Source organism: Stegastes partitus, unplaced genomic scaffold, assembly GCF_000690725.1.
Source record: "Stegastes partitus isolate 25-593 unplaced genomic scaffold, Stegastes_partitus-1.0.2 Scaffold79, whole genome shotgun sequence".
NCBI lineage: Eukaryota > Metazoa > Chordata > Actinopteri > Pomacentridae > Stegastes > Stegastes partitus.
The window spans coordinates 769607-840718 of NW_007577810.1; the positions used below are offsets into that span (position 1 = coordinate 769607).

At 40.6% G+C, this 71112-nt stretch overlaps 3 protein-coding genes across 10 annotated transcripts in view; all 3 read right to left on the bottom strand.

Annotated features, from left to right (window-relative positions):
• Positions 1-11587: 11587 nt before the first annotated feature.
• Positions 11588-41165, bottom strand: ep400 (E1A binding protein p400). Of its 5 annotated transcripts, none has more exons than XM_008276725.1 (54): positions 40991-41165; positions 40307-40353; positions 38276-39630; positions 38060-38167; positions 37854-37938; positions 35426-35820; positions 35019-35318; positions 34473-34658; positions 34219-34359; positions 33418-33496; positions 33252-33289; positions 33100-33157; positions 32933-33016; positions 31669-31782; positions 31374-31564; positions 31113-31290; positions 30870-31006; positions 30586-30755; positions 30017-30191; positions 29763-29899; positions 29135-29321; positions 28457-28626; positions 28136-28323; positions 26020-26319; positions 23240-23404; positions 22622-22774; positions 22293-22360; positions 21884-22173; positions 21383-21585; positions 20702-20871; positions 19862-20058; positions 19623-19734; positions 19149-19442; positions 18943-19017; positions 18639-18773; positions 18501-18545; positions 18120-18273; positions 17574-17806; positions 17277-17450; positions 17148-17195; positions 16909-17045; positions 16490-16546; positions 16319-16397; positions 15707-15874; positions 15553-15598; positions 15366-15472; positions 14984-15185; positions 14737-14891; positions 14267-14512; positions 13997-14171; positions 13572-13732; positions 13193-13354; positions 13019-13096; positions 11588-12503 (listed from the first exon to the last, which is right to left on the bottom strand). In XM_008276725.1, exons 3-54 carry the CDS (start codon positions 39593-39595, stop codon positions 12183-12185), a joined length of 9351 nt encoding a protein of 3116 aa, XP_008274947.1. In that variant the 5' UTR covers positions 39596-39630; positions 40307-40353; positions 40991-41165; the 3' UTR covers positions 11588-12182. The 5 variants fall into 5 exon arrangements, with proteins under 5 accessions (XP_008274947.1, XP_008274944.1, XP_008274945.1 ...); XM_008276722.1 differs by having other exon boundaries at positions 23231-23404; XM_008276723.1 differs by lacking the exon at positions 40307-40353 and having other exon boundaries at positions 23231-23404.
• Positions 41166-41513: 348 nt separating this feature from the next.
• ulk1a (unc-51 like autophagy activating kinase 1a) lies at positions 41514-55555 on the bottom strand. 3 transcript variants are annotated; one of them, XM_008276729.1, is made up of 27 exons: positions 55093-55555; positions 54901-54993; positions 54771-54812; positions 53401-53433; positions 53244-53280; positions 51740-51913; positions 51511-51584; positions 51315-51416; positions 50025-50083; positions 48712-48794; positions 48573-48623; positions 48389-48477; positions 48090-48246; positions 47919-47979; positions 47631-47711; positions 47211-47336; positions 47011-47114; positions 46196-46293; positions 45774-45898; positions 45440-45543; positions 45094-45219; positions 44453-44610; positions 44120-44295; positions 43898-44016; positions 43011-43168; positions 42758-42893; positions 41514-42641 (listed from the first exon to the last, which is right to left on the bottom strand). In XM_008276729.1, the coding sequence occupies exons 1-27, from the start codon at positions 55180-55182 to the stop codon at positions 42598-42600; spliced, it is 2700 nt and encodes an 899-aa protein (XP_008274951.1). In that variant the 5' UTR covers positions 55183-55555; the 3' UTR covers positions 41514-42597. The 3 variants fall into 3 exon arrangements, with proteins under 3 accessions (XP_008274951.1, XP_008274952.1, XP_008274950.1); XM_008276730.1 differs by having other exon boundaries at positions 44120-44292; positions 45774-45901; XM_008276728.1 differs by having other exon boundaries at positions 45774-45901.
• A 2968-nt stretch (positions 55556-58523) lies between these two features.
• Positions 58524-71112, bottom strand: part of adgrd1 (adhesion G protein-coupled receptor D1) — a 34283-nt gene continuing 21694 nt past the window's right edge. For both annotated transcript variants that reach the window (XM_008276731.1, XM_008276732.1), the window contains 12 exons: positions 66798-66871; positions 66091-66214; positions 63435-63538; positions 63150-63261; positions 62583-62736; positions 61061-61127; positions 60737-60803; positions 60484-60575; positions 60253-60379; positions 60122-60163; positions 59754-59846; positions 58524-59635 (listed from right to left, as the gene is read on the bottom strand). In XM_008276731.1, coding sequence (XP_008274953.1) covers positions 59540-59635; positions 59754-59846; positions 60122-60163; positions 60253-60379; positions 60484-60575; positions 60737-60803; positions 61061-61127; positions 62583-62736; positions 63150-63261; positions 63435-63538; positions 66091-66214; positions 66798-66871 — 1152 coding nt within the window. In that variant the 3' untranslated portion in view covers positions 58524-59539. The remainder of the gene's footprint in view (positions 59636-59753; positions 59847-60121; positions 60164-60252; positions 60380-60483; positions 60576-60736; positions 60804-61060; positions 61128-62582; positions 62737-63149; positions 63262-63434; positions 63539-66090; positions 66215-66797; positions 66872-71112) is intronic.

Consider the following 71112-nt stretch of genomic DNA (forward strand, 5'->3'; position numbering starts at 1 on the left):
AGTTTGCAGGAAATTCATATTTTATGTGTTTTTTTACAATTGAAAGATTGATTTTCTTTGTACTTTCAGGGTTGTGGAATGGTTTGTGTTGTCACTTAACAACATGAAGGTTGTGAGTCTACCCATTGGTTGGCTGTTGCCTCCACTGAGTTCCTCCCACAGTCCAAAGACATACATGGTGTGGTAAATAATGATTCTGGACTTCATATTCTTTGCATAGATGTGAATGCGAGCCTGAATAGTTCCTACGATGGACTGGCGACCTGTCCAGGGTTTAGCTCAGATAGAGTCCAGCTCCCCTGTAACCTGTTGAAGGATAAAGTGGGAATAGCTAATGGATGAAGTTTTTCCACAAAGCAAGCCAGAAGTCCACTACAAGTTTTTTACAAATCTAATTTGCATTTGAAAATATGACCTTGCTGCAAATTTGCTGTGACATTACAAAAAGCTAACCACAACTGTTTGCCAGAAACCTAACACTTTTAAATGGATCAACGGAAAGTATAACTGAGGCTTTTTGGAATGTTGTTAGTTTAGTATCTGACAAATTCGAAAGATAGATGAAAAAGTAAATGATCCAGAAATGTGTTACAAATCATCTTGAAGGATGTATGTATTTACCAAGTTGCAATAGTTGTCATGACATTCTGAAAAAATAAACAGAAATGTCAATCCCACTTTTTTTTTAATTTTTTTTTTTTTTTACAACAACAGGAAATCTAGGATCACCAAAATCACCTTGATACATCCTCTGGGAACCAGGAATGTGTATCAATCCACATGTAGATTTTGAGGTGTTACACTGGATAAGTGAAAACTTTGAGATCCTGCTGGAAAAAGTCAAGAGATTCATCCTCTGTAGAGCGAAAATGTTTTCTAACAAAATCTAGGACAGTCCGTCCAAGAATTGCTCAGAAATTTCAGTGAGGACTAATTAGATTAGAGTTTCTGCATTAGAGTGGGTAAAACAAAGACAGCGGCTGGTTCTTAATCTGCTGCAGTTAAAGCCACACCCCACATAGCCTGAAGCATTTCGACTGCATGTGCGTGCCTTTCAGCTATTTTGAAACAGGGATGTTATTAGATAGTTTGTCTGCCTGTCTGAATCCTCTGGCTGGTAGCTGTCCAGGAGGGTGAAGTGGGATTTGTGGATGCGGTTAGACCAGAATAACAATGCTTAGATTAATGACCCCTGTTTCTCTGCATTGCTCAAACAACATTTCACGAGTATTTGTGGCTGGAATGTGTGTATTTGGATCATGCGTCTGCTGTATGTTGAGGTAGGTGTGCTGTGCAAGCGAGGCCTCTCACAGATTATATGACATTTACACAGAGAAGCAAACGCTGTGAAGGGGCTTCGTCTTGTTTATGAAGCAAAGGGAGCCAACTTGTATGATTAGTGTGTTGTACCTGTGATGTCTGACTGTAGCCCCCTCCCACCAAAGGCATATATGTGACAGTGAATTCCATTATCTCCCAGCAACCAACCTTCTCATCTAACACACATGTTTCCTATCATGGTCGGGACATTCCAGGCGTTCCACAAGAAAGATCTATCATGAACCGAGCACGTCCAGATTGAACAAAGATAAACCCCGCGGAGGGAACCAAATGGGAATTGTATGTTTTTGTGCAGGATATAGTGTGATAAAGGTCATGGAAATAAGTGCACTTGTTCACAAATCTGTACTGAGCACATAATTCCTATGGAAGCTGATTTAGACCTTGTGCACACACTCTGTGACATTTACAGAGTGGAGTGAACACTATGAAGGGGCTTGGTCTTTGACGGTGACCCAGCTGTGTTTTACTATTTTCTAACAAAATGCATTTACTAAACATATTGAGACTTATAAATAAATAAATTAGTACTTCTGATGCTCATCTCAGCTCATGTATGTAATAGAACATCTAGAAAGTAGTAGTGAGAGTGTAAAGATGATACTTCTCTGTAGGCAAAGCCCAACTAAGACCAATGTTATGCTTTCCAAGTATGTCAGGGTCCGCTATGATGTGGGTGACATAAATTTCATCATTGGCCCACACAGACTTCTCTCTGAATGTGCAGCCCAAAATCTGACAGTCAGTGCAAAAACTACATGTTTGTAATATGTAAATTTATGGAATGCAAACTACAAGCGAAGTAGAAAGTAGTATGATGCCTTGATTATCCCCTCTTGAGGATATGCACATAAACAACTGTGGACACCACGGATGTGTAGTTGTTATTATACCACTTTCTAGTTCACTTCAAGGACTCTGTTCAATAAATGCACAATAGATCTATGTATGCTGCAAATGCACACTGCTCATCTCCCCAAGTCCACAAGAGTCTGAGCAAACCGCTGTGCAGACATTGACATGCAGCCTTAAGTTTGTGTCCATGCGCTGACTACGCCATAAGGACAGTAAAGTGCGTGCTTGGCAGGAGTGTACATGCATGAAATACGTAAATGCCAATCGACTGTGCATGTATGGAACAAAGTCCTACAAGTCTTCAAGTGACCTAGAAAGTAGAATAAAGCCTTCATTAGACTCCCTTATGGACATGGACAGCTGTGGACACCACAGATGCGTAGTTGTTGGATACCACTTCCAAGTCTGCTTGGAGATCACTGGGAGGACTCCATTCCATACATGTGCAGCAGGTTGTATCTACATAATCCATGCATGCACACTGCTGTCTTTGGAGTATTTATTTTGGGCTCCATGCAGATGGTTCTTGAAGGCTCTAGCAATTGTTGAAAGTCATCTGGTTTAACACTGCCTTAATCACAACAGCTATGCATATGTTGTATGTGTGCGTCCACATGAGAGTATTATCAAGGCTTAAGTTTGAACATGGTTGTCAATGTTGTTTTTGCATGGCATTGTTGTAGCAAAGCTATACTGGTTGGCCAGTTGCTCCACCATGTTGATACAGATTGAAATGTTGTGGTAACTGTGGTATCTGATGTTCCACCTCATTAAACAACATAACTTCAATAACAACATTTACTACAGGCATTCATTGTTCCCAAATGATAAATCCGACTGACTTTAGCGATTCTCTGACTATATATTCAGCACCAGCAGCAGCTAAGAAGGTCTTTACCCACTAAAAGACAATATGTCAGCATACCGGTTATGAACTAACACAAGATTGACACACAATTCAGAATTTGCAATGAGGTCAGTGATCATCTGACTTTTCGTTTTGTGCTAGTTAAGAAATTCAAAAGAAAAGGATTTAGCTCTAAGCACCTACATAGCCACACGGTGAACACCCATGGGAAGCAAACAAATTGCGTGGCATCGACTCTGCCACATTGCTGTTGCTGTGGGAGTGCCAACAGCGTGGGAACATGTCTGTGTAGGAGAAGATTACTTTTGTAGCTTCTGGGATCCCTCTTTTGTGTGTCCACTGGCTCCAAGATTAGAGACACAAACAAAAGCAAAAGTAGGGTTTGGCATAAAGTCACGTCCAAGAAGTTGTTGGGGATTTGTTGCTAAAAGTTGGCACGTCTGACTCAGTACTTGTGACTTGTGATGCTTAATGCTTTATTTGTTCACTTCTAGTTATGCATAACAGTTGAAATATTATATAAGCACCTTCGGGGCCATATTATGCCTTTAATCTAGTCAATGTCCATGGCTGGACATGACTGGAACCAGAGACAGCAACGACAGCAATTCATAATTCTTTTCATTATTGACCAATCTGTTGATTATTTTCTTGATTAATCAGTTGTTTGGGCTATAAAATGTCAAAATGGTGAAATGTCTTTCAGTGTCTCCTGAAGCCCAAGATGACTTTCTCAAATGTCTTGTTTTGTCGACAACCCAAAGATATTCAGTTTACTGTCAGAGAGCAGGAAAGAAACCAGAAATCATTCACATTTTACAAATTGGAATCAGAGAATTTAAATGTTTATTTTTACTCATTAATTCATTAGTAAATAGTTGAAAACTAACTGAATAGTTCAACCATTGCAGCCCTACCTTCAACCCATCAGGGCAGCACATACTTCCATTTTTTTTTTGTCAAAACGTTTGATACACCAATCAAATGTATGAACAAGTCAACAACAGCATGCACTAAGAAGCCCTTGAGACTACTTTGCCCACAACTACATTTTTATTTTATACTCAGATCAAATGGAGGTGATCTCATTACAAAGCGAGAGGTCATGCACGCTGTGTAAGCAATGACTCAATTCAAAAAGCCTAAACATATACAGTGCATTGGCTGTAGTAAGTTGGGCTTAAAATGATGTGAAAGCACTTTCTCCGTTCCCTCTGGACATCAAGTCAGGAGCAGAAGGCTTTTTACACAGAGCACTTCATGAGAGGAGGAAGAGGAGGAAAGTCTGCAGAGCCATCCGTGGGGGCGGATCAGGACAAGATCAATGGGAGTGACAGGGAGTGCAGGAGGCAGCAGGAGATTCAAAGTAGGCCAATAAATAACATCCTAGTGAGACAGCGACTGCCTCCCCCTCAGCCGCCACCACCCCGTTCCACCCCTAACCCCATTGGCCCCGCTGACTGGGCCCCTTTGATTACTGGCCTCCGAGCGGGGAGGGGGGGGGATGGAGGCCCCCGGCTGCACAATACACCTCTCATACGGGGCCCTCACTCACCTCTTGCCTCCATTTGTTGGACATTCATCTTTCAGCATGTGTGTGAGTTTGTTTAGGGGGTGGGGGCTGAGCGGATGAGGGACTGGTGGGGACAGGGGATGGAGAGATGGAAGGATGTGGGGGGTACATGTCTGTCTGTGTGTGTGGAGTGGAGTGGGGGTCTTCTATGTTTTTTACATCTTCCAACACACACCCATCCCCCTAAACACCATTCTATATTCTATGTGGCTCCCCATCTCGGACCACCAGGCTCTGCGCTGTGGTGTCACTTAGTGAGCTGGCTGGTTTAAACATTAGCCACTCTGGGTTTTGCTCTGCAGAAGCCAGGAAGAAGAGAAAGAGCTTGTCTTCTCCCCTCAGTCTGGCGGCCACACAGCAGCAACAGCTTGGCCTGACACCTTAAAGACAGTTTTAGTTCTGGCATCACAACCACCACAGGAGTTTGGATTTTACTCAGATTTTAGCCAACCTAATATTTTTACCCCTCCTATTATCTTTGGGGTCAATTTGACCCAATTCAGTGTTTAACACGTCTAAATAAGTCATTGACATAATTTTTTCAGTTTTATTTAAAGGGCTAGTTACACATAAACTTGGGTAACAACTTTGGTTATGGTATTTTCTTGAGGTTTAAATTGCTAGGGTCGAATTGAACTCAAGGATAAAAGATGTCAGTAAATTTGAAGGTAATAGGAGGGTTAAACATCAAATTAAAGGGACATCCCACCCGTTTGACACATCATTTTTAGTAATAAACTTGTACGAATAGCTGTGTCTCTTCCTAAAGGGATGGTTGACATCAGACATACACTGTTGCCCATAAAGTTGGTATATTTTTTGTTTTCAGACACATTCCTCTTTTCATTTCTATTTATACACATCAGTAATCATTTCTGACCACGTGCAGTGATTGCATACTGAGTCCCAGTTACCAGGTGAAACAAATTCTGACTTTGGGATCTGACTGAAGAGTGGGCCGTCCTGTCCATTGACACCATCAACAAGCTTGTGGACAGCATGCCAAAACGTTTTAACGCACTGATCCATGTCAGGGATGACCAGACTCACTTCGTGACTGAGGGACATTTGAAAAAGTAATATTGGACATTCTAATGCATGAAATCCTCTCGAATATGTATTTCCTGTTATATGAACAAGGTTGAAAATTGAAACAACACCCTTAATCCTATTATTCAGTACCCCAATTTTGTTTAAGCCTGAATACACAGTTTGCTAAAGTTAACTGTGGCTTAATTTTTCCTTTATTGTATGTATATTGTGATATGAAGTAGGTTTTTTTTTTGTTTTGTTCTTTTTTTTTAAAATCAAGAATATATCGCTTTGTCACAATCATTTCATGAGAAGAGCTAAAAAACAACAACAAAAAAAACCAAACAATTTTGTTCCAACCTTATGGGCAACAGTGTTTGTTTATTCTCATTCTGGTGAGTGAGTAGACATGAAGACCAACACCACTGTTACGTCAGTTATGTGTGAAACTACACATAGTCCTTACTGTTGTAGCTTCATAAGCATAAAGACAGTAAACAGGGGGAAACACAATCCACCTCCCAGCACCTCTAAAGCCATATTCAGACTAAAAGCAGACATTATTATTTTTTTGCCTTGTGTGTTTATTCACCCCTAAATGCTCTGCACCACCTGTTAGTTTTAAGTTCACCGTGACTGCGTCTGTGGGAGTGTGCCTGAGTGTTTTTCTGTGTGGCTCAGCCTCTGTTTGAACCCAGAACTCACCACAAACTCCAGCTCTTTCTGATGTTTGCCTCCAGTCTCTCTCCCTTTTCCCTCTAATCTCTGTATGCTTACGAAGCAGATTCATTAAGTCCCAGGATACACACAGACTTTTTGCTCCAGAAGAACCATTTTCACGCTGTGTGGATGCCTTCCCCATCATTGAAATTCACTTTGCATTCTGTATGAGCACGGTAAGCTGACTTTAAGCCACATATAACATGTATAGCAGAGACCCCAGGCAGTTGCTGGCACGCATAAAATGGCGAACTGATATTTTTAAGGCTTGGTTTATGTATGGATTATACAAATGGAATATTACATAGTTATAGTGCGTTTGCCTTCCAACATGCACACATTAGCCAGAAGATGTTTGAAAAGATCTTCATGCCAATGACCGAAAATGGACTGTGGATGAGAGGCCAAAACATAAAGGAAACCTGTTTTGCAGAATATATAGATCAGTGTGGACAAAGCTGTATCTAACTTCCTGCTAGAGATGGCTTCATGCCGAATGAACAGATATAAAAGTATCAATCGTCTTATCCAGCTCTCCATCAGAAAGCACATTTCCCCAAATGTAAAACTGCTACTTTAATGCCTCAGAAAACAATCCAAACAATGTTTTAGAGAAACTCAGTATCTTTCAAAGATGAAGACATTAAACAGACTAGGAACAACTAATCAAAGTGTTTTTGAAGCTTGACTCATACCAGGAATAAAATTATGCACGTCTCTGCCTCAGCTGCTTTTCTCTGCTTTTAATCATCCTTATTTTAATCTGTCTCTCGCAATTGCGTTTTCTTCAAAAACAAGCGCAGTTCTAAATAGTTGAGGGTATCCCTTCAAGTCACATGTTGTGTTTAAAAAAAACAGGAGAATATGACATCTTTTTGAGTCAGTATTTGTGAATTTTGGCTAAATTAAGCTCATTGCTCATAAATGTCTAAAGTAGTGAAGCTCAAAGCAGTTCTTTTCAGCGATCTAAATCACCAGAGACAGTTCATTAAAACACTTGTTCACCGAAGTCACCTTGTTGAATATCAGTGATGAATACTGCTTCTACTTTTCAACGTGCCCAGCCTGATTCCAACAGTTTGAGCTGCGTAGTACGTATAGTGAACAAATCACTGACCCTGCAGTGTTCCCTCACAGTGAGAAGATCTGAGACGCTCTTCAGCCACCTGTTTTGTTTTTTTGTTTTTACCATGCAGGATGCACTTGTTCCCTGTGAACTAATCACGTTTGCTCGCAGCACTCCGTGTGAATAAATCCATGACTCAAATGGCTGATTCAGTGAATGCTCGCCACTCGACCAAGAAGGAAGAGGTGGAGATATAGTTCCGTTTGTTCACCCAAATAATTTATTGTTTTGGCACTCTAGTTTCAAATTATAGGCTGAAACATGCGCCGCTAGAAACACAATATCAGCATCTGTACTCATTACATTCTAGCTTCACTAATTTAATTTGAAATTAAATTACTAAATCTAATCTGAATTACAAGAACTGAACATAAATTACGAGGATTGAATGTAATTACAAAAACTGAACTGAACAGCAGTTGAATCTGAATACAAGAACTTCATATGAATTAAGAATTAAACTAAATTAAAAAAAAAAAAAAAAGAATATGGAAATAAGCACACTTTCAAATTCTCAGTGAGGATATATTACAGTGCCAGAGAAACTGAATTCAGTTTCAATCCAGTAAATTCAATTTCAAATTATGTGATTCTATTGCGAAATTTGCTTTTTATTACAAATATTCAAGTTCAGCCGTTTCAATTCAGACATCCATAATTCAAATGCAGATTGAATTATTCTAGTGGCAAATATTTCTGTCCATATAAAAGTGCATCACTATAAAGAACCGGCAGTTTAAGGTTGTAATGTTTTCAGCAGTCCTGAACAGAAGACTATGATTTATGCCTCAATGTAGGATAGCAGATGCAGCTGATGACTGAATTTGGCATGCACCTGTGGAGAAGAAACTACATTTTGAGGAGAGCAGTTCAGCTTGGGAGGCTTTCATCCCTGGTGTCGGTAAAGTGTATCTGCTGTAAATATTTCACAGAGCACATGCGAGCACACACAGGCAGGGTGACAGGCAGGGTGGCAGGTTGAGGACAGAGAGGGGGGGGATGGCTTGTGTCCTAAGGCCAGAGCTGGCAGGGAGAGCAGGGCCACACCTCAGCCAAGGTTATCGCCGAGACTCAGAGAGAAGACAGAGATCCCCTTTGTGGTTCACAGCCACTCGCTTACATGACTGTCATACCACAAGACATTTGCGTGGAAGATGAGAGCAGCCGAGCGTAGTGAGCTGACAGGCAGAGAGGAAGAAGCAAAGACGAGCAGGGGAAGAAAGAGAAGCTGAGGGAGACTGAGAAAAAAAAAGAAAAGAGAGAGAGAGATTCAGAGAAAATGAGTGGGAGGTGGGAGCACAGAGTGGCAGACTTATACTGTAGATCTCCGTGGTATCTTTTCAAAGTGCCGAATGACACTTCCTATCACTATGTCGAGGGAAGTGGAGCGTGTCAGCTCCGGTGCTCTCTCACCCCATCTTGCATGCAGAGCAATTACCACTGGCACAAAGCCCCCCACCACCATCATCCTCCTGCAATTCAGTGGAATCAGCCAGCAGACCTGTGACTCATCATTTAGAGTAATAGGCCTGTCCTGCATTGGCCTCAGGAGTTTCACGGCTTGTAGGAGGCATAAGGAGCGCAGGGAGATGACTAAACAGAGCAAAGTTGTCTCATTATAGGGGGAGGACATCGCAGAACTCATCTCACCTTTCATCCTTAATAGATCAAGAAGGCAGCCCTTTAATGCTATTCAGAAGCTGTCATAAGGCCTGGAAGTTGTCAGTGTGCCTTGCTGAAGGGCACAAAAGCAGCCCGTGGACAGCATAGCATGAAATCTACTTTTTTGTTCCTGATGTGATTCATCTGTTTAAAGAGAAGCCAAAGAGAGGCATGTCTGAATAATCTGAAAAGCTGTATTGCCAGTGAGTGCTACATAAACCATTGTTCCACCAGCCCTGTGATTTGCACTAAAGGGGTCGCAGTTGGTTGCCATGGCAACCTTTCAGTATAGATGGCCTGTTTCTTTTCCAGTAGCGGTGATCATCAGCATCATTGGAGGAGCATCATTAGCAGGGAGCCCCCGGGGCTGTGTGATCAGTGCCTGGCCAGGACATTAGACGGTGAGAACAGAATGATAGACGGAGGATTGGGTCGTTATCATCTGCAGGCTGCAGCAGGGCTCAGCTCCACCAGCTCCCTTGTACCTGGATGACTTCCTTTTTTTTCCTTCTTCTTCTTCTTCCCCTGAGCTTGCCTCTGCATGTGTTGCCTTCAGCCCCGCTCGTCTCTTTTGCAACAACAAAGCTGATCTCCTCATTGTTGTTGTGTCAACACACGTAATGATTGTATCATCCCTGCTTCCAGAGGCTGTCATTCAAATGGCTCCTCTGCTCCCCGACATGCTCAGGGGCTCGTGTTCACGGCTCTGTGCAAATTCAGGCAAACACACAACAGTGAGACACATTTGACACCGTTCAGAGGCTTTAAAGACCCTGCTGAGGTAAACGCTCACACGGTGGGAGGCTTGTGTCTGAGCAGGAAGATAAAACAGCCTCAGCAGCCCTTACGCCACACTGCTTATCCTGCACCCCTCCTCACGCACGACTTTGTCATTGGAAATAAACATATCAAAATGTAAGCCTGCACTCCAAAGCGCTGCTCTGGGGGATCTGTACACGCTAAACTCGCAGCTGTAAATGTGTCATTCTCAGTTCCTGGATCATAGAGCTTGTGTTGTTCCTCTGGTTTCAAATCAAAGCAGAAACACAGTGTGTTTGTATGTTTACACTGGTGTGTGAGAGGTGCAGCTACCCCACCCCCCTGGAGGCTGGCATTGGAATTAAAGGTGGAGAACAGAGTGCAGGTTTCTCTACAGCTCCTTCCATCAAAAGCACACATTCACAGAGCAGGTGTGAAACGAGTGATGAAATGTATGAATCGTAGAGGTGTGATTCATATAGACTCCTGAACCACACTATGACAGCTCCTGTGCTTTCAAGTCTGACAGCTGCTCCTTCTACCAGAACATACTAGCCCTTCATTTTTTTTCTCTTTCATGTCAAAAAAAAAAAAAAAAAATCTACCAATCTTGACTCCTGTTTAAAAAGGACAGTTTTCCTGCGTATAAATAAAAGAGGTTGAGCTCAGAGATGGAGTGATGTCCTGGCCAAAGGAACCAGCTTTGCCCATCTGTTCATCTCTGAGCCCTCTCTTCCACCTCACCTCCCTTGTCTCACTCACTTAGCGGTGAATGTGGACCGGCCACCGAGTGCCAGTGGAGGGAAGAGACGCAGGGCGTGCACTGAGGAGCAGATGGGAAATTTCAATGAGCTGGAAAATCCAGAGTAGTAGCAAGGCCTTCTTCAGAAAGCAGGCGAGGTCACACTGATGCAACAGTGACCCCTTGTGGATGCAAATGACACCTTTAGCGTCTTTCATTTGTAAAATATTGAGCACATTAAAGGAGATGCACACATTTTCTTGATTTAAAAAGTGAATTTACAAAGAAAACAATTAAATGTTCATAACGTGCTTGGTGCATTGATTACGGACGTACTCAGTTAGCATATCTGCCACAATGAGCAGCCAGCTAGGCAGAGCACAAAGTGCTGATTGGGGTTTTCTGTTCTCCACTTTCATCCATGAACACAAGACATTTTAAATTCCAGATCCACTGCATACCAAACAGAAACATTTACCGAAGATCTACAGCAGCCTTTGACGGCAGTTTTTGTTTTGTCAGCCGAAACCTCCTGGTGCAGATCTTGCCTGCCTCAAGAAAGAAAAAGAATAATTCTTGATACAGCACAATTTATTCAAAGAAAGTCTGCAACCTCCAGATATTTTTCGAGCAACCCACAAAGTCCCAGCTCACTGTTAAGACTACAAATACGAGGTTGTAAAACAGGAGTGTGTGTGTGTGTGCTGTAGCAAACCCAGGAAATGTATTATAAGAACTCACAAGATTTCAAAGTACTTACAACGATTTAATGAAAGAAAAAGATGAATTTGTGTATAAAAACAAAACACTTTATTACAATTAGGCTGAAAAATCCAATGAAAACACAACTACTTTACAAGTACAAATGTTTTTGTTGATATTTACATTTTTTTTTCTTTTGACATCAATAAAAAAAGACAATTTATGAGAAAACACAAAATACTAAAGTACATGTTTACAGTGTATTTGCTGAAATAAAAAACATATGACTAAAGGAACGTGCATTACTCTCCATTCAGTATCTATAGACAACGAGAGAATCGGACATAAAAGGGACTATTTTATGAATACACTTATTCTAATGGAGAGCTCATTCCCCAATGCAGAATCACCCATAATCCTCAGCCTCAGACATCTGCTGGGTGATATAATCATCATGTAGAAAGCATGACTGTCTGTCATATGATGTATCGGGCAGTCACTGTGGGAGAAAATTTTCTGTTGTAATGTCAAGAAACATTCCACATCCATCGAAACAAATGAAGAATAGATGGTTGTTGATTCATCGAGACATAGTTATTGATCCCACCAGAATTCTGCGCAGAATGATTGATCTGCCAAAACAGAGCTGAAACTGGAGACAGTTGGGGTAAAGCAAAGGTTTGATGTGTTGAGAATGTGGCAGGATGTCTGTCTGCACTCAGCAGGAATGCACAACCTCACCACAGTACATGTGTACTACAGGACAACACTTGGTAAATGCGGCTTTGTGGTTGTGCATCTCCTAGCTGCTCCCCCCGCTGGGCTTGGCAGGGGTTTTGGCCCTGATGCCCCCCTGGCGAGCTTGACCCTTGGTGGTCTGTTGGGGCTGAGCAGGCTGCTGTGCCGGAGACTCGGCGGCAGAGGGTGCAGCGGGCTGCTGGGCGGGGCTATGTGGAGGAGGCGTCTGGATCTGGGGTGAGGCGGCGGCAGTCACCACCTGCTGCTGGATGATCTTCTGCTGGACCACCTGGGCTGTGGCGGTCCCGGCGGAAATCATCTGCACCTGAGCAGGAGCTGAGGTGGCTGCCTGGGTCAGAGTGACGGTCTGAGGCTGGGCCTGGATCTGAGGAGAAACAACACAGACTAAATGTTTCTTTACTGTTTGAGAGGTGAGATGTGATCCTTTCCCCTGAATTCCATAGCTTTACGGTACTTCCTCATAAAACTGACAAAGACTGTGAAAATCTTAAATAATGACAATAAAAAGCAGATTTGTCAAAAGTTTAGCTTCAATGAAAATATTACATTCAAACAAACTATTGAAAGATAAAAGCATTAACCTTGTGTTCACTTTTTTTTTTTTTACTTACTGGATTCATTTTTAGCTGCAATATAGAATCCTGAACCTCTCAAATGAAAAATATCTTCAGTCTAGTATGACACAGTTATAGTGCCATAAATCATAAAAGATAAAAGTCAACTGTCAGAAAACTCAAAAACCAACTATGTCTGGAGTTAAGTCTCTGCATAACTATTTGAGGCTTATAAGGAGTTAGTGACACAGTTCAGGTACTATTAGCCAAGTTATCTGCCCTACTGAAGGTCCTACATAAACAATCCTCAGCCTAAAACCCTTACCTGCTGAGGAGAAGACACAATTTGTTGAATATTGGCCACTGCTGGTTGCTGCTGCACTATTTGTGGTAGCTTAGGTACCTGATAGGAGTAGTAAACAAGAAATTCTCATATCATTACACAATTGTCTATCTGAAAGTACGTATGTTACAGTAGTGGCAGCCACTGATGATGTACCTGGATTTGGGCTCCAGTGGTTTTTTGGGCCTGGGCGATGGATGCAGTGAAAAATTGGGTCTTGATTCCCGGTGGGAGTTGGGTCGTGGTAGCGTAGGTCACCTTCTGCTGCGCCTGCTGGGCTGGCTGGGCTGCCTGCACTGTCACCTGCTGGGTGCCGATCTGAGGCAAATAAGAAAAAAAAACTGTATATACAGTGGCTAAATATCCCTATTAAATTAAGATTTCTACTGAGGTAATGAATTCTGAATGTTTATGTATAACAAGACGTGCAGTGCATCTTTAGTCTCTTGTTGTGGACAGACTGATAAACAGTCAGTTGTCAACAAGTGAAAGTCTACTATTGGTCTACTATTTACTATTGGTATGGTGTGTTTACCTTCTGCTGTACGGTGGCCTGTCCCTGCTGTGGCTGTCCTGCTTTCTGCTGGGCTGCTGCTGCTGCCTGAACTGCTGCCGCCTGCTGCTGCTGCTGTTTCTTCATCTGAATGAGCTGCTGGACCTGCATCTGGGGGAAGGGCGGTGTCAGCACAGGGCCACCTGACAGAGAGGAAGAAGATTAAGAAAGTGGAACTTCAGGACATATCAGAAGATGGTGATAATTATAACAATAGCAAATTCTTTGCAATAAAAGAATGTCCAACACATATGATGCAGGCCTAATCAATGACAAATACAATTGCATCTTCTGATTTGTATTCCACTGTGTATCATCATCATTTAAATATGTAGTCACTTATCCATAATATAATTCACTTTGAAAAAAATGTTCACTGTCAATAAAATCCAAGACTTTCAACACACCTGTTTTCTGGGCCTGACCAATCGCCACACTAATGCCTGCTACAGTGACTGGCAGTGTAGTGACGCCAGCTGATGAGACCACAGCTGGCACAGAAACCACAGGCGGCTTGGTGAGGGTGACCTGAGCTGTCTGTCCGGCCTGGGCCTGAATCTGGCCCTGAGTGGAAACTCTTGTCTGTGAAGGGAAATACAATTAGCAGAAAAGTTGGCAGACTTCTCAATAACTTCCACAACTTTATGTGAAATCAAATTATTTTTTCATTATCTTACCAGTCTGGCCACCTGCAGGTTGGCTACAGTGGTACCAGTCAGCACTGCTCCAGGTCTGGGTGCTGCCACGGCTGCTAGTTGAGGATTAGCTTGGGCAGCCTGTGCAGGCTGAACCTGGGTGGCCTGCTGGGCCCCTGCAGCCTGCTGGCCCTGGGCTGCTGCTGCTGCCACAGCTGCAGCTACCTGCTGCTGCTGCTGCTGCTGCTGTTGTAGCTGCAACTTATGTTTATGCATCTTTAACAGCTCCTGTATCACACAAAATACGAGATCAAGATAAGTTAACTATTCACATATTTTGCTATTATAACCATTACAATGCAATGTTTATAGGTAAACTCTGAAATGCTGCCATCACTGCAATTATCACAGCTGCTAACTCATATCATCGAACAAAGACAAGCCATAACTTCTGTACATACACATAGTGTTGTATTATGTGTAGCTATTGTGTAAAGCTGTTAGAGGTGTACCTGGGGTTTTCCTACAGCTTTGATCTGAGGGGAAGTAGCCTGCTGTTGCTGTTGTTGCTGTTGCTGCTGTTGGTGCTGCTGCAGCTGCTGCTGTCGGAGCAACTGCAGGTGGGCTGGACTGAGAGGCTTCCCTTGTGGCAACTGCATTCCTGTGGCTGGAAGAAGGACAGCAGACAAATCAGATCCGTACAGAACAGCAACAGGTACTTCAGAATCCTCACAGAAAAGTTCATGTGTCGTTCAGTACCTGATGTGACCTGAGTTACCAGTGGGCGGGTTTGCGACTGCACTGGACTCAGAGTGGTAGAAACTACTGCAGATGCTGTCACTGGGGTAACGGCTCTAACACCCTGACCTGTAGCTATGGCAACCACTTCAGCAGGGGCGGCAGTAGCAGTAACAGCCCTCTGTTGTGCGTGGACCACCTGAGCTCCAGCTGTACCTGCAGGCTGGACCAACAACAATAACAGCAACACAATGAACAAAATTTGTAATACTAACAATGATCACTCTATCTACAGAGTTTGGTGCCAATTTATAGGCTATGTGCATCATTATAAACAAATTCCTATTAGTCAGTAGGTGGCTGAGTTAAGCCAGAGCAGGAGTGATGAGTGAACATGACTCACAGACAGGGTGCCTGGTATGACTGGAGATGCCAGGCGTTTGTTGGCCTGGAAGGGACTTGGCGGAACTCCAGCTACTGTGTTCACAATCACATTCCCCCCTACAGTGGCTGGAAGAAACAAAGAGAAATGAATTAACTACTGGAACACCAACTGCTCTGTAATCTGAACCACATGTGTGTCAGCATACCAGCCTGAATGGTTGTGCCCACAGTGGCATTCTTTATGGCTCCAGCCTGTAAAATATGAAACATATGTGTTTAAACCTTTCACTTGGTAAATGGGTTTGTTTTGGATCTCACTATATGTAAAAGCATATTGGCACAGGATGTTTTGATTCTCACCAGTACAGCTGCATTAGGCACAGCAGCAGTTCCAGTTACAGCGGCTGCCTGAGGGACCTGAGCCTGGCCAGCAGCAGGAGCCTGGGCCTGCCCAGGTGCAGCCTGGGCCTGGGGAGCTCCAGCCTGCTGCTGGGCCAACTGCTGAGCCTTCTGCTGCTCTGCAAGAGCCTGCAAACGCAAACACAAATGATGCACAAAAGCTTACACAAATGCAAACATGTCAGTAATGGTAATAGACACAGACCAGGACCGAGGCCCGATATGTGTTTGTCTGGACTGAATTTTTTTTTTAGTCTTTTGTACTTTGAAAGGAGTGTGCCCTGAATTTTTGGAGATATGATATTTTGGACATATTGCTAGATGAACACTGTACTGTACTTGATTGAAACAACTGCAGTGTAAAAGAAACTATTTCTACCTCTGCCTAACACAAGCATGAAGGTTATTCTTTCAAGTGAAAAACTAAAGCAGCAGATTTCTGTGATTGGCTATGAAAACAGTCATACCAAATGCTGTCTTCATTTGTTGAAATAAGACCTGCATTCTCCTAGCATGGCACAGTGCCTGGATAAATACACAGACTTGAAGCAGCAGAACATTGCTGACAATCACCTTTTTCTCTTTGGCAATCCTTTCAGCTCGTTGAGAAGCCACCTGAATGGGAGGTAGGGGCTTGTCGTAGCTGATCCCACTGTGAAAAGAAAAACATGTTATACCTTAGTTCTAGATTTAAGGTTTAGATATCCATAACACAAAAATGGCATATATCAACATAAAACGCACCTTTCTGCCAAGACCGAGGCATGTTTGGGATTCTTCTGGAATGGATTCATGCCAAGCCTGTTGGTAGTACAAATGAATACATTTACATGGACGTATCCTTCTGTAACTTGATTTCACCATTTTCTTTATCATGCGTGGTCTCTTCATTTCCATTAATGAGAATTTGGTCTACGTCTCTTGCAATAGAACAACTATTATTCAGACACATTTTTAAGTTAAACCAAAAATCACAACATATTCAATAACTCAACAGCTGTTATTCAAAATGGTTTTTTACATACTTTTACAATGGTCATTACATGCAAGTAAAAGCTTTGTTTTTTTAAATTTTTGTTAACTTTTGTTAATACCCTGCTTTGGTACACGCTTCTTGACAAGACTAATGCATTCACTGTAAATGAACACAGGTCAGTACTTACAGTGGTTTAATTGGTGGGCTTCTCTTGCTGGCAATGATCTTCATGAGTTCGAAGCGGCTGTTGTAGAGTTGAATGTGAGTGGCATTGTCATCCTGTGTGTAAATCTGACAGGTCCTTAGAGGACGGCTGTTCTTAGACTGAACACGTGACACAAAAAAGCAGACAGAACAAAAATGAGGGCACTTATTTAGGAGCACAGAAACATTTATCAAATGCAATGACCAGGTGTGTCAGAGTACCTTGTATATGCTCTTGGTTTTCTTCTTGGGGTTTGCCTCATACACCAACTGAAAAAAAAGACATGGTTTAGACAAGTACGAGATGAGTAAGCTAGTTTCATAGCAAAGTAGGGTCACTGTGTTCATTACCTTGCCCTCTTCGCGGGGGATGATGACATTCTCGTAGCGGTTGCGACACTGTTTGGGTGAGCGGTAAATGCGGCTGCAGGAGTTTACTACATCGCTCACTAGATCCCAGTTTGGTGTGTGGGCAGGCGACACGATTGTCAGGTTCAGAGGCAACTCCAGCAGCTGTTTCACAGCCTAACAGACACATAGTAATAATCACTTGTCTCATGAAGCAACATGCAATTCAGCATTTATCAATGTGTATTAATGCTGCTCAGAAAGAAAAATCATGATGGAAGAAGTTAGTAAGGCTGGTACCTGAAGCAGAGCCCAGTCCTCACTGATAAGCCACTCTGGGTTATCCTGTCCAGCCTCCATGGCAGGTTTAACCAGCGATGGCAGGGGCTTGGCAAAGGGTGCCTGCTGCTTGAGGGAGAAGGTCTTTTTCTGGTCCTTGCCCTCTCTGCGAACCTTGAGCATACTGGCCTTCTCGAAAAGGGAGCGTGGAGGAATTACCGTCTCCCCATGGCCCTTTTTCTTCTTTCTGGCTGCTGCTGGACAAACACACTCAAGTGAGGACAGGAAAAACAAACAAACTTGTGACAGAACTTTAGCATGTATCTATTCTTAAAACTCTTTCCATTCATATAAACATTGACTCCAGGATTTACAATTCCTTGTCTGAGAATGCAAAAAAACAAACAAAAAAAACCCCACAAAACCCCCAAAAAACAAAGAAATTCTCAAAGGAAATATCCTTGATATAGGTGAATAAAAATGTATTGTATCTAAATACCTTGCAGACAGAGTGGAATTGAAATATTGTTATACAATTAGCCGATGCCTTAATGACAAATCTCTGACCTGAGGGGTCCATCTTGAGTCTCTTATGCTCCTTGCGGATGTAGATAGGAGGCAGCTTGGATTCTGGCATGGGTGTAGTGTCGTACATCAGCATCATCACAGAATCAATGTAAATGTCATTGTCGTCCTGTGGTGGTGTGGGTGGAGTCCAGAGCTGTATTGGAAAATCATAAGTCATAACGAGGTCAGAAGACAGAGTTGGACTTTATGTTGTGCTTTCATACTAATAAATGTAATTCAGAAAAGAATGTGAGAGATCCAAATTCCACACAACCTTGCATATAATACAAAAATAGACCAGTTCAAAATCCATAGTTGCTAGTGAAAACATGATGAGTAATTCCATTGTTCATCCCATTCACATCACATTTGGAGTCTTACCGGCATTATTTCTGTATGACCATCCTCTGCATCGAACACATACTCCTGTTGAAGAGCACAAAAGGCTAATGTCAACAGCAGCACAACACAAACCACACACTCCTTGTTTGATTAGCAGAGATCAAAATGGCCACCCACCATGTTGTAGGCATCCTCTCTAGTGTAGGTGAAGAGATCTTCATCTCCCTCCATCACCTGCCGCTCCTCCTCCTCCTCCTTAAGCTTCTGCAGCTGCTGCAGCTCCCAGCCTCTCTTAGAGCACTCCAATTGCTCCTGTGGAATATAAACAAAAAACATGTATCAGCCAGTCAAATGTATCAAAGGACAATTAGTGCAATGGAATTCCATAGGATGGACTGATGGACTACAGAAAATCTCTAAATATATACATCGAATCTCTAAAATCAAAAATAAGTCTTGGCTACATTACAGTTTACGTTACCTTGAGAGCTGTTTCATCGTCACTGATGTGGAGGTACTCCAGATAATGAAGGGCATATCTTTCAATAGGTGTTAGCTGTGAGTGGGAAAAATATAAACTCAGCAGGGAAAACTAGCATTTCATTTTATTTTGATTCACTGCTTCTAATTTTAATTTTTAGCTTACACCAGCTTCCAAACAATATAGATAAAAAAAAGAAAAGCTACCTGTTCCATGACTGCATTCAGCTCCTCTATCTGAGCCGGCTCTTCTTTAGTCTGACCCTCTGATTCCTTTTCACCCTCTGTCAACTCCTTGGCTGCTAACTCCTCCTGCTGCTGCTGCTGCTCTTCCTCCTCTGGCAGAGCATCCAGGTTTATGCTGTGGAGAGCCTGGATGTAGGGTCTTGCTACTCTGGGAGAGATGGCTTCAGAGGCTGACGGCTCCTGGTGAAGTACCACAAACTCCTCCACCTTTTCCCCGGAGCCTGCCTCCACTTCAAATAGGTCCTGGATTGTCCGCTACAAACACACAATATTATGTCAGTTAATTTATATACTTGGCTGAATAAAACTACAGTTACGGGTCTTATTTTCAAATGAAAACTTTACTGGTTCTTGCACAAAGGTCTTCAATAGTTTCAATAACTGCAGCTTTACGGAACTAAAAAGAAAAGAGGTGTGACGCTGAGGTCATCTTACTTGTGTGAGGAAAGCCAATGTGTAGTCAGTCCCCTGGGCAGCTACCTCTCTAATCAAGTCCTTGGTGCCATTCTTCAGCAGTTTCTCTTCAATGGAATTCCCGCTCTCCAACCTTGAATGATACACAAAAAAAATAACATCATTGTTTGGAAGGTATGGGTTGTATCTCGTGTTTTACTTTGAATGGATTAAGGAATACAAAATTAAAGGCATCGACAGATTTCCCTGTACTAACATACCTGTATATGTGTATATCCTTGGAACGCCCTATTTTGTCACACCACTCCTGGGTGCGGGCGTCCATGCTGGGATTGAGGTCTGTGTCGTAGAAGATGATGGTGTCTGCGTCAAACACAGTCCCGACTGCAGAGCAGCAGCGGTTGGTCAGGATGCTGCAGAACACCTGCCTGTTCCTGTTAAACTTCTTCATATTCTCCTGCAGGTGCACAACACCAAGCACATGAACAGAGTGGGACAAAGGCCAGGAAATAAGTTGCTTACAACACACTTTCTGCAACATAGAGATCCATTATCGTCTGTTTTTAGGCGACTGCTGTGACCGTTTAGTTATCTGTATCATCATTTTCTTGTATCAACAACAGGTCTAAGCAACTGACCCAAAAACAAGAGGGATTACATTGCAGTAAATGGGTTTGTTAAAATCAGGTCCAGATCATTTAAGATTTTAATTTGTCAGTTTAAGCAGAGCAGAAACATTTCACCACTCGAAATAACATGCAGCAACAAACAGACAAAAAGAACTACTGTCTGCTTCTCTTAGGGCCCCAGAAGGAACACAATCCAGCAGGGAGGGAAGAGAGCAAGATAGTTTGTCCCCTTTTTGAGCTAGAACTCTGCACGGACACTGGGAGGTCCTAGTGTTAGATAGGGAGGTACACAAAGCCTATACGTGGCTGCATCATTGCCTTTCACAGTAGCTACTATTCTAATTATATGCATCATTTCTAGTGTCACAAGAGTATATTTTTTTGAACAGGTAATGCTGAATTAAATTCAGCGATGACACCTGTTTTAAGCATTGCATGTCAGAACCAAATTAAATAGTGATGTCATTTTACCTGTCTTTCATCAAAAGTGAAGCTTTCATCAATGCGCACATAAGTGAGCTGCCTGTAATCTAGGAAGGCCTCCAGGATGTCTAGCATCTTCACCATCTGAGTAAAGATGAGGACACGGCGACTCTCTGACCTAAGCTTCTGCAGCAGAATGGCAAGAGCTTCCAGTTTACCTTAGGAAAAGAAAAATGTCAAGAGTTATCATTCGTGGCATTGTCAGATGTCAAGTTGACTTCAACTGCAGGCGGGTTAATTACATATAGTTGTACGGTAACCACAACTATGTTTCCCAAGAAAACAGTCAACTGAGATAGAAAGGATGAAATACGTGCAGGTTACCAACAATATTACTATGATTGAGAATGCTACAGACTTTTTTTTTTTTTTTTTTTTAACAGTGCCTATCTCTAAAGACTGAACACATACATGTGAACACTGTTTATTTTATATTATCGCTACATTATATTGTGTACACACCCCTGCATTTACAGTGTCCAAGAGATGGGAGGATTCATCCATCTTGTGTCAGCAGAAAGATTTTTTGTTTTTCTTGCATGCAGTACTTGATTAGCAAGTCATGCTGTAGTTATCTGTAGATGTATGTATTTGTTTTACAGTCTAAGCTGGTTATTGCTTGCTTGCAAAAACCCCCACAAAAAACAAACAACAAAAAAACACCCGTACCTGAGTCCATCTGCATTAGTTGCAAGTCTGGATAATAGAAAAGATGCCTGGATGCTAACTGGTGGATGTCTGCACTGTGGGGTGCAGAGGCCTCCAGTAGCCGGCGGTGAAGGGACTTCTGCTCAAGACTGTAGGGAACTGGGGGATTGGCTGCATACAGATGAGGCAGTGGAGCTACAGCTGGAGGCACCACACATGCCAGTCTAAAAGATAACAACAGTCAACACCGATAGGTAATACATGTGCATCAATCATTATTTGGATTAAGAAATAAAACGTTGAACTGCACTCATGAAAGTTGTCAACTTCTTTTAAAAAAATTGGTAGTTACTTTAAATATTACTTAGAAAGTGTTTGCTTCACCTTACCCTTTAGTTTTAGCAATGTTATTACCAAGTGACCTAACCACAGTGAATTAACTTTTAATAACAGTATTGCAGTGTAGAATACGAGCAGTATAGAATAAAGAAAGCTTTAATACTGAGTTCTCAGCTCCAGTACCTATTGATTAGGCTGTTGGAAGCCTCCAGGTGATTCTTCACAGAGAGCAGAGAGGACTGCAGTGTAGAGGTGGTAGCCACGCAGGTTCTTTGGGCCCTGAGGCAGCTCTCTCTGCCCACCCACCTCCAGCCTCCAGCAGTCAGGGCAGTATGACCAGGCTCTGAGCTCAAAGTGCACGCCTGCAGCAGGTCCGACCCATACAACACTCTACGGCTACAGCGTTGCTCATTGGCCTCGAACAGGCGGCCCAAACGCTCCTTCAGCTGTTGAGTCTTTTCTTCTGAAGACTCCTAAAGATCACAGTGAGAAAAGCATAATCACAATTTCTGTAAAACATTTGGATGAAAAATGAAGTAAAGCACAAAACCAGGCATTATAAACGTGATTTCACTAGAGTGAATGTACTGACCTGAGAACCACCATGAGCTGCAGTAGTAAGCTTGGTCGGGGCGGATGTGGCGTTAGTCGCACCCAATGCTTTAAAGGAAATATACAGATCAAACAGGAGAATAAGTGCTACCAATTTAGAAAAGCAGCACTACTACAAAATGTCAGTGATAAACTTATTGCACAGTTACAGAGGTGTAGCTGTGTACCCATATGAGCATTTTATGTCACACAAGAATGTATTACCTTTCAGCATTATAAATACAGAAGATGAGTGCTGGGTGGTATTAGCAAAATAACTGCTTAAAAGACAGAGATAGTAATGCAATATGTTTACTGTGAATGACTCACCTTGCTGAGCTGTTGACAGGGCAGGATGAGGTGTGCCAGGTGTAGTTGAAGCATTGGAGGCAGGAACAGCTTGAGGCATTGTTTGCATTACCATGGATCCCTGGGGCCTAATGATCTGCTGCCCTGGAGCTGACACAATCTGCAGGATGTTGCCTGTATTCATGACACATAGTGAACAACCAATTAGGAGGTGCCTTCACGGAAAGTAACACGGGCTAAAATTTTGTGTGTGAAAAAAAAAACGTGTTATCAGAACTGATGAGTGATAAGACAGAAACAGCAGTAGATGGAAATTTAAACAAAAGATACTGACAAACTATCTTTAAAAGCTCATTATAATCTACAACACTGAAATTAGCATTTGAACATATTCAACTTAAATCCTTAGAAAACCTTTTTTTTTTTTTGTACATTTGGCTTTTATTGATAGCTGAAAAAGGCACACTGCGGCATCCATAATTGTATACTATGGTCTGAAAGTGGATCACACCTGTCCTATAATTTTTCTTAAAAAAAGCAGGCAAATAACACTGAAATGGCAATGGATCATAAAGGACGGATGGAAGAAAATTACGTGGAGAGAAAGTGTGACAATGGGATGTACATTACCGAGTGTACCTTGGAGCTGCAAGGGCTGCCCAGTGGTGAGCTGGCGGAGCTGACTAGGGGACAAAGTGAACTTGTTGCCCTGAAACTGCAGAGTGACAGGAGTCTCTGGCTGGGAGATACGATTCTGACTGCCTGCTATGTTGGCCAGTTGTGCGATCTTCACCACATCTCCACCTTTAATGGAAAGAAAGAACATATTTTATCAAGGATAGAGTTATAAAGTCTCGTTACATTTCTACAGTTAAAAAAAAAAACAACTTTATTCTTAGTTAGTTAAAGGGTGAAAAAGAGACAAGACATGCAGACCCAGGGTGGATTAATCAGTGGAGCGAGCACAGCTCCTCTCCATGACAGAATAGTAGTTGCTCCTACTTTAACAAACCCTGAAGGGTGAAGAAAATGGCTATAAGGGCAGTCCTCGGGTGAGACAGAGAGCCTGAAACATAAAGCACTGTACTTCACTGCTTTTTCGAGGCAACACACTGGTCACCAGAAAGTTCAGTTAGGGACTGGTGTCAAAAAATGGTAGTCGTGGAACACTTATTTGTGTTTTTTTCATGACAAATGATATAAGTCACTGGTTTACCCTTTTGAGCCATTTCTGATGAAGCAATGCACTCATTTTCAAATTGGAAAATACATGTGAACTTGTGAAAATGTGAACTTATAAACATTGTCACTGCATTTTTCGAATTGACAATATAATTCTTTGATTTTACATTGACATTTTATGTTTTTTAACCTAAGCAAATCTTAGAGCTAAATCCCAGGAAGCTCATAGTGAAACTGTGTAACCACACATACTAGACTTTAGAACAAATTCATATTATACATTACAGGTATTCACTATGTGGTGTGTTCAAAAACCTCATACAGGCAGTGGACTTTGTGGCAGTACTGTGCCAATTTTAAGAAACACAAGTTTTGTATGTTATCAAAAAGTAGTACATTTAATACTTAAAAAAAAAAAAAAAAATTCTAAATTGTGGTATCATTAGTCCTGCAGCAATCATAGAAAAATATTTAACAATCTGTGTGACAATCATGGCGCCATTCTGTGCTGTTTAAAGCAGTGGCAATACACATAGCAAAAATTTCCAAGCTGTGGATGATGTAAATTTGTCTGGATATATTAGCTTGGATATACTTCCGAATTTAATTCCATTAAATCCCAAATTGCAGTTCTGCTCATTTGTTTATATACCCTGGCAGAATTTATTAAGATGTGTAGGCGACCATTCTTCAAACACGAGTGATCAGGCAAAACACATATATTCTTAATGGGACATCTATTTAACTATTACTAAAGCATCACAGAATAGAACAATTACTGAACAAAACACAGAAATACAGAAATTATTGAGAATACTGAAAATACTATTGCTCACTTAGTTCCTATTATTCTCTGTTATACCTTTTTGCATCAGTAATGATCAACTGACATCCCTTCATCTATTTTAAGCAATACACCACTTAAAAGAAACCCCTTTAGAAACAGAAACCAATATGTGTTGCATACTGGCATTGTGGTTAAGAGTTAAAATCAATTACTAATGGCACTGTCTAGACTTTAGTTAATACTAAACAATTACAATAGGATGAAGAGTATGTCGTTAGCCTGCCAGCATTGACACTATTTGTTCATGGTACTTTGCAAATCTGTCTGTAGACTTTTAACCTAAAAACCTGCAAACTGCATAGTATAACCACAGTCTAACCTGCTGGTCACTGAGCAGCTCTAAAGAAGCCACTGGGAATGAGGACCTTGTCTGCACAGTGGTGTTGATGAGGGAGAGGAAAGTGCTTTGTTGTTAGTTTCCCATCCAGATATTGTTCTACTTTAAACTGGTGACCGTCAAGTCATAAATTTATGTTTACAAGGCACAAATTGCCAGTTAGTGGGAACAAGATGTGTACAAAGTTGAGTAAAAGTACCACTAATACACCAGTTCGTGCGTAAATCATCAGAAATTTCACTTGAAGTCTGCTAGGCCAAAAATGATGTTGAAAATATATTTACTTGATAAAAATCACATTCAAAATGTCTCAGCAATCTTGGTTCCAACACACAGGGTTGGAATTTAAAAAAACAAAAAAGCAAAAAACAAATATTAAGATAATTCTCACAAAACATGTTTAAATTTTACATGTTCAATTATTGTGTGTTGTCACTAAAAAGGTTTCTCTGTTCACATGTGAGGCTGAAAGGGTTTTATAATCTGTGCAACCATTTCCACATGCTGTGCAGTGATGCCCAAGGTCAGACTGACAAAATGACAATAGAAAAGAAAAAACAAAACAAAACAAAACAACCAAAGCTTTGGGATCTCTTCCTGCAGCTGGGCTGATGCAAGAGACAAAAGAATATTAGTAAACTGGGAGAAAAAAATGATTAAAAAGAAGGGGTAGGACATAATAATTTAGTTAAACAGTGTTGTGATGTGAGGTGTAACATAAGTGGGTCATTCATAGTGTACATGCAGGTTTTTAAGAAAGAAACTGGGGAATACTGAGCCGTTGGAGATGCTGCTGATATGGCTACAGATCGAATTTTAAGGGACCTTTTCCCCCTCCATGAGTCGTTTTAATATTGATTCATGATATTTGACCGTAATTGCGGCTCCACCAGTCCTGCTGCCAGTGCATGTACAAAACCATTTCTCTGGAGAAGTGAAGACTTAACACATATCAGCAGTGCCTCAAGTGAAGGCCTCAGTGTAGAGCAGCCTGTACTTTTGTGCCAGAGTGGAGGGGAAATGCTGAGACGGAGGGGAGGGCAGGCCACTTACTAGGCAACCGTGCCTGGGCCTGGGATGTAAGAACCAGCCTCTGGGACAATAAGCTGGGCTGGATGGCATGGCTGGGGGCTAGGGCTGGCCTGGGGACCTGTGTTAATCCAGGCTGGCTGATGGGAGCCACAGATCCCACAACTGTGCCAGCTAAGGTCTGGCCCAAAGCCACAGGGGCAGCCCCCAACACATGCTGCCCAATGCCACTGTTCCCAGAGGAGGCTACAGTGGAGGCTGCAGTGTTGTTGCTGTTGCTGACAGGAGGGGTAGCCTGGGCTCTCAGAGTAGCTGTTCCAAGCGCTGTGAAGTACAAGGCAATGGGGCATGGGGCTCCATGTTAGGGGTAACCCAATATTTAGTCAAATCAGTACGATCAAACAGTTTTCTCCATATATTCACTCAGCAGTGGTGGGCCAACACAGCAAGCATAATTATAGATGTTATCGATGTCAGTGATAGATTAATCACAGCTCACAATCTGACTGCTGAAAAATATTAGGGGGTGTAATGGTATGTATATTGGTCCCAAGCTGTTCCAACATATGAGATAAAATAGATAGGAGATTTGAGTGTGGTACAGCCTGCGATCCAATTGTTTATGTCCTAAATGAAAATACTGGTGCATGAGCTCCACCTGGAGCGTTTTGGCAGTGCATCAGTTGCTATATATCAGCTATAACAAGTTAGCAGGGCTAGCCTTGAAAGCGGGGCGGACACTGTGGTTGTTATTAATCTTTGTCTTGTACAGTGTACAAACTCACGCCACACATTGAATCAACCTTCCTGCACAGCCAGAACCTGCAATGTCTTTGCTTACACTATATTAAGGTGAGCTTTTACAGGATTGAATTTCCCTTCTGGGATGAATAAAGTATTTTTCATTTCATTTCATTCATTTCATATAGGTTAATCGACAGGCCACCATGTGAAGCTCACACTTCGTGTGAATATAAAAAGCCCCTCCTCGCTGTTGTCTGGTTACAATTCCTAGTCTATTCAAACTGTAGGGCTGTATCCTCAGTGCTGACAGCAATGCTTTGGCTTTGATGGTTAGTATAATTATAAATTGATTATATGAATTTGTCTCCATGGACATTTCTTGAATTATGTATTTTATACGTCAAGTAACAGAACAAGTCTTTTCTTTTTTTGGCTGTTTACAGCACTTGAATACCTTTGTTGACAAATTAGATTTCTTTCACTTATTACTTTTGTTTTCTCTCCTGTACTGTAAAATGTACAACACTGTGATTCCAAAATCGGGCTTCATAACAAATTCTGAATTTGTGTACAGTTTCATCTCTACAAATTATATTACCTTACATAAACAAAGCTGGTCTGATATTAACAGTGAATCTATAGAAGATTGATTCCATCTGTGTGGGTGTATTAAGCAGCAGCCAAACTTTACTCAAACTGCAGCAGGGTAACTTTTGCCTCCAGCTCTTCATCTGACAAATTTACTATAGGTATTACGTCTTTATCACCACTTGCATAATGTATCCATTAATGTTTTTAAATCAGCAGCAGCTGCTAAATAACATAGTAATCACTACAGACTGACTTGTAGCATGGAAAGCTGTAGCAGCTTTGCACTAAAAGTGTTGCATTTAGCCTTATCCTAACAGCTGTGCTGCAAGTAGGAGAAAACAAAGTCGCCAACCCACCACTGCTGCACGGAAAGTATACATTTAACACATGAAACCTCTATGACCAGTGACACTTGCTAGGGAAAGTCTACTTTCCATCAAGTTGTAAGAGTAACCTAACTTTTTAAACATTGCAGTATTGTGCATAAATATGTACACACAGTACATGTTATATTTTTAATTATAATGTGCAAAATATGACTGTATAGGCACAGGATTAATATTTTTTTAAGCATGACATAGACTTGGTTTATTTCAGTTCAAAAGAGCAACTCAATCATGCAGCATAACACTGTATAAGACTGCATACATCACACGCTTTAAACTAGCATAAGCATGTTAGGTAAAAGCATGAACAAAACAACTATGGGAAGTGAAGTTTTTTTTTGTTTGATTGGTACACCATCGGGACTCCTCTGGCCACTGTGAAAGCCAAATGTCCTGTACTGCCCCTGAAATGGACTTACCATGAGAAGTTGGTGTAGTCGTTGCTGTAGTGACAGGGGACTTGCCCCTGGTCTGGCCAGACTGAGTGGTTGTGGAAGGAGAGGCGGTAGTAGCTGGACCGCTTGTTGGAGGACGCTGACCTGCTGCATTTGTGATAGCAGCAAGGCGACCTTCTGGCTTTGTGCCATACTGCACTGGCTGGAACAATCTAATCAGAAAAAATGGGCATATTGTGTCAGCACCTGAATATGAATGTTACAATTCAAATGCATTTTAAAACTTCTAAGGATCTTCAATCAACCATGTCAAGTTACAAAGTGCTTGGAGATTGTATTGCTGACCTCATGGGTTTTATCGGACATGGTTTTGGTCTCGGGGGTGGATCTGGACCGGTGTAGATTTCCTCTATGAGCTGCTGAGTGACCTTTAGTTTGGGCACTGCCTCTTCAGTCTGATAGCGAGTCAGTCTGTTCTCATTATTGATCAGATCAAATATGGACAGGTTTGCTATCTAGAAGGACAAAAACAATGAAAGGGAATAAATGTAGACTGATCATGAGTGTAATACATTGCAACTAAAATAACAAAAACAAGGTTTAAGGTCCAACACAGACGAATTACATAATAGAAGACAAAAATACAACAATAGAATAACAAATAAAAGTCCATCAAACTCTAAAAAGGGACTACAGTGTATTCAGCTACCTATAAACTACCAACAATGCTATCACTGAAGATCACAATGCCAATCATAAGTTGCTAGATCTTAAAGTGATAGTTTTTTTTCTATCCAATTACACTAAAAACCCAAGGTATCCACTTGTAATATCATGAACATAAAAAGACAAGAAATCTGAGCAACACCCAAATACGTCATACTCGTACTTTGACAAATGACAATTACGCATTTATCAAAATGGTCGTGATGGAATCATTTTCAGTTCATCAACTAACTGATTATTATTATTTGCAGTTATATTCATTGCATTTGCCAGGGTGACGAAAGCACAAGTATATACCTTGCTTGAGTCATTTTGAAGAGCACCCAGCACCAGTGATGGTACGTTGTATTGCAGGGAGGAACAGAAATACGAGCTGCTGGTCTCTCTGGGTGCAACCAGCTCTGGATGGTTACACACTCGCTGTAACTGCATTAAGACCTGAAGCACGCTGACAAAATGACCGGTCTTCAGTGCCTCCTGAGCACTAAGGGAACACACGCAAACAGCAAACATGAGTATCGATTATGATTAATGGCATTTTAAAAAAAGAACATATTAAAAAAAATAAACCACCAACATTACCAAAAATGTACACCCTGACACATTACACTGTATCTTTCCCCCTCAAACAAAGTTGACAATAAAAATCTCCCTCAACAAAGAAAATGTGTGTGAGGAAAAAAAGATAACTACAGAAATTTTGATGATATATTTGGTAAAAAATAAATGGGATAAATGTTACACAGCCACAAAACATAATTGGAATCATGTTTAAAGCACTGTCCATTGATTCATCTGTAAATTTCATACAATCCCCAGATTTACAGTATATTGTGCAAATTCCATTTTTCACCTGATTCATCTATCTTTATACTATGAAAGATTACTCTAAGCGCAAACTATCCTTGTGGGGAAATCAGCTCACCCTGGTTGAGTTAGGATATCCTCGTAAAGACTCTTCTGTCTGCTGGACAGGCGGCATTTTAGAATGTGCTCGTACTTCTTGGGCAGCTGCTTTTCCACATCTCTTTTGGAGCGCCTCAAGATGAAGGGTTGGATCATCTACAGATCAGAGAAGAAGGGAGTTTTATATGTGATGTGCAATTAGGAACTACAAGGGAAGCCCATCAATCAGGTGGCACAGTAAATGAACAGAAGAATCCGCAGTGCTATACTCACCCTGTGCAGGCGGATGACCAGTTTGTGGCAGTAGTCTTGGTTCTGGTCTGTGCCTGCCTTCACAGGAAAGTCAGAGTAGGACCTGGTGATCCCTGGCAAAAGGAAGTGGATCATGGTCCACAGCTCCTTGAGAGTGTTCTGTAGAGGAGTGTTGATGAGGAGAACCCTCTGCTCACTGGAAAATGCACAAAATATGCCCATTACTCAGTGAGCCAAGTCTTGATTTAAACCTCCAGCAAAATAACAAGTGATTTCACAGAAACAGACAAAAATCCCTTTCATGGAAATGATCTCATCAGTGAAATCATTTTGCCCCAAACTACTTGCACATTGGCACATATGTATGTGTCACTCCCTTAAGACTTTTTATGTTACTGACCATAACACAAAAAACCACACTAACCATGATCCACATTACAAATTACAAATAACAAACTTGAAAAGGAGAATCTGGCATTAAAATATTAAATTGTTCTAACATACTTTAAAATCAATCCATAAACAGATAGAACTTTATTGATCCCTTTGGTAGAACCTCAGGGAAATTGTTGTAAAATCACCCAGCTCACCTTTTCAGACCAAAGATTGTTTCCCAGTGTTTCTCCGTCATGTTTTTGATGAGTTGCACCTCGTCCAGAACCAGATGCCTCCACTTTCTCTTCAGAAAATGGCTCTGGTCTTTCATCAGCAACTTGTAGGATGTCACGCATACATGGAAGCTATTGGCTTCTCCCCACCACTGTAGATCAGTGATCAGATATGTTATTACATTAATAGCCACTGACTGGGGAGAAAAAAAAAAGTTTACATTGAGTAATGTCAAAAACTGTGTATTTAAATACAATGAAATTACCATTCTCTTAGATCTGCGCTCCCTTCTGTTACCAAGGTACAGGAGGATCTTAAGGCCAGGACACCAACGCTTGAACTCCACCTCCCAACTTAGTAATTTGCACGTCCTAACTACAATAAGATGCGGTCCCCAGATGCCTGTGGACAAAAACAGACCACATCTCAGTGATATTCAACTTCTAAAAATGAGACTAAAGTTCACTATTAAAAAAACAATCCTGTATGTCTGCGAACTCAAGCATACCTTCTTGGCCAGCTAAGTGGGCCATGTAAGCCACAGTCTGTACAGTCTTCCCAAGGCCTGTCTCATCAGCTAATATGCCATTGAGGTGTTTCTTGTAAAGGTTCACCAGCCAGTCAACACCAATTTGCTGATACTCTCGCAGTGACCCATGCAACAGAAACGGAGCTGGGCTGCGGTTCTAGTAAAATGAAAAATCAGTTAAAAACATGATAAAAATGCATGTTTTATGTTTATATGTGTGAGGTTTTTCATGGGTCTTACTGATGAAGTGGTTCTGAAGCTGCCCTTGGGCAGGATGAGCTCTGTGGCAGCAGCTACTTCAGCTATGTCTCTGCCAGGCTTTCCATCAGAGTCTGAAGAAGTGGCTTTGTCAGCACCACGATACTGGTCCACACTAAGCAGGGAGTCAATCAGCACAGCCTCAGGCGGACTGCCTGAAGGACATTCCATTTCTGAAAACAAAGAAGGTGAACTATTTTAGTCACATCATTCACAACCATTAGCTAAGAAAAATTTGGATGAACATGACAGTTTCATTTTTTGATGACAAAGGCACCTTCAGTTTCTTCCATTTCATCGTCATCACTACAAGGACTAGGCTGAGGCCACTCAAAGCTGTCAGCATAGGCACCAGCATACTGTTTCATCAAAGCATCCAGAGGCATCTCAGCTACAAATCAAACAAAAAACATGTGAGGAAGCAATACAGAAACAAAGACAAGTAATTCTGATACATGTATGGCATAATTATGGAAGCAGTTAATAATGCAGTATGGTATAATAATTTGCTTTTGTAATTTGTTAGGAGTATATAATTATGTTTTGCAAACAAATATTATAGCAGAGAGAACCAGAGGACCACACACAGATTCTTAGCTTTATGCTGAATAAAAGCCCAAAATTCTCAGTTCACACTGCTATTAGGGTCAAACAGGAGCAACAGATTGAAAATTACTTTTTATATATCTTCAAATCACACAAGGTACCCTGTAGCATATTTATATCATTCAGTAAGCAAGATTTGACCTGTACAAAAGAAGAGCCAACAGTCTATCAGCAGCACTGCTACCTGTCTTCTCTTCACACACTGTAGCACCATCTTGTGGTCAAACCAAAGCAAATCAAATCAGTCAAAGGAACAAACTAAAAATCTATTTCCAGTTGAATTATCACCAAACTGTATCAAAGGAAACAGTATCTTTGACTTATGTATCTAAAATGCTTTATGTTTCAAAAGCAAGCAGATTTAGATTGCTATGCTGCATATTTCAATTTACTTTCTCAATGCTATGACATAGACTGGAAGTTATTCAGCAATGTTCCAGAAAATGAAAAAGTGTGTTTTATTACATCCTGTCACCTGCTAGTGCCTCTATGGATTAAAATATGAATTTTCAATTGCCACCGTGTCTTCCTGACTGATAACAAATTGCACAGCACCACTGGTGGAAAAAATACTATCAATCACAGAGTACAAGACTTATGCAATTCTCAAATCCCTGAGCTGCTCGAACTACACAACAATCTCTCCTCTATCTTACTTCTGACACTGTGTTGATGAAGGCATGAGCTTAAATGTTGGGCTATAATTTCATGTTAATGCTGTCTGTAGAAAAAGTTTTTGTCTATAGTCTACATCTAATTCTCATTCATTCAAAAGTTTCGACCCCACCATTTCCTTCCTAAAATGCCACAGACATCACCAAAACCCCACCTGAACATACTATATGTGATTCACAAATTAATATCATACAAATCAATATCTTCCCCTGATTCATGCCGCTGGACATATGCTTAGAAAAAGGGATGAAAGAAAGTACCGTCTTTAGCGAGGTCAACCAACTCTGCTTTGTGGTCTGTTTCCCCTTCCATGCCCTCCTGCTCCTCTATGGTGCTTTCTTCATCTGCGACATCAAGTAAAGACAGTCTTTAAACATACGTCTTATTATTTCTTTTGGCATATAAACCTTAATTGTTTGACACATACCATCTTCATCAACCATGGACAAACTTGATTTTCTTTTTTTAGCTGAAGAGGCCACCTCCTAAAAAATACAACAATATATATGTACAGTCATATCTGGGATGCAATATGTGCTTGTCCATTGCTAGTCTTTTGTATGTTAGTATAGCACCTACCTCTTTATCAGCTTTCTCTCCTGCTGATGAACCACATGCTAAAATGAATAAGGAAATAATATGAAATAAGTTAATTTAAATACAAAAAGGTTTTAATAATAAAACAGTTACAGGTGAGCTGACTCAGCACAGTTCTTTGTATTTTTAGTAGATTATTTGGACGTACCTTTGGCTGAGGCTTTTTGTAAGCCAAGTGCTTTGAGCCTCTTCGCATAAATTTCAAACTGAAGTTTAATTTCAACAACCTGACAAAAAAAATCTCATTTAGATTGGCAAAACCACATTTATGACATTTTAAGAAGATATTAGACTCAAATAACTAACACATACTATGAACAAAAACAGAAACGCAGCATGTAGTATTTTAACACATTTTTCTTTTTTTTAAACATAGGGAAATAATTCTATCTACTCTCAAAGTCAGTAACATGTGTGTCCACTATTCTTGCATTGTGTAGAATATTATCCACTCTTCCTGAGGGGCTTAGTGAGGCTGACATAATAAACAGTTTGAGGGACAAGATGTCATTGTCAGACGCATCCATCCATCCATTGCTGTCTTAAACGATTTCTTAAACATCACATGGTGGAGCTGTGGACATTCAAGTTCCTGGCTACGGCCCTAACTGACACACCAGCATCCAGTGTACCAACCGCCCACTCTTGTCTTTCTCTTATCATCTGTGGAAATGTGTCATTTAAAAAAGGCTGCATTTTAAGGTGGCTCTGTACAGTCACAGGTCACAGAAATGTCCAGGTACTGGTCACGCTATCTGATCATTGTCCAATAAAGCTACACTTGACAAGGGAGCAAATTAACTAAATGCTCAGGAATTTGTCACTAGCTAAATTTAACGCTTTCACAAGCATTACAACAGAAATAAGATAGCTTTTTTCTTTTCTCTAATTCAGAAGAAAGACCGTGTACATGCTGAGTTTCCATTTTTTGTTGAGAGAACATACATACTTGCTCAATGTTTGACCAGAAGAATTCAACCTCTCGGGCAATTGTGCTTGCAATGTGACGAAGATGAACTTCCCTTTCTTTCTTTGATCTCTCTTCACTTTTCTTCTGCTCTTGATGGTAACGGGCACATGTGCGAACAAGCTGTAGCAAAGGCACATGAGACAATGTCGCTTTTAATTAGACATCAGTGTCTTTTCTTTTTCTTGTGCCAATCTATGATTTAAAAGTTTTGCAATGTATTGTGTCTGTCATACCTTCTTAGCGGCAGCCTCCTTCCATCTTCTCTCCTGAGCAAAGTCAGCGGCCATCCACTGCATCTCCTCCAGGAGGTAGTCCCAGTGGGACTTTGGACGTGAGGCTTCCACAAGCTTGGGGAGTCTACTGGCTGACCACTGGCCCTCCTTCCTTAAGTCAGAGATACGTTGATGCACTTGACTCTCCTGGAAAATAGAAAGAATAGTAATCCTTATTTAATTTGGTCTAATTAGAAATCTTACTCAATAAGTTTAAAAAACAGAACAATACACACAAGCAGAACATATAATAAGAATGAAAGTAACAGACATCATTGGGAATGATCACTGTGTTATTATATATCAAAAGTTATGTAACTATGAGAAATATAAAAGTAAGCATATTTGCTTTAATTAAAAAAAAGGAAAAAAATGCAGAAAGTACAAAAGATTTTATGCAACAAATAGATGTAACCATGACACCCAAGCCACTGAATCTCTTACAGGGAAGATCTGTTATTAATTTCAGACATCTGTACTGAAACCAAATGTGCTTAGGGAACTCACCAATTTGGCCTGCTCGATTTGCTTATCTTGAGAACCCTCCTGGGAGGATTGCATGGCTGTACTTTGACCAAAGCCACCTAATTTGACGGCTGATATTCCATTGGTTCCAGTCAGTTTGGACTGGGTGCTTGGGTTGAGGTTGGAACCAATAGGACGGAGAGGGCTTGCAGTATGGGGGGTTGGAACAGAGTTGGGAGCAGAGAGGGGAGCAGGAGACAAGGATGTAATTGATATAGAGTTGGTCATAACCCTCTGAACTGGCTGGTTTGGCTCCGTACCAGGGCGAGCAAGGGCCACCGTCTATGGAGAAGCAAGAGAAAAAAGTTCTTAATACAAGATTTTCAGTATAACCATTTTGTTAGTAACATACACAAAAACAGAATCTATAAGGCTTTACATAGACTGACCGCTTGTCCTGACTGTAGAATGGTCTGGGATTGTTGCTGTTGGGGCTGCAACTGGAGATGAAGACCTGGCTGCATCTGCTGCTGCAGTTGGGCTTGGAGCTGTGTGTGGGGGTTCACTGTGGCCAGGACAGGCCCACCTGCCTGCACTTTCACCTGTGCCTGGAGCTGAGCAGCAGGCTGAGTTGTATTCTCCACTAACTGAGGCTGCTGTGAAAGTGTAATAGGCAGACCTGCCATAGGGAGGGCACCTTGAGGCAACCTTCCAGGCAGCTGGGGTGGAGGGGTGTGCAGGCTGGCTGCATTCTGCACTGGAGGTCCTTTGGATGGGTCGTACTGTTGCTGGTTCTGCTTCTGTCCAGCAATCTGGACTGCTTGAGGAGTAGGCGGCATCCCGCCTGTATACATTGTAACCAACGTATGGGACAAAGGGGTGGTATAGAAAGGAAAACTGTGAAAAACCAAGTTGTTACTCTTGTCATTTAAAGTGCTTTAGAAACGTCTTTTGTGCTCTTTCTAGACTTAAAAAGTTTTAAATTGCTATTAAGTGTTCAGTAGCGTTCCCTTTGTAATCATTTGAGAGACCCCTCTTAAGAAGTTACATATTTTGCATCTAATGAATAGATAATAAAATTGTACTTTAACATTTGAAATGACTGTTTGAGCTTCAGCTATTACAGCTCCTTATAACCTTCCCTCAATGAACTGGAAGTACTGTATTTATCAACAGTAGTGTACTACTTCCTGATGATCAGAGCGGAAACTAATGAAACTCATACAGCAAAATGATTACAGAAGAAATGAAATCAATATGAGAATCTACATGTCTCTCAAATAAAATACTACTTTGATTAATGCAAAACCAAAACATTGCATTTCAAATGTTGAGAGAATGTGGTTAAAAACATCAAAAATTTTACATGCAATAAGAGAGGTTTTAGAGAGAAAATAGAAATGTTACAAAGGAAAATGAAAATAGAACTTCAGAAAATCAAGAGACAGGGAGAGGAAAGGGGAAATAAAACTACGAAGCGGACAATCACAAAAACACCATATGTTTGGCATGCATGAAGCGATGTCATTCTAGCAGTAACCAAGGCATCTGGATGCCTCACATTGCGACAAAGCACAGAGGTGAGCAAAAGGACACACATGGGGTCTTGCAGACAGCAGGCCTGAGCAGAGCTGTGCACACTAAAGCAGCACCTGCCTTACCTCCCTGCACGTCACACCACCTTGCCTAGACGCCATCAACACCTGGCCCTGACACACCCACACCACCACAATCGCAAAAACCTGTGCCGTGAACACAACTCCTCCAAATGATTCCCCTCCTACTTAGACTGAGGGAAAGAAGCCAAGTCAGAACAAAATGTCATGAAATAACACGAAAGAAAATCAACTAAATGTGAACATGAGTTAAATAAAGACACTCTTGAAGATTGATGAGTGATGACTTTGTATCCCGGTTGATGGTACAAGGACGAACAATCGAAGAGGGAAAGACTTGTGAAGGAATGACAATGGGAAACCAAAAGAAAGCATGACACGTGGATTCATAAAATGGGAAAACAAGTAAAACCCATTGGAAAGTGAATTCATTCCCGCAGGGTTCCCACTTTGTTTGATCCACCTCCAAATTTGCTGAAATTCCATCAGCACGAGAAGGTCTGTCCAAATAAAGACGACTAACAGGAACAAACTTCAGAAAAGAAGAGATGGATAACGACGGGTGATCGATAGTTAAAACAAAAAATGAAAATCATAAGACATGGCATCTTCCCATTGAGTGGCTACTCTTCTTCAGACTTGGATTGTCTTCTTCCCCATTTATCCTGATAAAGAGAGCTGTTGCTGGTACAGCTAAGCCTGAACTTCCTGCGGACTGCTGAGAAATCCAGCAGATGGATGAAGATCTGTTTGTTGATGCTGCTTGGAGTTTGTTTGTAGAAGATGAATGTTGTGATTCACTTTTTAAAATCTCCTTTCTCTGAGGAAGGGCATAGGTCCAGCAGCATCGAACAGAACACAGAGCGGCCTGGTAGTAGCACTCCTACCTTGCGCAGTTGGCATAAGCTGCTGGAGTGGAACGCCAGGTGATCCTAAAGGAGCTACACCAGGATGCTGGAAAATCAGCCCATGGCGACCAACGTCAATCCGGGGCCTCTTAGCCTGATCTGGGATTTAAAACACACAATACCCTCATAACGCAAAAAAAAGCACTCGGCACAGAGCAATGACCTTCTGAAGACCTTACAGGTCACCTCTCCTTCCTCGGTTTAAGACTTCAACACAGAGCGCTAGTAGAGGATGCCAAATATCTAAAAGCAGAAGCAATTAGAGGGAGAAAAGAAAACAAACAGAAAACAAAGCAAACGGGGAGGAAACAAAGCAACATAAGAGACACAGGAGTCTACGATCCTTGCCCTACCTGCTTGCACCATAGCCTGTTGCCTCTTAAAGGCATCCATGTCTCCAGGGTTTGTAATGGTGCCAGAGGCAGCCCCTTGGTGTCCCTGCAGAAACAACATCTAAATAAATTAGTCAAATATTTTCTGATTTTCAATACAATTTAAATAAGAAATGACAGTTAATTTCATTGTAATAAGTGCTTAAAACAAGTGTCGCCTCTATCACCTGAAACTGCTGCTGGGCAGAGAAAGCTGCAGATACATTGGGAGGAAGCTGTGTTGCTATGGCAACTGGCGTCACTGCTTGGCCATCCTTTCCAGTAACAACCTTTACCTGAAAAGACACAGATTTGAAAGAGGCACAATATTCAAATGATATAAACATACAGTCCCGAATGTATAAACCCTACTTGATCTCACAAAGAGCCAAACTTTGTAATACCTCATCATTAATGACCTCAGACTGTTCTTCTTCTTCCTCCTCATCTTCAAGGTCCAAATCATTCTGTCTGAGGTAAGTATACAAGGGAACACAAGGCTTCTTCTTAAAAGCTAGGTAGTCCATCATGTTCCCTTGGAGGTGCTGCAGAAAGAAAAGTTCAATCAGATATTCTTTGAACACTTCTTTCAGGCTCTCCATCTTCTTGGTATGGTGCTCCAAGCACTGCTTTCTCAGCTGGGCAATCTCTGGAGTAGAGGGAGCAATTTCTTCCAATTTCTTGGCAACCTGCTTCTTCATGGTGCCCACAGTCATGCTGGTGGCTGCCAGAGGATTGTTGGGAATCCCTTGGGGGGGACTGGTGAGGGAGGGGCTAGAGGGTGGAATGGAGGAGGGAATACTAAATGAGGCTGTGGCTGTGGTTCCTACTCCAGTAACCACACCCTGTGCTGTCTTCTCAAATATCATAGGGCGCGCCAACTGTCCTTGAATGATACTGCTGATTTGTGGAGGTAGGTTGGAAGTGGTGATGTGACCAGGGCTGCCCAAAGTTGGCAGAGTTGCACCAGTGGCCACGGGACTTTGAGGTCCAAGGTGGTGAATGGTACCTCCAGTCTGTGAATGAGGCTGAGAGAGACGACGTTCTCTCACAGAGCCTGGCGTTCCTGGAGAAGTCAGCTGCACCTGGCCAGATGAGGCTGGGGCAATCTGGGCCAGTCCTGTTCCCTCCTGGTAAACAAAGTGGCCACTACCCGATGGACTGCCTAAACTGATTTGTCGCACTAACATACCAGCTTCAACAAATCGTGTTGGACTCTGTCCACACACACCCAATGCTGTTGCAGGCGCTCCTGGTCTTGTTACACCTTGCAGAGGGACTGGGCTATGCTGGGTGGGACTTTGGGGTTGGATGGGCTGGGGCACTGGTGACGTGACCTGGATGTAGGAGGATGGAGCATGCTCAAACCTCCACTGAGGTGTCGTGTGCTGGAAGCCAGGGGATGCTGGGTTTTGGATGGGGAGTGGGGTAAGGGTAATCTGCTGGTTAGCAGTGACCATTTGGCCCACATTTTGTAAAGTGATGTTTGTGACTGGGCTACGACTCATTATTATCTGATAATTGGGCGACTGGGGGGCTGAAGGGCTGGCAGCAGAGGAAAAAGTGGTCACAGGAGACTGTGGGTGGTTAACTGTAGCTTGCTGTTGCGTAGCTGCCATGGTTGGCTGCTGCTGCTGCTGCTGCTCGTCTGCTTCTGACCCACTGACAGACTTGGATCTCTGGAGCTGTCGTTGCATATTCTGTGATCCACTTCCATGGTGCATTGCGTGACACTGTGACTATGTCTAAACACAATAATCTGTGGAAAGGGCACAGTAAAGAACATAAATATGGGATTTTATCATTGTAATGTGAAACAAAAATCATCAGAGTTCTTTATCAGATGTTACTCAAGTATTGCTTTTTCTGGGTTATTAGAGAATGACTGTCTGCAGAGTTGCGACTTCATGAGCTGCCAAATGCATAATGTCTTTTCGGCAATATTGAATTTTCAAAAACTGTTAATATGTTATGTTAAAAGTGTTGTGTTGTTCCTTGAATTGTCAGGTACATTATTTATTGTATTAACCTGAAACAGACATTCCAGCCAGGTTACTTTAATAACAGTCAAGTTCTCTTCCTTTGTGTCATCAGAAAATCAAATATATGTGGAAACATACTAACTTGATGTGAAATTACATTAATTGTGACAGAGGATTATCTCAATATCACCCTCTTCTTAAAATACTATGTACATGAATTTTATACACACAGACAGATACAAGGGTTCAACTTCATTCACCCCACGATATTTGTAAATATGAAGGTAAGGAGACTTCATTATTGGAAGCTTGTACATTACGCATATTTAAAATATATAATATTCACAGTGATGTGTTAACAAAATCAGATTATCTATCCAGAAAAGTAACGTAATAACGTTACAGTTATATGTGTATGTGATACACACAAATCATATTACGCTAATAACTCACCTTTACAACTGTTTGCACTTGTAAGCAACAGCTACAATATTTATCACCTGTGGTAGATACACATGATCGTATTATGAAAATGACAATGCCAATTTGGTTTACCACAGAATCAACCAAAGTCGATATGCATTTCAAACAAAGGTGATGTACGTTAGCAACTGATACGGATGATGCTGAATAGCTCTGGTACTGCTGCCTACTACGGGAGATTCTCAACAACGTTCAGAAATTCGCCAGTTTGCTACACATTAGCCGTTTTAACACCTTCAAAACGAGATCATATTTACAAGAAACATTTACAACAGATATATCTATGGCAGTAAATACTGGGTATTGGTTTAAATATACATCGTTTTGCGACGGTAGCTTCCACTTCCAATTTCGCTCCGGGGCGTAACGTTGGCTAACGTTAGCAAGTAGCCTTACAGTTAAAGACAACAAACGCGAATGTCGGTAAAATGTGGGTATAGGCAAATGGTTTTGCCACACATAGATAAATATGCGAATAACTAATTGAAATGTCAAACTGTAACATTTGCAATAATAGTGCATGTGTAATATAAGCAATTACAGTGACCCTTGCTACGGGACGCGTGCTAGCCAATGCTAGCGATTAGCTTGTTATTACTAGCAGGCCAGCCGCCAATAAATAAATACATTTATCACTTAAATGGTGTTACTTACAGGGAATGGGGCTTCTGTGGTTGTTTCATAAATCCTAAGTCATATTTATATTAGGTTACATGCTGTAACAAGTGCTATTCCGCGAAAAATAAAATATCGATATTGCTAGCTGCTATTCAATGTTTTGGAGCTAGGTTAATTTCATTCAGCAACATGGCGACCGCGGCAACCTTCTGTGTGACCCGGATGTAGTTCTGACTCTGGGAAGTAGTATGAACAGATGACATCAGCTTTATTCATGTAACCATGGGCTATTTGATCAACTTTAATAAGAATGTATATGTCGGAAACGATATCATTTTCATCCAAAGGACTAATAACATAACATAAAAACCTATGTATTTAGTTTTTCAAAACCCATCATTGCTCCAGTTAGGTTAAGAAGCCTATTTGGAGCTTGGAATTTAGGATAAAACATTACTGTGATAAAAAAAATAAAATAGAATAAAAAAATCTAACTTGTTACTTCAATTAGACAACTTGAATTAATCTCGCATGCGAACTGAGACAGACTCAATGAAAATCTAATAATAAATTCAATTTATTTTGATCACACACCATGTAACTCATTCTGGCAAATACAACTGGCAGTCTTGAAACAACAAATACAAAAGGCAGTTGGTTAAAGACACACAAACCTCCGTTTAATGCTAACATTTTCACAAAGTATTGAATATGCGATTGTAATAAGCTCATGTCATATGAGACAAAAATTCAGTACAAATTCATTCACAGGTTACCATTTGCAGTGATCTAAATATAAAATTCTAGAAACAAATGAGCAAAGCTGAAACATTAAAAAAACAAACAAACAAACAAACAGGCACGCAAACAGCAGATAAACATAAACAATGTGGCATGCAGTTAAAGTCACTTTAAGTCCCTCATGACTGAGTACATCACCGCCTAGGGGAGGGTATTTTTGAATCAGCTGTTGTGAAACAAAAATCTCATTCAAATGTCAAAATATACTTATTGCACTCCTTGGTATAAGTCTGTATGACTGTAAGACTGGCAGTCATAAAGCAATTGTTCTGTATGATGACAAAGCATACTTTCATTACCTTTGCATCCACTATTCTGTAATGATGAAAAATGTACAAAAAATAGGCACAGTTTAACTCGTATTGCTACACATTGGCAACATTTGGTCATCTCATCCAAAATATCCAGAGTCCGGTGGACCGGTGAACATTGCTATACACATAACACAAAGGTTTCTAACACACAAAAAAACAGAACTAAACACTTTTTGTTTCAAGTATAACACATGAATGTGCTATTAAATTATTAGATTATTCTATGTGCAAAACAAGGAAACACATCAAAACATACAGTCTGTAACAAAACAAATATTCAGAACGATTTACCTGATCAAAATATTCAAGCAATCATAACACAATCTGTCTGTCCAAAACGTCCAGTTTTTTCTGAGCATTTATTTCGAGAGCTCAGACTGGGTAATGGGATGCGAGCAGATGCTCCAGTGGTCATTTCCCTTAGAAGAGATCAAAGTGCTTGTGTGTTGACAATCTTTAAGAATTTATCTATGCTGAGGCAAGACAGGTGAGGCAAGACAATGCAGGTGGTGGAGCTGATGGATATTTTTATGTCTGCAGAGCTGAGAGACGTCGTTCAATGCACTGCTTACCTGAAAAAAAAATTAAAAATGTAAATGATTACACAGGAAATGGGTTCATATGTTGTCTGAATATTGCATTTTAAGTTACTGTGTTGTACTTTGTGTGTCATAGTGCTTCCACATACATTTATCAATGCTGTCAATGTCCTTCTGCTCAGTGAGGTTCCGGGACAGACCCTCCATCAGCAGGAGGGCTTTATGGTAGCGCTGGACTGATGCTGTGCCAAACTGGAACATCTCATCCAAAGCGGCAGACTGGACCTGGATGCAATAAGAACATACACATTTAAAGAGCTAATATAATGATGTACACTTGATACATACAGAACAGAATCGGAATGAACATCATCATCATCCCCTGCTGTAGAATGAGCTCACCATGTGCACAGTGTGGTTGTAGATGAGCTTCTCTGCTGTGAGTCCACTGAACTGGTCCATGAGCTTCTGTTTGTCAAGCAAGAACGTCTGCAGCCGATTGTTGAGGGAGCGACAGTATGTTACACAGTTCTTGTACATTTCATTGAGCTTCCTGATCACTGCAAAAAATAAATACAATATGCGAAAACATTTTATTATTATACAAGCTTAATAAATATAGACTCACACATCACATCTCTGCAATCTGGAATCTGGTTGTTCAGCAGTGTTTGATAAAACTGTTTGTACTGCCTCCCATACTGATGAACTTACAGTTAACAAACACTGTTTCAAGTCAGCTTCATTGTCTTCAGCATCCTCTTTGCCTTTGCTTCATCTATATGTGTGTATGTGTGTGTGTTCGTGCAGCTCAGCCCTATGCTTGTGTGAATAGTAACCGGCAGAAGACCAGGGGAGGCGAGAGGGAGACAAGGATCTCCACTCATAATCAGGTTTTGAGGGGGAGACAATAGTATATTGTGCATCCTTCGTAACCACTCTAAGGTGCAAACAATCAGTTTGGAGGCTTGCAGCCAAATGTAAAAAATTTAATGAAAAAGAAAAACAGAACTGTCTTTGCCTTATAAGTTCTAACAAGGTTTAGATAATGGGAAGCTTGGGGTTATGGGTCATTAAGTTCTTGCAGCAGCTTCTGTTATACTACCACACTAGAAAAACCTGAATGAGCCAAGCTGCTCTCTGCAATTTTATTGATTTCAATTTTTCAACTACACCAAAAGGCTCCTCTTCTTTTAGAAGGACTTCAAACTGCAAACATTTACCAGACATGTTTCAAGTCTACAAAAGGGGAATGTTTGATATTCAAAACCTGAGGTTCCTTTTCTTACCTTGTTTGACTGTAGCAGAGGCAACGAGGTGGCCTTGTTTAATATTTCCTTTAGCAGTGTGCAGTGCTGATGACAGAAACTCTTCAGCCTTCATGTACAGCACTAACTGCTCTGCATAGCTGGAACATCACATAAGAAACAGAAGTCATTTCCAAGAGGTTTTGTAAACAGAGGGAGCTACTGTACACACAGAGAAAATGTTAAATCCGTCATGCCTCTCACCTCCATTCTCTACTCAGAAGGCTGATCTGATCAGTCACCAAGCTCTGCTCTAGAAAAGAAATATCTGGACTGCTGATGGTATCCAGCCCTGGGTCCTTAGAAGAAGCCAGTTCCATGACACAGTGGACAAAAGCCAAGGTGAAGCGCAAATCACTCAGAGCATCGGTGTGAGTCTGCTGTGAAAAGGACACATAAAACACTGTGAATATTGACACCGTTCATATGGACTCCAAAGCTCTCTAATTTAAGTTCATCTTTAAATGTACATTAATCTTGTAGCTTTAAAACAATCTGGAGGATTCATCCCACAGTACTATCGGTGTTTGACTGTACCTCCATCAGTGTATCTTCAGGCAGCTCTGGAGGGTGAAAAATCAGACTGCTGTGTGCAATTGCATCCATGATTTCAGTTTCACTATTTCTACGGCTATTTCGACGCTGCAGAGGGCGACTGTTAAGTAGCCAGGCTGAATTCATGTAGTTGGGGGAACCTGCATTGAGGAGAAAAAAAGCCAAGTTAGTTTTACCCTGAACACCTGATATACCGTATGTGCAATGGAGATGCAGGAGAGTAACTGATAACATGTTTTAGGTTCACACTAATCATTAAAAAAACATAAACCCTTAACAAGTGCAATCATGTGACGGCCTGATCTCACAGCAAACTGAAACTTTAATGTGAGAAAATCTGCTTGCTCTGCTACCCACCAGGGGTTAAATGGTTTACCTCAAAAACTCAATACTTATGTTGTGCTCTTGACACACTAATTAGAATTATACCTTGTTTCATTTGATCTTAATCAACTCCAAACATGAGAAACAGTACATGAGAAAAATCCACTCTCACTGGATTACTCACAATTATGCTTTAATAAGAGACTTTTCACAAATCTCCTGTAACATAAGCTAAAACAATGGTTAAAAATGTATGCCCTCAATAGTAAGTCAATATTCAGGGTAGTTAGAACACCTACCTGAGATTGTCCTTGATAGCATGGTATCAGGAGGAGTGTTTTCACTGGATGGTGAGCCCATAGTGAAGATTGTTGGAGGTGGACTTTCTGAGCAGTGAAAAACTTTATGACAACCAGTAGGTGGAGCTGTAGGAGCAGAAAAAAGATTCAAGTCAGATGGTTGCTACATTCTGAAATGTAGCCCAGTTAAACTGAAGTCCACTAACTGAATGCCATGGTTGTGATCATTTTAGGAAATTGATCAAAATAGGCACTTTTCTAATCTGTGACAGTAACCGTTATAACGATAAACAGTGTCAGTAGGAATCATCTAGCTGCTTGTACTTATAGTTCTTTGCACTCGTACCTGTTATATCCATGCTTTTCTCATATTCACTCTCCTCTTCAAAAAGGTGAGTTCCAAAGGCTGCCTTCAGCAGCATGTCAGACAGCCTGCCAGTGCTGAGTGACCTGCACATTCAATACAGCCACAGACACCAGTGTGAGCATTTAATAATTTATCAGAAAGTTTTACCGTGACATCTCCGGGTGAATGACAGTTAGATGTTCAATGTTAGCATAAGCACATGTAAATTCACATTTAATTCCACTGCCTTATCATTTTGCAGAATGTTAATATTTTTTCACATAACAATAATTGCTCTATTCACAATAATGTATTCGTGTTTTATTCTTCTGACCTTTTAAAAGGGCCCTTTTTATTGTCTGGCTTCCTGCTGGTGTTGGTCTGAGAAGGAGGAGATGTGTCAAGGGATTGCAGGTTTGGGACAGTCCTGGTTCGGTTTGGCATTCTTGGTTGAACCGTCTGCTGAAAAGGAAATGATAGTTCTCAAACCTCTTCCACTGCTTCAGCTGTGTGTAAATATTTTGTTAAAATGTATTGCCCTTATAAGAAGTGTGAAGAATAAGTCACGTCATGTTTGTTGTTTTAAAAAGCGATGAAACAAAATTGCACCACTTAAATTATTGTGCCATTATTGTGAAACAATGTAAAATGTGACCAACAGACTGGCACAGAAGTGTGTTTATGACAAAATAATAATTTTTGAACTTTGTATTTTTTTGGGAAATAATATATATATATGTATGTATAGAAGCTGACCTTGAGGCTGTCGGCCTGCACATCAGGAGAGTTAGTGAGCTGTCCAGTTCTTGTGCTGCGTGGGAGAGTCTGCTCCGAAGTCTTTGGGATCATTCCCACTAGCAGGATATCAAAAAGATAATCAAAACTATGATCAAAAACAGTATACAATGTTTTCAAGTCATCATTTCTTTTTACTTTCATAACTACTTCTGTAAGACATGAGACAAGCTCTGGCATTTGCTCGAGGTGTAGTCAAAAGTAAAAGTAGATGAGTCAGAGGGAAAATGGGTACAGAGACTGAACATGACATATTTGTGTTGTATATCTGAGTCAGATGGTGAAATCTTAGTTAACACCCAGTGTGAGCGTTTAGCTGCAGGACTGTGACAGAGACAGAAGACACTTTGCTTAACAAAAAGCCTTTAAATCTGATTGCAATTTATTGTGTCAGTCTATGAATAATACGTTTTTGTTTTTTAACCCTTTCACTGTACTACAATGATAATAATCTGACCAACAGTCTATTCATACATTTCCAATGTTCATTCATGACAGTTGTATACATGAAAATTCATTTGCATACAGCATATGAGCAAATAGGAAATAAAAGAGAATCCCATCCTGTCAATAAGACAGCAGATTTCACTATCAAATAGTAAAACGTAGCACAGCATAAGTCTCTTTTCTATCTGCACTTGCATACCAGATGCCAAATAAGACATGTATGCCTGAATGACACAAAACTTTCCCTCTAGAGCTTGACAAAGTCAGCAATGTGAAAAGAGCTAAACACTCTCAAGGTAAGTGATACAAAAACCAAATGAGACGGCTACCTCGTGGCGAGGATTGTTGTGGTCGGCCTCCTCTAGTTGCCAGCTTTGTGGAGTTACACTGTGGGGAACTTTCCCTGCTGCTGCCAGCACAGCATAATGTGACCCTGAATGACATGAGACAAAGTAAGACAAAGTTAGAAAATGGATAAAAGCAGGACTCTGAGGTCACTTGGGTGCAAGGGTAAGACGGCTGTACATGCCTGGTAGAGCCATTCAACCCGACGGGCTGCAGGTTCTGCGCCATACGCTGATAGTTTTGGATTTGAGTTGGGACGGGAATGGGCACTGAGTGGCTGCATTTCCGGCCAACTCCTTCATCAGGCTTGCTGCATGGTTAAAAGAGGAAGTTGAGTAATTAGGCACAGAGGAATAGGCAGTCAGGACTGACTTAGTTCATTTTAGAAATTGCTTAAAAATATCACTGGACTGTACAAAAAGTAAATGCACAGGTTCTAAAGTCAGAATTTCTCATATTGTACATAACATGAATACACTGTACATACTGTTGGGTTTATGTTCATACACAATTTAAGTATCTCAATCAATCAATCTAATCAAATATCTCGGAACAATTTTATTTTCCCACTACAAAAATATAAACCTGTCTGGTTGTCGCTTACTTAACAGGCTTGGAGGGAGAGTGCAGCAGGTCTGGGATGGCTGGTATCCTTCCTGGTCCTCTCTCAGCCACTAGTGAGCTCCTGAAGGAACATAACAGTCATTTCTTTCTGCACAAATTAGTAATGTTTTCTGACATTAACATTAATTACGTTTCAAACAAACCCTCCATGTAGTAAACTGGTGTCATATATCAGGCAGAATTTCAAATTAGTCCATACACTGAAATCACATCCTTAACAACTGAGTTACTGACTAGATATTGAGCACCTTAAAGAGCGACTACTCACCCGCTGTATATCATGCAGCTTTCAATGGGTGACCCAGCTTCCAGCTCACATGTGTAATCACCTACATAGCAGAAAAAAAGGAAATAGATTTGTTGTGCTGATGTGAAAAAGAACCTACACAGTTAAAAAGAAAAATCCAGATAACTATAGAGTGAGGCTCAGAGGTCTTACTCGGAAACTGTGCAGGCACCATGACATAATCTTCAGTGTAAGATGGGATGTTTCTACTGTCCTGACTGGCTGCTTCTTTCAGCAGTAGGCCGGGGGTGTCCTGTATAGGGGAGTGCTGCACCTTAGGCTGAAGTCGGTGCATCTCTCCATCGGAATGCTAAGAGAATGTAAAAAAAAAAAAAAAAAGAAGGACTGATGAAATTTATCTATGAGAAATTACAGGTAAACAATACATTGAGTGTTTCTTTTACATTTCATAGCTTATTTCTGTTGTGATCCTATGAGAGCTTTGTACATACTTGAGGCGAAGCGAGCTGGGATGTGGAGGAGCTGCTAGAGGAGCTGCCTGAGCCAGAACTGGGGTAGGACAGCATGGGAGCTGGTGAGCCTGTCAAAAAAAAACAACAAATACATGTTATACCGCAGCTATAGCCTCTTTATTGATACAAGGCTGCACAGACACATACAAGAAACTGTACTTACATTTCTTTGTGGATGAACTTGTCTCCAAAAATGGATGGTGAAAGAACTCATCTGCAAATGCAAGGAATTAAATGTAAGAAAAATGTTTTGAAATCAAATCATTAACATGAATTCTGAATATTAAAAGACAGAGGCTTACCAAAGCTAATTCGTTCTCTGTGGTTTCTCTGCAGCAGCCCCAGCATCAGGTGTCTTAGGTTACTAGAAGTCTCCTTTGGGATGCTGGGAAAATACAAATGCTTCTAATTTAGAATAATTTTGATTAGGTATAATGCCACTTAATATATAAATCACATCACCAAGTTCGCTTGCTGGTTCATTCCAATAATTTTAGATGCACAATACAATCCAGGAGGAGGAGAAAAGCATTGGATGGGATTATCTCTGCAGCTTTATACAGTGAGGTGCACGTGTGGCCTACATGTTTATAGAGCATGCTATTATTTTGAACTTGCTGCTTCAGTTTGTTCACTGTGTTTGCACTTTGCTGCCGATCTAAGTGGTATTTAGGTCAGTTATGGTTCATAAACATACAGTGAGCTGTAAAATGTGTGAATTTTTAATTTAATTTATGACTTTAGTATAAAAACCTGCAGGCATAGTGACACTCAGTCAGACTGTGTGCGTGTGTGCGTGTGTGTGTCTGTGTGTGTATTTACGTCTGTGTTGAGCTATGTGGGTCATGTGGAAAATGATAGCCACACAGGCCACTAGCTGGCACCTCGGAGCAGGTTATATATAGAATGAGAAGAAAACAACAAACTATGCCTCCCCACACAGCCTATCTTATCATCCAGCTTTATCACCGCAGAAGATAAGCATGGCTGTGAGCCATACACAGGCTGGCAAAGTACACCATGAAAACAGTAGGAAAACAATCCATGAATCCCTTTGAACACTTTCCAAGTCCAAGTTCTGAGTATCAAGAGATTCAGTGTTCAGAATGATGTAGCCAAGAGAACTGCTTATTAAGGCATCTGTAGTTTCTGATAACGAGACAAAACCTTATATAGAGAATTACACCACTGACAGGATAATATGTGTAGCATTGTATATTGGTCATTTTCAAATATCAATTGTGTGAAAGTGGCTGCTGGAGAATGTCCTGGATGACTGGTCCCGTCAGGTGTCTGTATCAGTTTCTTCCACATTAAAACTATTTTTAGTGGCGGTATGGGACTTATTTACTGTGCGCTAATTATATGCGTGTCTGTGTTTGTGCACTTGCGTGTGTTTTGTAAAGTATCCAAGTGCACATGAAACATCACTCACATACACGTAAAATTATGCGCAAGCACGCAGCAGATTAATGTTCATCAGCAAACTGAGCGCAGAGATGACAGATTTCCTAGTAATGCCTGTTTACACTCCTCCTATCATCTTCCCCCGTGGACTGTGTGAGTACAGTATATATGTGTGTTGAGGTCGGAGGTCATCTGGAGGTGCACTGACCTGGGTAACAGGGTCCTGTTGCTTTCATAGAAGAGACGGAGCTCCTGTGGTGTGCTGGCCTGGACGCACACACATAAAAACGTGAGTTACGCTTGAAAATGACCACCCACACACAATCACACAAACATATGCAAATAAATGCACCTGGTCCCTGTAAACAAGCATTTGAATATTTTTTTTTGCCTATGTCATTTACAAAATGGTAAATGGTCTGCACTTATCTACCTTAGTGGCACTCAAAGCGCTTTACAATGTTTTCTTATCCACCCATTCACACATTCATACACCAATGGCAACAGAGCTGCCATGCAAGGTGCTTCGGGTTCAGTGTCTTGCCCAAGGACACTTCAACTGCGGAAGGGCCAGGGATCGAACTTTACGATCAGAGGACAACCGCTCTACCACCTGAGCCACAGCCGCCCAACAGTTAAAGCATAGCTGTGCGAAATTGCATATTATCCAAATATAAACAATATGTGGGTGTTTGATGATCCCACCAAGGGCAAAGTGGAATGCTTGCCAGCTAAGCCAGCTAAACAAACAACATCCTCATCATCATCCACATCATCCAACTTCACACTAACCCTTGGACTTATCTCAACTCAGTGACTTGCCAGGCAGAAATAGAAGAGTATCCTCCCTCTCATTCTCACAGAAAATGAATTCAAGGAAACTATAACATAAATAACCGCAACAGGTTCAAGGTCGAACAACAGTATTTGTTCTTTGAACTTGCAAATCCAAGACAATAAAAAGGGGAAATCAGAACTAAAAAAAGGACTAAAGGTGAGGAAAACACTGGCATGTCTATGCACGTAGCAGTTCAACAGTTTAATCTGAGCAGCCACGTGAATGGTAGAAAGTAATAGCTATGATTGTGAAACATTATTTACTCTGGGTTCAGAGAAATGGCTCACAGTCATTTCCGCATGCCCCCCCCATCAGTAAACAAGGCTCATACTAAGAAGCAGTCATGCTGTTCCAGCATTTTCCAACCAGCAACACTGGAGATCAGTGAGAGTGTCACCCGGCAGGCAGGAGGGTTTTAATGGTTATGTTATGATTCATGTTGTTCCTCTATGTTATGAAAGGGATGAATCATGTTTACTTTTAGCGGTAATTAGTTAGCCCTTTTTAAGAACTAAAGCAAAACAATCTCATGACCCTTTGTGATTATGTAAAGGATATTAGCAAGCATTTGTTAGCAAACTGCTAAATCTATTTAACTCAACATCTAAAAAGAGCAACGTCAGGGTCTTCGTGGGTGTTTGTTGATGTGCTTTCACTCACATGAAATGGTGCTTTTCCAGTCAGACACTGGTACACAATAGTACCGATGCTCCATAGATCAGCTTTGGCATCATAGTTCTGGGACATGATGACCTCAGGAGCCTGTGCCAAGACAAACACAGATTACAGCTCAGGGACACGGTGACATTACACCTTGCTGGCACAGGAAACCACAGTGAGAGACCTTAATACTTACCATGTACATGGGAGAGCCGCACAGCGTGGCTGCCATAGTATTTGTCTGGAGATGACGTGCGAACCCAAAGTCGGCTGGAGGGTGAGAGAAAAAAGGTGAGGGACAGACAGAGACATACACTTCCCATATATGCAAATAATGCAGCAACAACATAATAGTGAGATTCGACCACATTCTGTACATTCAAATCTTCTAACAATTTGTTGGTTTATTGTATATGGTGTATTACCTATCTTAATGCTGGTGTTAACGGAACTGGACCTGCGCCCCTCTGGGTGGCAGAGTAAAATGTTCTGGGGTTTAAGGTCTCTGTGGAGAATCCCTTTGCCCTGCAGGACCTTCATGGCCTGAGCAATCTGCTGCAGAAATACACGGATGGTGTCTTCACTGAGGGTGCCCTTAGCTGTTGGTCAGAGGGATGAAATGCATGGGTTAGAGGAGAAAGTCAGCATGATAATATATAGAAGATTTATCATATTGCATCATGTGTAGATACAAAAGGAGCGTAAATAAAGTGTAAAGTGAGAAATAACTAAATACAGGAAACACCACCAAGTTGAAATGTTTAAGGGTTTACAGCATATATCTGGAAAATATCTGAAACTGACAAAGGTATTATAACAAATAGCTAATATAACAATTTTTTAAAAAAAGCTTAGCTGCAGTGCTCGATCTTCCTTAAAAATTAGATTTGCTTTGTTTGTTCTCACTCTCATCAAACTCTGATATGATGCAAGATGACAAAGCACAGTCCTAATCACGCCAGCGCCACTGCGGTCACACTTTGTGGAGAATTTTGTTTATGACGCTTCATTTGAAAATTAAAGTCAAAGCTCTGTCACATGCTAGCCCCCCCACCCACCCCTCCCCTCCCAGTGCATCCAGTATTTCAAGCTGCAGTGTTTTTCCACCAGAGGACAGGGGATAAGACAGTGACAGATGGGTGAGGTCATGTGGGTGCTCCATGAACCAAATGTGACTTGAGTGTTGTGTTGCAAATAGCTGTATGTGCCTCCTTGGCAGGGAGACAGAATCGGCAACTCTACAATATAAGAAGTGCTGGCACAGTGGCAACACTGGATTCACATCAGGTCTTAGATATGCACCAACGAGGTGAATCTAGCCTGAGAGAAATCTACTCCGTGCCCTCAGCTATGTCATCATCATATTTTAAAACACATCTTGAAACTTGAGGTGGGGATTTTTTTTTTTTAGTGAGAAAAGTTTTTTTTATTTTTCTGAGAATACAAACATGGTGAGACCTTAACAAGATGCAACACTAGCAGCTGCATAAAAGTGGGGATTTATTTTTGGCCTCTCCTTTTGCCCTTGTTTGTAGATAATTTGCAGGAAAGATAATAGAGAGAAACTTAATCACAAGTCGGGGTGAGAGGTTTAAATTTTTCTGGGTTAAGTATCTGTGAGTATTTGTGATCATTTACCCACTGGCCTGGTAGAACACATCTGACCTCGATGGTTGTGCTGCCCTGCCAAAATCCTATTATTCCTTTAAAACACTGAAAAAGCTCAGCAAAGCCTCTTAAAGGCCACACTGACCCACCAGCAGAACTCTAAGCTGCTCCAAACATGCCTACAAGTAACAAACTGTGACACTGGTCCTCTCTTGCAGCAGCAAGTATGTCATGGTGTAAATGTCTCCTTTTTGCAACAGACTGAAACAGAAAACTTAATGAGATGTGAGCTTTAAGTTCTACACTGTGAGGCAAACTTACAGTGGAGGTATTCTGCCAGGTCACCTCCATTGCAGTACTGAAAAGACAAGAAAGACAAGTCTTAACAGAGGCCTTCACAATGGTGTCTCATTGGTGGATGTGATTTGCATTTTCACACTAAAACAGTGCAGTCATTAGCATTTCTAACACAACTCACCTCCATGACGAGATACACGCACCCTCCCATCTCCTGTTGACGAAACCAGATAAATGCAAATGATCAACAAGATAGTTTCTAAAATAAGGTAGTGCCAAGAATAGATACTTGAGAACTGATCTGATGGGTGAGTAAATAAATGCTTTCACTTTAAATAAATTCAACATTGATGGAAAGAGAAGAGGATTACACCTAAAATCCATTGGAGTTCCAGCAACACATTATGCAACAAGTGACATCAGCTAATTTCTTAGATCGAGTTGACTGTTTTTGGGCCTGTTGCCAGTGGCTTCCAGAAACTCCTAGAAACGAGGAACATGCACTGTGACAACAGTGCACTCAGGGGCCTGAAACTGTATCCAGTGTCCAGCTCTGCTCTGCCATCCCCCCCTCCCCCTCGAGTCATACTGGACCCCTTTCCCAATTCAGCACCCAGCTTCATTGCCTTTGAAAACGTCACAGAGCAGTGAAGTGATATGCAGTGTGGTAACAGGGTGACACGTTTAAGGTGTCAGTCCCACCTGACTTCAATGGAAAGTAATGAACATGGATGCAAATTGCGTTTTGCAGAGTCAAAGCTGATACGTTCTGTGTGCTTGAGTGAAACTTAAGGAGTGTTTACCACTTGTGCTGCCACAGAAAACCACTCTAAGGCTATTATTGTGTAATAAGTATCGCAATAAAAGATAACAGTGGCTGAAGGTTGTCCAGATGCCAGGAAAATGAACACACTGATGTCCACAACAGCCTGAGCTGTCGTCTCAAGAGTGTAATCAACCCAGACTCACTGGCCTTTCGTGCTGGTGTGTATCTCGTGTGAGACAACGCTCTGTGCTCTATAAGCCATTGTTTAACCGGCAGCACCTTGCCATCTGTCAGAAAGAGTGAGAGATCAGCTCACCCACGTCTGGCTGTCTGGCAGGTGTCAGTAAGGTGAGAAGAGGGAAGCACACATGCACTCAGGCGAACTCAACCAAATGGTTAGTGTGCTGTGCTACATGTGACCTGCTGAGTTCAAAGACATTTAGGCTTTGGCTTTAACCAGCTGCAGGAAGTCCTAAATGTATTTAAGTTGGTCCATCAGATGCTCAAGATCGATCATGAATCAACTTTTCACTCTTTTATGATGATTTATTTATGAAGAAGGACTTCTAAAAGCTTCTAGCTCAGATCAGTGAGGCCTGCCGGCCACATGATAAACTACAACATCCGACAGCCATATTTGCACCGCATGAGCAACTGACGCTCAGTGTTTCAGCAACATGTCAACACTTGCATCATGTGGCAGCAAAGTGTGCAGTGATGCTTGTGTATTTGTTTTGCGTGAGTTAAGGTGAGGGAAGAGAGGACAGACCAAAAAAAATCCTTACCTGATAGTCAAGAAGTCTGACAATATTCTCATGTTTGAGCTCCTGGAGAGTTGGAAAAACATTTTTTGTTAAAGGTACACTATAGGAAACTGACACAGAATATAGGGAAACATTTTTTTCAAAAAATTACCTTTAATATTTTGATTTCTTTCCCAAGTAAAGATTGTGACTTGGCAAAGTTTTTCTTGTTAATACACTTCACAGCAACTTCCCAGTCACGTTTCTTGTGGGGGGGAAAAAAAGCAGACTATAAATACACCAGCCTCACACATGTCAATAATGAGCAGGCAAATTCAAGCATGTCTCAGATATTAAAAGTTACCTCTTTATGTCTGCCTTTAAACACCACTGCAAAGGCGCCGTGGCCAATCAGGTCTTTCCTGTTGAACTCAAACTTCCCAACAGACTCCATGGATTTAGAAAATTATGTCGATAAAAGTCAAGTCCCGGCAGGTTCAAGAGGTTAATTTTCCAACTGAAACACGGTCCCGCAGCACTTCCCTGGTGCCGGTAAATCCCATTTCATTGATGAAAAACACCGTCTTCACATGTGACAAGCTTTAAAATGCGAGAAACTACTGATGACAATATTACGAAGTTTCCGTCAACAGAGAAAAAAAGTTCCAACAACGTGCGCAGTCATAAACAGCAGTATGTAAACAAAAAAAACTAGCGGTCCAATGTGCTTGTTTAACGACTCGAAATTAGTCCATGTCGCCTTTCCAGAGCTGGTACGAGTTCAAAAAGTAGTACTTGTGCTGTTAAACGCAGTTCGTACTGAGTCACTGAGCTCAGATATTATTGTATTCCTCACCTTTCTGCCATCCGCAGGAGTTATTCATGTCTCTCCGCGAGCATGCGCAGAAGCACCGGCAGATGTTTGACGGTGACGCCTTCAGGGACAGCTCGTAAACTCGTTAATCAGTGTCTTCATTTGGCTGTGGCTTATTTTTAAATGTAATATCGAGAAGCTCCCACTTTCCAAAAGGAGAGTTAGGCTGGGTGGGCTTCTTATTTTATTATAACATACACAGTGTTGCTATAAACAACAACAATAATGCATATTTACCCTCATTTACAGAGGCAAACTCCATGTCCCCCCACCACATTAGCATATGCATACTCAGCATTACTGGCCCTATAGATGCTTGGCCCAGGGCCCTGCTGTGACCTAAAAAAAGAAGTGATCAGTGGGGGGTAAGCGGCTCTGTGACAAGTGATGCCTCAGTGGGTGGTTCACAGGAAGAATTTGTCCCCTAAAGCCCTTTTCAAATGTGGGATACATCGGCTTCATCAGACTGTTTAAATGATGGCGCTGTGTCATTTCGTCACAGATAGAGAAGATGGCAAAATGGGAAGTGACAGGTGGGAATATGGATGAATGGTAATGCTAAAGATATGTGGAGCAAAATGCATTTCAGTAATGTTGACTTCACCAGAAGCAAAGCGTGATATGGCTCAGTGATGTTCAGATCCAACGTGGAGTACAGACAGATCAATTCATGGTTTAAAGCCTTCGAAATAAGTAAGGATGGTGAAGAAAGTCAGTATGTTCTTATCTTTGTTTATTTATGTTAACAACAATGCATTATGCATCTGCAAAAAAACAAACATAAAGCAGTAAAATTCTGGTAGCTGTGACACCAAAAACACTATTAAGTAACAATAAATTATGATCTTAAAAAAAAATACAGCAATTTTCTATAATTTACAGGTTTTGTGCAGATCACTGAAGATTTACATAACCAAAACAATACAAAAAACGTTGGTATTGTAGACATGTGCTGCTTTTGTTTGTGTTTATTGGAGAGCTTAGTAATTTTTCAGGCTTCAAACAGCAGTTCATGTGTTCAGTTTTGTTGACTGTAAACATTCTTGATTCTTCTTATTCTGGCCTTTCTCATGTGCTTTCGGTGGGGGGCAAAATAAGTTCAAAATTCCAAAAGTTTATCTTAAGATGTGGCTTCAGCAGTCTTATATAATGAAATATCTTAAGAAAAATTCTGTTTTCAGTATTTCATGTTTAACCAGATTGTTTTCTTGTTGCGTTTCAGTAGAGGGCCAGAAATGCAAAGGCAGATTTTTGTTACAGTAAGACTGTAACTGCCATAACATATGATCCCCATCGTTTTCATATGGATATGAGGACTGTCTTGCTAAAAGAGACCACTCCCATTGGGATAAAAATGTTTTATCATATGATAAAGGTGATCACTAAGAGCAACTCTGTACTGATCCTATCTTTTATTACATTTAATAATTCATTGATGGTCAAGTGTTTTTGCTTGTAGTTATTGTATAATGCAGGTTGTGTCCATATCAGTTACTCTGAAAGAAACTTATAGGTGTTGTTATCCTTCAAAGTCATCCTTGGCAAAAATGTACACACAGTTCTGTAACGTATGTGTTGCATAGGTGCCAACACAAGTATCCACTGTTAAGGCCAGCATAAGTTATTCAATTAGATTTTTCAATTCAATTTTATTTGTATAGCGCAGTTTACAACACGTTATCACACAGCACTTAACAAAGTAAGGTATAGACCTTACAAATTTAAACAGAGAACCCAACAATCCAAAGGAGCCTTTGGACTTCCTCTGAGCAAGCAGTTAGCAATGGTGGGAAGGAACAATCGTGTGTATTAAAACATGCAGGTCTACAACCCATTCAAATGTGAATATGATGGTGAATAGCATGTAATGAAGACACTGACTTCTTGTTATAAACAGTTTTTAATAAAGATAATTGGAAGAGCAAACCATAGTACCATAAGATAACAATCACTAAAGGCCATATACAAGCTTAGGAATACTGAAATATTTAACTTTAAATCAGACATGAAAAGTGAGTGCAGAGTGACTTACAGTAAATCCTGTTCTAGGAAACGAAATGTTGGTACAGTGTAAGATCAATGGTGTTTTAAACAATGTCATCTCCCTCCATTCTCACAGTATGTTAAGAAAAAACAACCTCATCAAATCCCTCTGTTGTAGGACACATTTCATATTTTATTGTACAAAAAAAATGTGTGGAAATTTAAAAGAAATTAGCAACAACAACAGCTAAAGACAACATAAAAGTTCACAGGATTGTGCTCAATACACAACCAATATTCACTATTCCTCAAGAAGCATAACATATGGCAGCTTACTAAGATGTGAGGTACTGCAACTATGCCAGTCAATTCATTTCAAGAGAGAAAACACAAATAAACACAGAATTTAACATGAGAACATACTGACTGTTGAGCTGTGACACTTTGCAGAAAACATGATGAAGAACAAGATGAATCACAAAATAAATAAATACATTATATCAGAGTCTTATTCACTGGTACATCATCCATGACTATTATGCAGTTATTGTGTTGTGTTGTTCATAAAAGTGTAATAAATCTGTGTGGATCAGGTGAATATTAAAGAGAAATTCATCCAGATTAAATTTGTGATTTGTCCTTTGTGATGATGAATACCGTGAACATGTGGTGAAACCACTTTGTCGTGGTTTCTAAAGCATACATTTAACGCTATATTTAAGAAAAACATACTGTTTTAATTCCTCTTTTTTTCTATTCAAGGTTATAAATGTGTACCCAACCATACTCTAAATTTGCTTATCATCACAAATTTTTATTATGTTTCATTTTTTTGCATGTAAATTAAAAGAAGAAAATCACACAGTTTTTTTGTGTGAGATATCACTGTGATTTAAAGAAATCATTTGACATTTTGCAAGCTTGTTTGTTTTCTGGCCAAGAGTTAGATGAAAAAAAATCACTTTCACTCTCATGTCTGTATACTAAATATGACGCCACAGCTAGCAGCAGTAGCTTAGCACTAGTTCTGCAAAAAGGGCTTGCTACTCTGTAGTCGTTGTTTAGTGTACATGTTTAATAAATGAGATGTAATGTGTTGATTAATCAGATTTAGAGGTGCTGGTAGTTGAATTCTATCACTTTGGGCAGAGGGCGGTCAGCTATCGCCTCCTGTTTCCAGTCATTGTGCTAAGCTATGCTAACCACCTCATGGAAATTGTTGACTTTTTAAAAAATATCTGGACAAGCAAACATTTGATCCTCTTTGATAGACGGTCTATAGATAAAGGTGATACCTGGCACGACTTATGAAGGTAAATGTGCTTTTCCAATCATTTATTCGACAAAAATATTAATGGGTCTAATATTCTTTCATGGAAAAATTAAGTAGCATCAGAAGTTAGCATTGGCCCCTTTTGCATAATTGTCCACCAGTCTTTAACACTGGCTTGCAGGATTTTTGAAGGTTGGTTTGAAGGTAGCTTAGTGCCCAGTTTACGAGCTTTTTCATTTAAGTTTATATTCTTCACAGACATAAAAGTTGCATCAATATTTTCCATCTAACTTTCAGCAAGAAGGCAAATAAGCACATGTTCATTATAGGTCATGCAACAGACAAATCGAGTTCCTCTAATACACAGAGCATCACTGTCTGAGCCTGAACCACACTCATTGATCTCTGTCACTAAAATTCTCCTCTGAAATTCCTGCTTTTATTTGTGGTAAGTATGTTTCTGTGTGAGAATAATAAGGCACAGTCCTAAGAGTCTGTTTGTCTTTAAAAGGTGAAGCTATCGTTCAGCTACAGAGCGCCTCCTTTGGTATCGCTTTCACTTGAGTGGATGAGTGTCCAATTCATTACATAACGGGAATACAGCTGGCCAGTGTTTGCCATTCCACTTGAGTGAGCTTCAGATTGCTCTTCGGCCACAAACAGAAACGGTGATCCGGCCCGCTACACAGCAGAGAGGTCGATACGGTTGGCTGAGTTGGTGCTTTTGTCCCATGTGTTCAATTTGGTCGGTGTCACGCCCTCCTTGTTTCCATTCATCTATATAAAAGGATGGGAAGAAAGAGACAGAGAGGTGTTTAAAGTCAGGCAGTTAAGAGCTGCACAGTTCATTTTTGTTTCAGTAAGTGTTTTTTTTTTTTTTTTTTGTAACACTCACAATGTCAGAGTTGAAGGGCTTCACATTGATGTTGCGGATGGAGCTGCTGGTAAGAGACCACACCTTGGTTTTGTGTTTGAAAGCAGCTCTGACCTACAGAGAGAAGTGACGCCATAACAGACATTCATCACACTTAAGTAGAAATTCTTGCAACAGAAAATGGCTTTTACAACATGTTCTGAAAGTTGAAAACTAGCCAGCTGGCGAACACTAGAACATTTACAGAAATGTGTCATGATTCATGTGAGGAACACTGTCCCTTCAGTACTAATTAGAATAAATGCCTATATAATTAAGATGCTGAAATTCTGTCTGTTTTGTGTGTCGACATATTTTAAGTCAATAATATATCTGCTTTAGCACCATACCTCAGAGTTGAGAAGACAGTGAAACAAGAAGACAAAGAACCCCTAAAGAAAAAAATGCAAACTTTAGTAAAGATGTCACAGATCGTTGCAAACATTTAGAAAAATAAAAGTTGCTGTATCCAATTACTTACCTGTAATGAGTTGAATACAGCAAAAATATATAGGAACGGCAGAGAGTGTGTGTTGACAGCGAGAACACCAAAGATCCAAGAGATGCCCAGTATAGGCAGGAGCACAGCCACCGCCTTTGCAGTCAGCCTTGAAACAAACCGAAAGACAACCACGCTCACACGATTCGTTTTTAATAAATTAACAAGACATTAAAAATACATTTGTGTGATCACTAAAACAAATACACTCACTTGACTGCATTGGCATCTCCGTGAACTTTGTAATTCTCTCCGCTGATTCGAGATATGATCCTGGTCACAGATATCAGAATGCCAATGTTGACCTGGAGATCAGAAACAAGGTCAATTTACACAGAGCCACATGTGATTTTGTGTCTCCTCCTTGAGTAGAACGCAAACATACAATCAATGAATACAGATTATGTTGTAAATTAGTAAACAAATAGGGAACTATGAACAATGACGAATGCAAATTTTTCCTCACCACAATGACAAAAAGAGCTGGTGCCACAAAGGCCCAAATGGCTCCGTTCTTCAGCGACAGCCAGCAGCTGAAATAAGAAGGGCATTTATGAGAGCAAACAACATAGAAAAGTTATATTGTGTTGCCTCTATAATGTTGTAATGCAAATATGAAACAGCCCACTGTTAACCTATAAGCTTTTCCCTAACATTAAACACAGTTGTTTCCAATTTCTTCCACAGGTGATGTCATTCTCATGCAAAGGCAGAACACTCTAATGGGATAAAGTGAATTCCATACAATGTCATATAGATGTATAAGATGTAACGTGCATGTCAAACATACTTGTCAGTTTCACCGTAACTGTCCAGAGCTGACGTCATGGACACCACACAAATGACCAATGGAGAACCTGATGCAAAAAAACAAACACACATTCACTGATGTAATAGTAGTCATGACTGGATTTACCTGATTAGAGACCTTGGAGCAAAACATGTCATGTAGAGTTCAGTGGCTGTTTGTTTCTCCACTCTCTTTGCATTCACTATCTATGTACACTGTTGTGTTAAAGTATTAATCAGGTACAGTGCAAATACACATCAAATATCATGTTTACTTAGAGATGCTGTGCTTCATAGTTTGTAGTAATAACAGCATATAAAATACCAATGTATTTAGGAATGTCCACAAGATGTCCATTTGTTCTAATGGACTGTGCTTGTAGTTCTTTTCCATACAATACAATATTAATGGAATTTATTCCTACAGCATCTTTCAATTTTGGGACGTGCTTTACAAAACAACGCAATGCACAAAGCATTCAAAAACAACAATAAAACATTAAGAGGACAATAAAAAGTTATGATAAAGAGCAACAACATATATTGTATCTCTACTGTCCAACTTTTGAATGAAGGCAAACAAGCCAGAAAAAATACCTACAAAGTATTTTAAAGCCTGCATATTTAAATTCAAGGTTCCCTGCAAAAACACATTTTTCTTTTTTTCTTTTTTTTTGTTGCAGCTTCTTTTCTTTGCCTTGTGGTCAAAACTCTGCAGGATACCTTAAAGCAAAGTACAGCACTCTAAACCTGTGAGCCCGAGGCAGATCGTTACAGCCACCCAGTCATGGTTTTATTTATCCCCTATGCTGCTAATTGCGCATTTCCATGAAAATAGCCCTTTCCATTCCGCTGCTTTGATCTTCTGGCTTTCCAGGCCCAAAGGTTTCTAGCATGCTACACTAAGAGGAAACTTTTACTTTGAGGGAGGAAATGAAAGATAAAGTAGTCAGCAGCCTTTATCACAGCTAATAACAGCAGCAATTAATTATAAAAGGAGTATTTATATACTTTTTATGCACATGCAGCTATACTTCTTGCTGTCAGACAAGTCTCCTGCACGTAATTTGCAGTTGGCCACACAAAATGAAAAATTACTCTGGCCAGAAGAGAGGAAGTCATAAAAAAGGGATCGTTTTTCCACTAATGGGTTCAACATGTAAAAGAGAGACTATGCATTCCCCAGCAGCCAAAGACAGTATACGTATGTCCCAGATTAGTTTTATCTGTCCATCAAACTCTGGTTCACTGAGATCAACAGAGACAAATGTTAAACTGGAATGCAACAAAAAGCATATTTATTTAACATTGTCATAGTTATTTAATTTTAAAAGTGAATTTTTTAAAAAAAATACTGAAACCATGTTTACAGTAATGGTCTGGCGTGACATCCAGGGAAGACACTGGATCAAATTAGGGACAATAAAATAAGACGACAATAGACGCAACATCAAGAAAACATCATAGAGGGACGTGTCTTTGTTGTGTGGAATTGTCACTCGCGTACTGCGTTGATCACCTACCCCAGCCGATACCATAGTAGTAGAAGTGTTTGCTGCCCTCAGAGCCGAACACCTTGACCACCATACTGTAGAGGTGGAGGCCCTCCACCAGCATCCAGGCGAAGGCACTCAGAAAGAAGAAGTGAAGGAGGACAGCCATGACCTTACAAGGCAGCTGGGACAGAGGACAAAATCAGAGTTTCACTGTCAAAACAGTCTCCTTAAATGTTCATTCTTTCTCGTCTTTTTATGTTTTATCACTCAAAAGCTCACGTTTCCTGTTTTCTCTTATACCTGGCAACATTTTAAAATTTTAAGCCGCACGTCTCTTCATATTGTTGTACAAAATGCGGTAAATTTGTTATTATCTATACTAATAATCTCCCTGGGGTATTACAATGTCCTCATAACTGGTGACTCAATCATCTATGTCGTCATCATCACTAATTTGTTCTCTTCATTATTATAGTAGTAATTGTAAAAACACCATAACCATCATCAGTCCTGGTGTTATCATGCTGCCAGTCATTGTCACCACCATCATCATCATCACTGACACATGAAGAAGATTCTGCACTGTGCACCTACCGTGCCCGGGTCAAAGCGAGCGCTGATGAGCAGTAAGATCTCAGCCACCAGGATGGCAAAGGACAGGTTGGCGTGGATGTGGTAGCGTTGGTTACGGATGGTACTCACTGACCTGCAGAGCAGCATAATGACATCAGCACATTTTCTCTCTACAGTACTTTGGTAATAAGAAAACATACATCAGATGCAGAGTATTTGTCATAAAGGTAGATTTATGGAATAAAAATTACAGTATATGTTACATTAAGAATTCACTATTAAAAGTTACATGACAGTAATACTCACGACAGGACTGCAAAGGTGACCAGAGTGATGGCCAGACAGAAGATGGAAATGGAGCAGCCAACATAACCGATGGTTGATAGTGCCACCCTGTGGCCGGTAGTGAGCTGTGTACAGAGACAACATGACCATTACCAAAAGACAACACAGCCTGCAAAAGCATCTTGGCCTTCACGGTGGGTCGATACATGTGCCAAGGTGTACTGACACATCCAAAGCTAGCGTAGCCTGTTTAACTTTCATCAGCTTGGAAATTCAAGATTATGAACACAAGACAAACTCTCTCAGCATTTTTCAGCCAGGCTCCTCTCCAAGAGTGGTCATACTGTCATAAGATCAGCAAACTTGTTTACACCACTCTCTGTAAATGATAAAACACAGATGTACAGTTTTCACATTTATTTTAATTCTTTTTTTTTTTTTTTTAAACATGGTTTAATCAATTTTGAGGTGCAGTTGTTTTTCTTTATTTGAGCACAGTAAAAGTACAGTTGAATACCTATTTTATGGTGTTTGCATAAGCAAAATGTATATTGTCCAAGACAGTAGAGAATAACAGCGATAATTGTGTTTTCCATATGTGCACATCTATGGCACATGGCCGAGTGCATTGATGTTGTTTTGGAGTTCAGGCTATTTTGAGGGTTTGGGTTTGATTCTCCATTAACTGTCTACACATGTGCCTTGTCATTACGAGGGCAGAGGAGTCTCAGCCTTCCAGAAAAAGGATACGTGGGATGTTCCCTCGCAGCTGAGGGATGAGGCAGCCCACTAATTAGAGACTTGGTAAGAGAAAGTATAGCATCAAATAGACTTCTGAGCCTTAAATACAGCACTGGCCCACTTAGCTGCAATAAGAAGTCCGCTTTTCTATTTAAAGAGGCTATTGTGGATGCTAACCATTCTCCCATGGCACATGGGATAACAAAGAATTGGACTGTGGTGACATTGTACACAGGTTTGGCATTCCAAATTGCTCTACATTCTGTACATGATGTAAATGTAAAACATTATGAAGGACAGTGCTCACAGAATACAGAAGAACGGATGTTTTCCCAGATGTTTTAAATGGACGATGGTTTAAGGGGACAGTTTCTGGTGCTTTGAGAGACTGTGGCCTTGAGGAATGGACCACTGACCTGAGCAGTGACCCAGAAGAACCACACTTAATCAGAGTTGTCCAAAACCCTTCTGTCTGAAACCACCAGTAAAAATTTGTGATTATGTAGCTCTGCTTACAACTGACCCACAGGGAGGGACAGTAAACTGTTGCAGTTGGGCCTCTGGTTGGTGGGTTGCTCTGTGGTAAACCACTGCTTCCTGTCAATTTATGTCAATACAGATGTACTTAGTTTGTGAAGAAGATACAGAGGAAGGGCTCCATTTCTGAATGTGGCTGGTGTGGAGCGAGAGAGCTCTTCCTCTAACAGGTCAAATGCACTGTGGAGAAAATAGTACAAGCCTTTTTCACTGCAGACGCTTTGAACTCTAGTATCCCAGTGAGCTTGATGTACTGTGAGAACTGGACACTGGGCTCTAAGATGCTGCCCATTCACTTGAACTAAATTTGCTTGCCAAGTGCATCAGCCAAAGAAGTTTTCTAACTTCCGGGTGTGCCTTGGCACTGTAGGTCCCACTGCACATGCAGATTATTTATTTACTTTCTTCCCCCATTTGTCACAGCTTGCAGATGTATTTTTATATATATATTTTAAATTGAACACTTTAGCGAGTACTCTTCCATGAAACCATATCGAATCAGTCAAAGGCAAACTATTAACATCTTTACAGGGGTCTCTTACATTGGTGGTGTGTTGGCTAAATACCTTTGTGATGCAGGGGATTTCTTATGCGTTGTAACAGAAAAAAAAAAAAAAAATCAGAACTTTTTTGAGCAGTTGTGGGCAGTGCAACTACAGTACTGTACAACTACTCTGTAATAAATTTCCTTGTAAAATTACAGTTAAATACTGGCGGCTGTGGTCACTACCATCAGTACGGCTGTTTAATACTGCAACCAGATTTTCCAATAATTTACTGTATTTGTATAATGTTGTCAGTCAGTCAACAATAACCACAACTGAAGTTGCCATAAAATAGATTTTTTTTTTTTTTAAAACTGTGAATTGTATATATATAGGCCATAAATAACAAAGTGTCTTTAATCTTTAGAGATCTTCAAGCTCTTTGTAATACTGAAAAATGCATGTACCACTAAAACAAAATAATGGATAAAGTAAGTTATATTTTTATGGATTGGGGACATTTATTCAGCAGCAGCAATGTATAAGAAACTGTGGTCTATAGAATACATTTATTTTTCTAGCTCAATTTAAAAAGGTAAATAAGTAAAAAAAAAAAAAAAAAAGGCCTGTTCAAGTGCATCAGTGTAAAGTTATTATGCAAAAATATTTTGTCTATTCCACACTGTCACTTTTTACAGAACCACTGCTGTTACTGGTTTCTTGTTTTCCAAAACAGCATCAGTGTTTCATCAGTACTTTTATATTAGTTGCTTTTATTGTTTTTTTTATCCTGTAAAGCACCTTTGAGTTTTTGAAAAGCGCTATACAAATAAAATGCATTATTATTATTATTATTATTATTATTATTATTATTATTATTATTATTATTATTATTATTATTATTATTATTATACCTTCAAGGGAACGACTTGCATCAGGATGGCAAAGTTGGTCAGGTGGTTGCACAAACACACAGAATAGGTCATGTTCCCTTCTGAGCGAACGCAGCCTTCATTGGACCACACTCCCTCATTAGAACTGAAAAGAAAGACAATTACGTATTTTTCACGAAGGAAATATATTAAATATAAAGATCAAGATATAAAGAAGCACTATAAAGAAAAAATAGACAAGTCTGTTTTAATAGGAGCACTGCTGGCAGGAATCACTCCACATAATCCACTGTGGGAGGCACACAGAGTGTTCTTTGCTGACTGTACCAGGGCAATCTGACAGGGCAACCTAATAATTCACATTTTTCTTAAGCTTCAGGGCAAAGGGGAGTAAAGAAGAGGAAGCCTTTGAATCCAACTAAAACACTCTCCCTTTTAAAATGATTTATGTTTTTTAAATAGTGTCTTGGCTCCATTTATCAGGTCTTTTTTTTTTTCTTTACAGAGGGCTGTTGCTCAACACACAACAAACTGAAACAGCAACACATGTGGATGTTTTCCATTTGAATGAGCAAAAGGAAATACACATTTTCCAAATCACTGCTCGTTTCTTATGATTGAAAGAATCAAGCACAGAATATGCAAAGAATCAACAATCAAGATAAAAATCTGTTTGGCTCGACATCTGAATGAGACCTTCTGCATCTAAATGAGAAACATAGACCCACCTGTAGTCCAAGAAGGCACAGTAGAGGAAGACTTTATTGCTCTGGTTTAGCACTTGATCCTGCTGTTCTTTGGTCTGAAAGAGAATAGTCAAATAAAATTGAGATCTTTAACTGTGAGAGAAAAATTTTACACAGACTAAAATTTAGTTTTCTGATTGCACGGGTGCATTAAATAACTCAAACTAACTTTGCGCAACCTGTTTGAAAATGCTCTGTGATCCAGAAGACAGCATGGCGTATTTCTAATAAAAAATAGCACTTGACCTTTTATCCTTTAGCATATTAGAGAATAGAGCTGAAGTAACCATACTCTAAGGGTGAACAGCTTCATTATTTTTACTGTCACACAACTTTAAAAAAAAAAGATGCTTCCCTGTGGCCTTAAAGAAGATTAACTAAGCGAGATCTGAGCTCATACTCAAGGAAAGACAAGGGCAGCCTAATAGTTCACATTTTTCAGATCTGCACTCAGCAAAGGTGATTAATACGCTGAGCGAAAATCCCTGCTGTCTTCAAGAATCTTATTTGATTATAATTCACTTTTTCCATGTCATTCCTTAATATGAGATTTGGCGTCTCCAGAGACAGTGAGCTAATGGCTACAGTGCAAGAATGCAGTAATTGGGGCTTGGCCCTGGTTTCAGGTCAAACCACTACCCTCCTCAATCTGTCATCTGAAGAAAACAACACTTCCATTGGCCGGTTGGGTGTACACTGAGAGACTGCACACCTCTTCTCGTTCCCTGAGCCTTGACTCTCAGACCGAATAAGTATATGATTAGATGGACTGTGTCTGCACTATTTCCTTCTGGAAAAAGTGAGAGCGAGAGTGAAACTGACAGTCAGGCTGTCTGTTTCCTGGCCACAGGCTCAGTGATTCATATTACAAAGCATAGCACGATACCTTGACTTCATTGTGTAATCAAATCGCTGCTCTCATTCTGTCTGTTTCGCACATGCAGCTCTTTAGTCATCATGTATTATGACCCTCGAGATGAATGCAACAGATAGATATTCATGTGGCCCATTAGAGCGCTCAGGACAAAGGGTCCAAGAGGCATGAGATCGCCTTAAATGCACCCCGTCATCATCAGCCCTCGGCCAGCTTTGGGCAAATGCATGCAACCCTGTGGGTGAATTTACTAGTCTCCTGTGGACTTTAATAACTCACATTTCTTGTTGGGTGTAAATGAAAGCAGATGGAAGAGAGACGAACTGCAACTGGCATACTGTACGCCTTGCATTACAGTGTCAGCCTTTAATGTTCCCATGCAATGGAGGAAGACTAATTATCCATATTAAGAAACAAAATGTAAACTCTGCCTCATGGGAAACAATCCATCATTACCAAACCCTGATATGTACCAGACACAAGCTGAACTATATACATTGACTAACAGACCATCACATACATAAGGGCCGCTGTTTGGCCATGCTTCCTCTCTAGCAACTGTCTGTTTGTGGTATATCAAGCTGGAGTTTTCCAGTTGATATTTAGGAAGAGGTGCAGGAACCTGAAAGTCACCAGTGAGTGTTTAAATGCACTTCTGGCCGAGCTTTGTGCGCACGCTGTTGTTCCCCCAGTGCCCCCGAGGCCTCAGCATCTACCAGCCAAGACTGCAGCTGGCGCTCCAGCTCTTTATTAACAACAGAAGGCCAGAAAACGCCGCCCTGGAAATCACTTTGAGCCTCGTAAGGAGAGCAGAACAGAGAGGTAGAAAAGAGGGTGAAAGGCGGTGACAGGAGAGTGATGCAGAGTGACAGGCTGATAAAGGAGAAGAGTCTGAGGGGGAGACAGCCTGATAAATCTGAGATAGTCAAGGTGTTTCTGCTGCCTCTGCATTACGGTGTCCTACTTGGTCCCGCTATCAACCGAAGCTTCATCTGTCCAGTGATTACTGTAACTGTGACTCAATGGCTGCTGGATTTCAAAGCAGTGGAGTTCAATAATGGCAGAAGTCTAATGTCCAAATTCACAAACAAATATCAGTTGTAGAAGAAGTATTCAGGTCCTTAATTTAAGCTAAGTAAAGCATTTAAAGTATTTCATTACAAATAGATACCCTGCAATCAGTATCAAAGAAAGTCATACTTACTGATTTAAATAATATAGTATTAGATTTGGCAATACTAACAAAGTGTAAGCTGCATTTTACTACCGTTCAAGTGGTTTTTAAAGTAAAGTCATGATGCAGTTTTGATGGATGATGAAGGATGCTGGAAAAACAAAGTTCTATTCGCAAAGTGTATTCATTTTATAGATTTTTTGGAAATGATTTATTTCTGTAAATTTCTGATAATTTAAATGTTTTGGGTGTCAAATAGTTTAATGTTACTCTCTGGTCATTGATTAAACCCCTAAAAACTCCTCTTTTATTATCAAATTTATATTTAGATGTTTTATTCCATGAAAATAATATCTTCTTTCCTTGAAATGGCTTACATGTTGCTTCCTCAATAAAGGCCCCACTGCAGCTCGAGCACACCAGCTCGCCTCCAACTCCGCTTGAACACTGCAAAACTACCTTACGCTACACAATGACAAGTTGTAACACTGACGTACTTCAGCCATACATGTTGAAATCTGAAACTAATTGTAAAGAAGAACAATGATACAGAAAGTGCTTCCCTGCAAGATGTGGATTCCTTAGATTTGTTAGGTATGAAATCTACGAAGTCTGATACTGTGTTTTTGAGTGATTTTGGTTCACTGCAGTTTAAGGGTTGAAAAAACAAACAAACAAACAAACAAAAAAACATCATATGCACATGTTAACCAGGTAAAAACCTTGATTTTCAATGAGAGTATTTAAATGACACCATCTGAGAATTTTAGATCAGATCAGACCTGCTGACAACTTACAGACATCTAAAATGTGGCTCACAAGCCCCCCCCCCAAAAAAAAAAAATTGCTGTAAACCACCACGTCAGTCTCTGTTTTATATGTCTATTAATTATATCCTAATATGAATTGTAAATTTATTGCAGTAAGTTATATATCTTAAATGTCGTGAAGTCGATTTCAATATGTGAAACTACTGGCAGCTAATACACAGAGTCAGTCTGAGACAAAAAGTCTACAAGAAGAAATCCTGAAACAGCTGCAGGGGGATAAAAATACTGTAAATCCTGATACAACTCTTTTGGAGTCATCATCATAACATGCCTGTAACAGTTGTTGCTGCTATTATATTTTTTTCAGTGGGGTGAGGCTGCAGGCACTGAGCGCTTCTGCTTAAACATGCTGTTGTCATTCTTGGCCCACTTGCTTTGAGTCCAACTATAGAAGACTGTTGCATTTTACTCAACAACTGGATCAGAAACCCAACAGCTGAGCTAGGCATTTACTCTGTTTTCTCCCTTAGCAATGGGATCCTTTAGAAACAAAGGAAAAAACTTAAATTCATCATAAATAAATGTACACTATTTCCTGTTTCTCCATAACACAATACAATTTGCATTGACTTGGTTGGTATATTCTGCTTTTCTGTTTAAGAAATCATACAGCTGAAAATGGCAACATGTGGTAATAGATAAGTATGCCCAATGGGGCTACCGTACCATGACTGGATGTAAACAGGAAGAAGATGGAGCTCTGATAGTCTACCACATACCACAGAACCCCAACGCCCACAAGTCAATGCCAGCTGACGTCTTGTGCTGCATGTTAGTCCTCTCTTTTCCCATGTCTCCTGTCTTCTTCTATACTGTCAATTCTAACAATGGCAAAAGTTTATACTGAAAATGAAGTGTCACTTTGGCCTTGATATTGCCTTGAGTTTAAATCTTTTTTTCCTAAATGCATGAATCTGAGATGCTAAAAGTTACTCTAACAGAAGACTCTAGACCCTTTCAGACATGAATTCTTTCCCATTGTCAGCTTTATGTCTGAAAGAGCACCCTGCTCACTTATACTTAACAGTCCTGTCTAATGGGTCAGACCTAGTAACATTTATGTATCGCAACTTCATGCATTTGCATTAATAGATACATATGCACAAGATTACGAAATACTAATGGTCCAATCTCATGCGTATGGCAAACATCAAGTGGGTACCTTGACAACAGGTATGTTTGAATGAACTAATAATAACAGAGAAGTGACCCATGTCTAAATGACAGAATGGGGTCACTTTAACAGATTGATTAAGTCAGCAACCTTACATATCCCATGCATGAAAAGGGCTTTACAGACAGGCTACAGTTGCTGAAATTGTGACAAAGCAAATAGACAGCCTTGTATGAATTGTTGCTTGACTTGATTACTCTATGGCGCTGTTTGGTGTGTCCTTTTTACATCTAGGTGGGATCAGG

Coding starts and splice junctions, on each gene's coding strand:
- ulk1a (XM_008276728.1), bottom strand. CDS start 55,182: ATGGAGTCTGTTGGGAAGTTTGAGTTCAACAGGAAAGACCTGATTGGC. Junction 51,585..51,739: donor TAACACCAGCATTAAGATAG/GTAATACACCAT, acceptor CTCACCCTCCAG/CCGACTTTGGGTTCGCACGT. Junction 50,084..51,314: donor CTGGAAAAGCACCATTTCAT/GTGAGTGAAAGC, acceptor GTGTGCGTCCAG/GCCAGCACACCACAGGAGCT.
- ep400 (XM_008276723.1), bottom strand. CDS start 39,595: ATGCACCATGGAAGTGGATCACAGAATATGCAACGACAGCTCCAGAGA. Junction 37,939..38,059: donor CTGCCCAGCAGCAGTTTCAG/GTGATAGAGGCG, acceptor TTGTTTCTGCAG/GGACACCAAGGGGCTGCCTC. Junction 34,659..35,018: donor AAATCGAGCAGGCCAAATTG/GTGAGTTCCCTA, acceptor TCTATTTTCCAG/GAGAGTCAAGTGCATCAACG.